The sequence below is a fragment of the Pseudopodoces humilis genome, chromosome 4 (genome assembly GCF_049639895.1).
Source record: "Pseudopodoces humilis isolate 2021_Gansu_Grassland_sample_001 chromosome 4, ASM4963989v1, whole genome shotgun sequence".
Taxonomy (NCBI): Eukaryota; Metazoa; Chordata; class Aves; order Passeriformes; family Paridae; genus Pseudopodoces; species Pseudopodoces humilis.
This window is the reverse complement of record NC_142203.1, coordinates 17731924-17804012: the sequence shown is the minus strand read 5'-3', so window position 1 is coordinate 17804012 and position 72089 is coordinate 17731924.

Genomic DNA, 72089 nt, shown 5'->3' with positions numbered 1-72089 from the left:
CCATTGAATGTTTTGGGTTGGAACAGATCTTAAAAATCATCTACTTCCAATCCCCCTGAAACAGATAGAAACACTTTCTACAAGGACAAACTGCCCAGAGCTCCATCCAACCTGGCCTTGAACACTTCCAGAGATGGGCAGCCACAACTTATCTGGGCAACTTGTCAGTTCCTCAGTACCCTCCCTGCAAATAATTCCTTCCTAATAACTAGTCTAGACCTACTGTCTTTCAATTTGAAACTACTCCCCCTTGTCACGTTCATCACCAAGCCTGTTTTTTAACTGGGGATTGCCCCAACCCCATATCAGCACTTTGCACTTGGTCTTGTTAAAATGCTTGAGATTTCCTTGGCCTTGTTAAAATTCTTGAGCTTGTCCAGGTCCCACTGGATGGCATCATTCTTCAGAAGTGTCAATCACACCACTCAGCTTGGTATCATCAGCAAACTTCCTGAGGGGGCCCTCAATGCCTTCCCCTACACCGTTGATGAAGACGCTAAATAGCGCGGTTCCCTTACAGACCCTGAGGTACACCACTGATGTCCAACAGGACTGAGAGCCATGGACAAGGCCAGTCTCTTGTCCTCCTAACAGCTCATCCATCAAATCCATCTCTCTCCAATTTAGAGAGGGGATTGCCAAAGGCTTTACAGAATTCCAGACAAATGACATCTGTAGCCCTTCCCTTGTCCACTGACGTTGTCACTCCATCATAGAAGCCCACTAGGTTGGTCAGGCAGGACTTGCCCTTGGTGAGGCTGTGCTGGCTATCCCAAATCACATCCCTGTCCTCCAGGGATGCTTCCAGGAGGATTTGCTTAATGAAACTCCCAGGCACAGAGGTGAGGCTGACTGGTGGTTCCCAGGGTGGTCCTTTCTCGACACTTTTTAAAGATGGGTACAGTGTTTCTGTTTTTCCAGCCACCTGGGATTTCACCTTAGCACCACGATTTTTTAGCACTCATGGAGAGTGTTTGACAACTACATCAGTCAATTCCCTCAGGACTCTGGGATGCATCTCTTTGGGTCCCATAGACTTCTTCTGCACGTTCAGGCTCCTCAGATGGTCATGGACTTGATCTTCACTTACACTGGCAAACACTTTGTTCGCTCAGCTCCCATCCTGCTCAGCTCAAGAGCTGAGCTCAACTCAACTGCATCTACTCAAGATGCGTGAGAAGAAAGCTTGACATTGAAGACTGAGACAAAAAAAGAAAAAAAAAAGCAGCTGAGTACCTTAGGCTTCCCCTTGTTCATTGTTATCCATTTTCCATCCTTGTTTAATAGGGGTGTTCACCTTCTTTGATCTTTCTTTTCTGGTAAACATACCTGTAAAAAGCCTCATTATTTTTTGTATCCTTTGCTAAGTTCAGCTTCATCTTTGCCTTGGTCTTCCTCATCTCATCCCTCTACAACCAAGCTTCATACCTGCAGAGTGAAAAAGGTCTCAAAATTCAAGAATTATGGGAAAGAATTGAAAAAGTGGAACTGATAAATGTTTTGAAAATTGCATTAATGCAAAAGTAACATGTTCTTCAAACGGATGGTGTTATGTGAGATGTGATGGAAATTTAAAATGTATTCTCAACAATCAAGTAAATTTATATAAAATTCCTCAGTTAAATATGAAATATTTTTGTTATTCAAAAGTATTTATAAAAATATATAAAAAAACTCTTAGCTTTTATTGAGCATGACAGCATGGCAAACAAAATTGGTGTTCTAAAAATGGGAGAAAATATGAGTGAATTCGAAATTTCAATGGATTTAATGCATTCAGGTGTGAGCAAGTTTTAAGTTACAACCCTGGATGGTAAATAAGTAACATATGACTGTAAAATAGCAAATCATTTTGACTAAGTTAAGCAGTCAGAATAATGTACATGGAAAAGGCCATGAAATTACCATAGTTAAGACAAGAAAAAGACAAGATACAGAAAGATACAAGACCACTAGCCTTATCCCAAAAGTATTCAGAATTTTTCTGCAAATCTTGAAGGAAAGTTGTTTAAAGACCTTGAGGGAGGAAAAGAACCTGTTACATGAACTTTGTAGCAGAATTGTGTTATAATAACTTGATATTTTGCTTTGATGTCTTGTGGACAATAGGATTTCACTCAATATAATCTACTTAGGTTTGGTTAAGCATTTGAAATAGCAGGACAAGCAAAATTGTCAATTAAATTGGAAAAATAGGCTTTAGTAGATGACCTGGAAAGAGCTTACCTTAACAATGATGCTGAAATAGCAGATATTTGCTCAAAGTTTCTTAGTGATGATTCTCCAGGTTAAATCTGGAGACCTGTTTTAGGAAATAAAAGAATGCTTGGATTACCTGGAAGTCTGGAACTAAAAGGAAAAACAGAATTAAAATCTATAAAACAAAAAGCAAACTAGTCTTTCTAGCTACTAGTATTTATGCAATAAATTTTAATGCAATCAGATGAAAAAAACCATATGTAATCAGTTGCAGAATTAGCATAACCATCAGTATGTTGACGTGAAGAGTGTAGACATGATCTTAGAATGATCTGGGTGACATACTCTCCATGAAATTATGAAAATTATTAATATCATAGCTCAAGGAGTTGGTGGGACCCATATAAAATATTGTTAATAATGATCATGGACACATTGTTTTGCCATTAAATAATAGCACCACTGAAAATTTGCAGACAGGAATGAAGATAAAGTGAATGGCAAGACACCATCTGAGAAGGAACAAAGAGAGCAACACTTAGGTGGCACAAGCACAAACAGGTGGTTGTCTTTGAGCTGTAGAAGGAACTTTGCACCACAAAATATCAGAACAGTGAGTTTCAGAATACTCTGCTTGCAATAGGAGACATAGATGAGTGGCCCAGAAGGGTCTTTTCTGCACTGAGTCTTATAAAATAATTTCAGAATGGCCACTGTTTTCAATATCCATTAATTAGGCCAAAATTCCAGAAACAGAGATATTATTATTAGACAGCCATTACAATTCTGAGCTTCCTGAAACTATTTGAGCATTAACTTAACTGAAAATATTCATAAAACTGTATTTGATGCAGAGTGCTATTATTTTTGGGAAAGCATCAATAAGATATCAGCTAAAATATCCCACTGGAAAATATAGTGATATTTTGTATTTATTTTCCTCTTTAAGTTCCTTTTTCCAATAGTGAGGACACTAGTACCGGCATGACTTAGAATTTCTATGGTGAGGAATGGACTGAAGGAATATCCATTCTTCTTTCCTACTTTGGCTATTAAAAGTATTCAGTAAGATGCCAGGTCAGCACAGTGCCATAGCGATTAAATATATTTCACAGAAAAGAAAAAAAAAAATATTTTAATTTCAGCATAAAATTCTTCTCCTAAAAGAAATAAAAATCTTCAAGTAGAATGTTCTCAAAGAGCTGGGAAAGTGATTTTTAATACTGACCTCATTTAAAGAAAAGAATGTGTTTCTCACTTTACCTCTGTTTAATCTTCATGGTACAGAGCTGCATCTCAGAAATATTTCCCATGTTTTCCTTTCCTTGCAAACTTTTTTCCCTGATTAATTTATAAATATGCATGTTTGACTCCAATACATATAGCATTAGAATAAAAAGAAAGAATATCAAGCAAAGAAATTTAAGAAGTAGAACTAAATAAACAAAGAGAAAACTTACAGATCTTTTTTTTGCAGAAAGAACAGAACTTAAACCACATGGTTTTCCTTAAAGATGTATTTGGTTTGTACAAATTTGCTCAATTTATAACTATAATCTTATTAAAATCCCTGGGAGCTTTAGAGACAATATAGTCCTAAGGACGAAATTATGCCTTCAACTGCTTCTATGTATTAAGGTTTGAATTTGCCCCTGAATGTCAACATTATCTCTAAAGTTCTCACTTAACACTGTGACAGATCTGGAATTAGTGTGGTAACTGCACCTTTTTCATTTTTTTATTTTTTCAAGAGGATTTGATTTATTATTAAATCCAAGACTGTTGCTTAGTGGCATTTGTGTATTGTGCACAAAAATTAAAGCATTTTCATTAAAACAGAATGTGTAGAAGGTAGATGGTTGACTTGAAGTGAATCTACAAGTCAGAGCAGAGTGTAACTAGGATAGAATTGCACTGGGTAAGGGTGCCTGAACATTGCAGATACTAATTACAAATCAAATTATATCCATGGGGTTCTCTGTCTACAAAGCTGAAGGAGCATTTCTCCAACTCTTTCCCTTCTAGATCAAGTTACTGTAACACACAAGATCTCCAGGGGTTCTGCTGCAAGTGAAATGGGAAATATGGGTTTTTTTTCAAGGGTTCCCTTCTGATTCAAACCTCTCTGGGCCAAAAAAAAAAAAAAAGAAAAAAAAAAGAAGAAATTCATAAGCAATCAGCTTAGCCATCATTACTCATGAAAGGGGAATACATGACAGCTAGGGAATTTTGTTACAATAACTCCAGTTTACTCGAACTGTGCCAAAAATAAATTATTTCCTGCTTTGTAATAAAATTCACTCTCTACAAAATATGCAAATCATGGTGGGAGTTTTTCAGTATGATTCAGCTTTCAAACCTCAAGATCCAAAACCAGGCTCCAGGCTGCTCTATTTAAACTGACAGTTTCATAAATCTTAACCATTAATTAAAATAAAATGTAACATTTCCTTCAAATAAAGTCAAAGTGTGCCATTCTAAGACTATATTTAGAGATTGTGCCATTTCAACTTTAAAAGCCAAAGCACAACGCAGAGACAGAGTGAATATGTAGTTACTCCACAGTTTAAATAATCAAGAGCGGGACTTTGACTTAGATATCACTGCCAGATCACTGAGAAAATGTGTATGAACAAACTCATGGTCTTTCTGGCAGGCTGTTTCTCAACAGCCAGGATAAAACCATACATTTAGATTGTTAGAAAGGGCAATGAAGATACCTGAATCCCAAAGACTGCCTAAAGATCTCTAAATTTTGTACAACAACCTTTTAACTAGAGTTAACACTTCTGCCTACAGACAACTACCAAATATACAAGTACTTTTCATTGTGCAGAGGAGATGAAATGTCAAGCCATTTACAAGATGAGATAAGCCACCTACCCATGAGACCCCTGGCTGAAGACTCTGAGTGAGAAGGCTCCTGAATAGACTTTTTGTGCAGGAGAACACTGTGCTAACCCTAGACTCACTGCCTGATGTCTTTTCCTGCATTGTGTGTTTGCACAATTATTTTCACTATTTGTTTTACTAAAAATAAAAGTGTTGTTGTAGAGAACAGAGTGTGTTTCAAAGCGGATAAAATTACAGTATTTTGAGAAATGCATAAGAACATTTGATCAAAGAAAAGAAAGCACCCCTCAAGAGACCTGTACTCTATCTGATGTATTTTTCAGAGCAGTCCCTCTTTGAGAGTGTTTCCAGACTATTTTGCACTGTGCATATGATTTGATTAAAGCTACCTGCAAACTAATGAGATTCAACTCTTCACTACTGCCATAGTGCCATACACCACCTGTCTCTTTTGTCATGTCTCATGTGTTGTCTTTGAGTTCAGTATAAACTTAGAAAAATAATTTCTCTAGATAAAAAGCAAATTCCTTCATATATCTGTAAATAATGAACATAACATACATGAGGTTGAGTGAAAGTAAACATAGCAGGGAATTTGAACTTATTTGAACTCATATTACACTTTAGATATTTAGATTGTGTAATATATCTTACTGGGTGATATATCTTACTGTTAAGTTACGTGATGGTCAAAAGTCACCCACATTTTTTTAAGAAAGAGAAAGGGTATTTCTTAACTTAGTTACATCCCTGAGACTTCTTCAAAATGCTTCTGTTATAGAGCTGTGCTTAAATGGTATTAAGATCTTCTGATTAGTCAAGTAATCAAAATATTGCTGCTGAGGTGAAGATGTGACAGCACTGTACAGTATTTATTTGTTCTTGCATAATTCATAATTCCTGCTACAATCTATGAAGCACAGATTCATAGAAGTTAAGTTGAAGGGTTTGGATCCATGCTTAGTTTAAATTGTATTTTTCCATTTGTCAGGAGCGTTGGTTTCCTTTCTCTATACATGCACCTTTCAACTTTGAAATTACCTCCTACCTGATATCTATAGAGGATAGAGAGTGGTCATTTTTTAAGCCAGCAGCACCATGTACATTTCTTGTTCCTAGATTTTCACTAGCCATGGTTTTTAAAATTTAATATTATTGTATTCTCTTTTACATTTTCTTACTTTCAGAATCTGTGAGCATGGGGGGCAGAGGTGGGGTAGGAGTGTGGGGATTGTAATGTTAAGTATTCAATGTTGTCAGTTGTTAAGTGTCAGCTTCTCACATCTTCCACCATTTAAAGACTTCCACTGATGTCTGTGTAAGTGACAGCAATAACAGAAAATAAGGATAATTTCCCTAATTTGGAGGCAATATTTTCTGAGTTAGCCTGTTCCCATAGGGTTTTGTTTGCATGCAAAGCAGGTATAGTAAATAGACCCATTACGACTTTGTAGGTGACCAGAAACTGAAGTAGATAGACTTTAAGAATCTGATTTTATCCCAGGTAGCCCTTTCATATTGATGAGAACTAAGACATGGACAAATACTAGATTCATGAACTTATCACTACTATATAAGTGCTGACTCTTTGCACATATTTAGTTATGGATGAAGAGAGGGTGAGGTGAAAGAAAATAATATGTCTCTATTTAATTAATTGCACACATGAAGATAAATATGAACATATTTGCATGTGTGTACAGACATTTATAATATTCCCTTCCCTCAAATATATATGAAAGCATGTTTTTTTTTCCTTTGGGTTCTAAAAATTATTAGTCTTCCGAAACTGCCTTTGGAATCTCTCTGTATGAGGACTAACTTTAGAATGATATACACTATACACAATTATTAAATAATTATATTTCAACTGACCTTTGGAATCAATGAGACTACTAGTCATAAAGCAATAAAATCAGATTTGGGCTTCACACAAATCTTGAGCTGAACAGCCTGTGTCACAGAATCACTGAATGTTTAATGTTGGAAGGGATTACTGGTGGGCTTATCTCACCATTGCTCGAGAAGGATCTTCCTAGTGCACACTGTGCACAATTGCATTGAGATGGTCCTTGAATATCTCCACTGTAGGAGTTTCCACAGCCTCTCTGGGTAACCTGTTCCAGCTCAGTCACACACACAGTAAAGAAGTTCTTCCTCAAGTTCATGCAGAACTCCCCATGGATCAATTTCTGCCTGTTGCCACTTGTCCTATTGCTTGGCACCATGGACCAGGACCTGGCCCTTCCTCTTAACACCCTCCCTTGAGGGCTGAACTCTCTCTCCCTCTCCTCATAAGAGAGATACTCCAGTCCCGTCATCTTCTTTATTACCCTTCACTGGACCTGCTCCAAGAACTCCATGTTTCTGTCTTGGGAGCCCAGAACTGGACACTGGACTCTGGACAGTAATCCAGATCCAGCCTCACTAGATCTCTGCTTTGTTGCTGTCAAAAATAAATGTAGGTTAGCTGGAATTTTGAGCGTTAATCTTGCTTCATGTCACTTATCTTCAAATTTTAATGAAGCTAATGTTTGTAGAGGATACCCAGTACTTTGTAGGAATTGTTAGGCAGCTCATGGGAATGTCTTCTTTGTTAATTATATTTTCTTTGATCTTCTGCATTTAAAATTCTGGCCCCCCATCTTGTAGATATTTATGTATGAGAATGGTTTCTCACATGCACACAGCATAACTAAACTCAGTGGAACAATTCAGGTATCAGAGAGTTTGAATACCAGATTCACTGAATAAAGATCTACACCAGTGCAAACCAAAGAAAATTGTATCATAGTAGTTTGACCAAAGTCATAGCAATTTCTTAAAATGTTGTGACATTAAAATTAAAAGGGTATATTGAATGCAGAGTAAAAATTCTGGCAATATAATGCATATTTTATTTGCACTACTAAATTAGACCTTTCCCTTCCCCATTTCAGATGCTCATTTTCTTTTAAGACTGTCTGATAAGAAGAGCTGGTCTTGAGGAAGAACAGGCTTTCTGAAGAAAGGCTCAAGGGAAGAACAGGGTGGGGAAGAACAAGGCCGCCAGAGCCCAAAGCACTTCGCTAAATTGTTCTGTATCTTTTAAGGAAGCTATTTTCTCTTTTAAAGCTTTCAAATTTTAATTGTTACCTTATGGGACATAGTAAGAAATTATAAAGAAAAAATAAAAAAAAAATACAATCATCACAAGTGAAGTGCATTGAATTTGAAAACAGATTCCTATAACCAATTTGCTCAAAGATTTAAGGGAACTGCAATATTCTGACAAAACTATAATTAATATTTACTGTTTAAGTTGAGAAATAAAAATGTTGCTGGTAAGAGATTATTTAAAAATTACTTTTGAGACACAATCTATGGCCATTGGTGGGCTAAATATATGATGGAAATTTTCAAGATATCCACTGAGACACTTCAATCTTTAAAGTCTACTCCAGGTCTCTGTGAGACCAAAGACATGTATGCCAAATTTAGTTGCCAGGTCCTCCCAGCAACCATCCTGCCTATTTTCAAGAAGTCCTGCTATTGAATAGGAAAGGTGTGATTCGTATCCATGAAATATTTAAAAACACGTTAGGGGTTTTTAGGAGTCAGCTCACAAATTTATTTGCAACTAAAAGCAGATTTCCAGAGAAGAAAAGACCTCATGGCAAAATCCAGAACAGCAATAAGGATGATAGGTGTTGAAATGCACCTGTTGAAGTGCACTCTGGGGCACTGGATTTCCTAGATTGCAGTCTAAAAATCCCTGCAAATCTTCTTTATTTTGTCTGAGGAAAGATAGGTGCCTTAAAGTCAGCTTCAAACCAGCCTAAAAAAGAGCAATCCATAGAAATTCATCCCTGTCAGAGAAGGCAGCCTCTTGAGGGGGAGAAAGTGGTGAGAATATGGTTGTCATACACCTTTACATGGACATCAGTCTTCTGACTCCTGACTCCAGGAGACAAGCCCAGGTTCTCACTGTCCACAGACCAGGAAGATAAGGCTGAAGACAGACTCAGGTCCCTCTCAAAAAAGTTAGAAACTACTTCTTCTCTTTTCAATATCACTACCTAGAGGTCTCCATTTCCTTCAAAATCTTAGGCAGACTGCATAGAATATGGAAAACTGATATTTTTTCTTTGGTTAAAGATGTTTCAAATAATTTAAAATTACCACATTGAAGAATCACACCTGTGATGTATTTGCAATGATAAGGATAAAAAGAGTGATACATATGTATTCTTGAATCTTCTCTTAAAATTTATGTGTTTCAGAGTAGAGAATGCAAATGAAGAGTTTCTAGCGAGAGACTAACACAAAAATGTGTCATCCAGAGAATATAGCACAATATAAACTAGTTCAGAGGTTAGTTTGTCATGGCTTTTTCTAGTATTTGCTTTATTTAACACTTCCACAGATACTCCTTGGTCATTTCAGCTGAATTTTATACAGATAGCATGTTATTAATATTAAGTAATTTAATAAAAGCTATTTCTTATTCATATTGATGAAAAATCTAAAAAAAAATCTGTTAAATATTATTTTTATATTTATAGAGCATAGATATTGTTTCAATGCTATATCACGCATTTTAGTGCTGATACACTTGTACATGTTGCAGTTAGAGAATGTAATGATAAACTATATATCTGAAGAAAAAGTAAAATTTTAAAATATGCAAAAGAAACATCAAGTGAAAATAACACCTTAAAGAAACCTAGTATTACCTGAAGGTATCACAGGTGCAAACAAATGACCTTATTATCTATTTCTTATTTCAGATATTTCAAAATACACTGTAATATTAAAGTTTTGAAGTTACTTTTGTAATTGTATCAGACAAATTCTTTCTTTAGCCATATTTTTGTCTTCTTCCAAAATTTTTGTTTTGATTAAATTGGACTTCACTCATAGTCTTCCCAATATAGCCCATACTTCATGGTCAGATTCTGAGGTGGTCCTCAGCTTTCTGTGTTCCTAACAGTCCAAACTGGGGACTAGCCCAGAATAGATAATTCAGAATATAGTTCTACTGGCTAATATGTCAAGTTTTTGGGATTTTTTATTTTTCCCTTCAAGAAAATCAAGCCTCTCAAGAGAGCCAGGCTGTACAAAACCTAGATTTCATCCAGACACAGTGATGAGATTGACCTGGAGCATAAACTTGGACCAAGTATCTGAGTAGCACTGTAAAGTTTAAACAGAGCCTGCGGGAGTCCATAAATGGCTGTGTACTTTTTATTGAGGTCAGTGAACACTGAAGGGAGGGCTAAGATGGGGTGATTGTGTCTGGGTAGCAAAAACAATTTAAATTTCCTGGGAGACACTTCACATATTCCAATTTAGCAACTACCTGCTCCTTCAGAATGAAGTGGGTACTTAGACAGAGAAAATAGACCCATGAAAGCTATTAACTGATTACCTTAATACATATAGATATAAAACTAGCTGTAATAATACAGTCTTGGTGACTAGATGTGGGTGGAAGTGACCCACAACAGACTTTTTATGTCCTTCTGTGCTATGCCTCAAGTCACACATTTTACATAAGTCCATTACTAAGCCAAGGGTTCCTGGTCAGAAATGTCAGTTGCTTCAACAAGTGCATGTCTTTACCTCTCACCACCATGACTGAAGGAGTGTGTTTCCATTAGCCAAGTTCAGAGCAGAAAGTTTGGAAAGCAATAGGAAAAACCTCCAGCTCTCTGTAAAGAACTTTACACCTAGGCAGCAGCTTTTAATGTAGTGTGGCATGTCTTGGAGCAAGGTAGTAACATATACAAATATACAAATCACCTTTCTAACTCTCATGGTTTCCATTAAAGATTATAGGTGTAGGTGTGGTTGTCTAGCAAGTCAGTAGCTGTTTGGGATTGGAGATAAAAAGTCAGAGTCTTACAGGGCAGTGTGAGAAATAAATTGTAACACCTCAGCTCCTCTAGAATACATCTGTCATCTGCTCCTGGTAATACTTAAAGATTAAATGAATCTAGAAAAAAAAATGTTTGTAAATAGGTGTTTACAACATTTAGCTAATTTTTTTTTTAGCAATTTTTAGCTAATTTTCTTGATATTTACAGGGCAACTTGCCCTCACAATTCAAAGTTTTCTAGCCTGGGGCAATACTTCTATCTTGATGTGACTACAGCTTTAAATAAAATAAGAGGGAATTGATTTCATATTTGATACTGCAAGCTATTTGGATATTTTAGAAGGGTATTTCAGAGAACAAATCTCTTTACTGCGAACCAAACACAGAATTTACATATAGGTTGGAATTGATTCAAGAAGTCAGCCATAAACTCTAACGTGCATGTGTCCTGGTTCCAACCAGGAGAGGGTTAACTTTTGCAGCAGGCAGGAGGAGCATAGCTAGGATCTGGGGGTTTTTCTGTACCACCACACACCCCCACACAGGGGACACTTCTTTTCCTGGTTAGCTCCAGTGTGTGGCCAGACAGTGCTGGGCTCTGCATGGAGAGCACTCAGATGTGAATCATTTGTCTGTCTCGTACACTCTGTTATTTACATTGCTGCCACTGTTATTTTTTTTTAATTCATTGCTGCTTCCAGGAAATTTTTCTTATCTTCATCTGTGGTCTTTACCTTTTGTGCCTCAAATGCTCTCTAACCCAACATAGGGGTAGTCAGGTGGAGAGTGAGTGAGAGGCATGATGAGGTCTGGAGAGTTTTCAGTGGCAAAATTAAAGGAGAGAATACCATTCCTAAACTACAGGAACATGTTTCTTTATCTTGCCACTGACTCACAATGCTACAATCTGGCCCCCTTGCTGGAGGTGCGGAGAATGTCAAAGTAACATCACTATAATTTAAGTCAATGACAGCGTATTTCTACATTACTCAAAAGGGACGCTCAGAAGAGGATATTTTTCCTATTCATCATTGCCACAATGCTTTTTATATCTCATGTACAATTAGTCTACAGGACAAAAACCTCTATGCCTCTTGCACATAGTGCTGGCTTACAGATTATCCCGCTGATTTTCTCTCTGCAGCTACATGCAAGACTGTTGCTGCCTGTTGCCAATCGCTAACACAGTGCCCCTGTGGCCTAGATCCCTGTAATCGTTCTCTTTCTGATATTCTGTCTATTTTGCATTGTGTACATTAACCTGGTGACATTCTCTTCTCAGAGTATCACATAATGGAGTCCCAACCATTTTGCAACAGAATGCTGACAGTTTTGATTTAGCCATAGCAACATAGTGAGTAGAATACAGAACTTGAAGGGGGAGGCTCTTGAGAAATTAAATTTTGTGTAATTGAAACAGTTAATGATAACAATTGAATGGAGAAGTGAGAGCCCACTGGGAGTACTGTGTTCAGTTCTGGCCTTCTCAGTGCAAGGAGGATATGCAGCTACCAGAGAGCGCCCAGTGAAGGACCTCTATGGTGTTAAAGGGGTGGGAATGCTTCCCATGAGAGGGAAAACAGAAGGAAACAGTTTTGCTCCGTGGGGCTACTGGACACTGGCACAAGTTACTCACAGAAGTTGTGGAATCTCCATCCTTGGGTGTATTCAAGTGTTTGGACACAGTCCTTCAATTTACTACTTTACAGGTGATCCTCTTTAAGATGCAGGTAGTAGGACAAGATGATTTCCAGAGGTACCCTCACAGCCTCAACCATTTTGTGCTTCCATGATTCTGAGAAAAGCAAAGAACCATACTTTAACTACACAAAATTCATAAAAAGATATTTAGAAAATAATCCAATTAAAAAGGAAATACAAAGGAGTGTGTTTGAATTAACTATTGAAAGCCTGAAAAGTGAATCAAAACTTGAATAGCATATTGACTACCAAGTGGGTTAGAAAGGCAGCAGAATGAATATATCTTGAGGGTGCCCCTCTTTATGTGCTCACATCTGAGCCTGTGTACTAACTCTCTGTGACTGCTTTGTAGCAGAGAGAAAGAGTAATTGACATTCTAGTTAACATAGGCTGAAAAATGACCTTGATTCGTCACTTTGTCCCTGGCTTAGCAGGGTACCAGGGTTAAAGAAGGTCACTTGATTCAAAATCTACAAATATTTTATCCTAACAAATACCATCAAAATGACTGCAATACTTTAACTGTTATAGTGTTTACTAGTTAATTAATTGAGGGAGTTCATAGTTTAATGTTAAAAGAACTAAGTCTTCTTTTTAACACATTCTTGGCATTTGTTTTTAAGACAATTTAACATTACATATTTTCAAATATCTATTCTGGACAATGTTCTGGCAAAAGTAGACATAGTAGTGATGGCAAGATGCCTAGTTTTTGTGTTGCTCTGGTGTGACAGACTGGCATTTCTCTGTCAGTGATATTTATATCTAGAAAAGGAGTGGGTTTTGAGTAAAACATGGAAATGAAAGAGAGCATCTGTAGAATAGACCTGATTTTATTTTTGCTGTGCTTGAAATCAAGTTGCTACATGTTTCCTAGTCTTTAGTATCCAGAGAACATTTATGACATGCGAACACAGAAAGAGTAGAAATACACTGTTCATTGTCTCAGTTTCTAGTGAGATTTCACACAATTGGGAAATCCAGCCAGAAATTAGTAGTTCAATGCTTTTGCTAGTACAGCCACAATACCATAAAGAGTTTACAAAATTGACCTTTAAACTGTGGCAATTAGAAAATCTGTGCACATTTCAGTGTATCATCTTACATTTGTTGAATATACTATGTATTTCCTTCCTGCAATGAAAAGGAAAAACCTCAGAATTTCTAACAGATGCAATTCTGACACAAAACACAACAAGAAAGAGGATTTCTGGAAAGCATCTTCTGCTGTGGAACTGTGTTGAAAATGCTGAACAAATTAACGACCATACAAGAAAAAAAAATTAGAACATATTCTGAAACACATAATACTTTTTTCTACTCCTTTTAAAATTTGAAGAAAAACTGTATTTTGTGAAGTGAGTTGCATATGGCAACCTGACTGGCTTCAAAAAACCCAGAAACGTGTAGTCACACAGAAATTGCTACATAAGAACCTTGCAGAGGAAAAAAAAAATTATAGGTTACTAGGAGGGAAATGTAAGCTACTTGAGAAACAAAAATGAGACTGTAGAAAATATCTAAACCTTGAGCTTCCGTACAATAGATGATATAGAAAAGTAAAATGGTAAGAAAATGGTTTGAAAAGAAGTTTCTAGAGAAAAAGCTGAAAAACTATAGAAAAAGTCTATATATAGCCACAGTAGTTAAAAGAAGTGACATTTCTTAACATGGTTTGACAGCATTGAACGACCAGAGAAAATATTGAGATCTGTCTCCAAATCCTGGCTCTGTGTTAAATCAGGCACACTGGGAAGACCCAGAGGTAAGAAGTGTAGGCAGAATGGAATTGACTGGAGAAATGGAAGAGGTGGAAGTTTTCTGCATTTGCTGCCTCGAGTGCATGATTAGCATAATTAATCTATATTTTCTGCACTGACCCAGGGAGGGAGTGATTCTTTGATGCACCTGGTGAATAGAAGGATTGGGTAAACTAAAGGAGGTAATTATTAACGCTGCTACATTACAGCCTTTGTGAGTACCAAGCATGTGCTTTCAACTCATCATAGCTGCCTATAAACTGGGGAAAAGATAGAAATGTTGGTTTGAGTACTTATGGCCTGACCCACGTCCTGCAGAGCTCATAGATGGAAATGCAAGGACTGCAGAAGTGGAGTGCCTGCCCGATGGCAAAACTGGTGGAAAACCGTGGCTGCTCAGTACCTTTCTGCAGGTTTTACTGCTCCTGGGAGCAAGGGAATCTGTCAGTTTAGCCCTTTCCTGCTTATTCTTTCTTTCATCTTCTTTCATTTTAAAAGCAAACTCTCTAAAGAACTTCAGGTGGCAGTGTACATTAAAAGCCAAGGATTTTAATTTTAAATTCCAATTCCTTAGCAAACACAAATACGAGTAAGCAGTACTGAAAGCTCCTGAAGAGACTGCATTGACAGGTTATTTCTTTACAATTTTGTGTCCTTAATACAGGTGAAGAACTAAAAAATTCTATCTGGTGTGTAACTTCAGGAAAACCTCTATTTTATGGTTTTCAAAACCAAGAAGGAAATTATAAAACTCACGTGATTCAAAATATAATTTTTCAGAACGTAAGTTTTGATGTGTTTAGGTTGGGGTTTTTTGTTTCATTTCAGTTTTTTGAGATACTTAGTTGTAGTGAACATGGAAGAATATTTTTTGATTTCCATTGTAGAAGTTTCAAATTTACAAATAACGATAAGGGGAGTGGCAGGAGAGGGAGGGGAACGAAGAGTAAATTCTTCAGTGCAATTAGCTATTATACTCCCTCAAGCTTGGAAGCTTAGGTACACATGGAAGGAAGGACTGAAGATCAATATTGCCAAAGAAATAGTGAATTAAAACAAAGACACTCCTTTAAAAGATTTGATAAATGATAGTAGATGGGGGTTGTAACATTTTGAGATTTTGATAAACTGCAGAATTAGTTTATTGTTCTTTGTATGCTACTTCACTATCTATGTGTTTAGAGATCAAGGGTGTAAAAAATAAGGGAAGTTTAAGGCAAAATGGAAAGTGAGATACAGACAATTTGGGTATGAGATATTCACTTTTATGAAAATTACTTCATGCATTTTTGCATTTGTTTTCCTCAATTGCATCTTTCGTTTTAAGTGGTATGATAGAATATTTATTTAATGTGGGTTAATGTAAAGAGATATTTTAAAAAAATTATAATTTTAATCTGGCACTAGTATAGGCTAGAATGAGAAAAAAAGAATGTTAATGGACATTGTGCTGAAGCATGAAAAAGGAAGAGCACTTCATTGACTTAAAGAAGGTCCAGCAATTGCTCTTGGACTTGGGAGGTGACACAGATATGTACTAGCAGAGGATTTATTGTTTCATTCATATAACTCACTATATCTCCCCAGATCTTTTTTTTCATTCCTAGTATCTTGTATCCCATAGAAAATTTTGCACCTTCTCATGGAAAAACGGTATACTATTCACATATTCATGCCATTTCTTCCTTTTTTTGAAAGAATTACATTTCTCACACAAGTGATAAGATTTTAGGATTTGCACTCTGGTATGAATAGCTGTCAACCACATAGTAGTTTCTGCAACTGTTTTACATTGCAAAAAAATTATGTGCATGTTAATTATATAGTTAAAAGTCAGGGTAGAGCTTCCAGCCTACGAATACTGTAGTTATATGCCCACAGCATTGTGACATAATTGATCAAAATAATGCTTAGGGTCCTCTCATTGCACATTCATTTTGTATTCATTAGAGTATCACTGATCATAATGATTTCATTTTGTATTCAGAAATGCCATATGTTTTGCCATAGGTATTCATGGACACTTAAAATAGATTGCTTCTTCCCTCTGTTGAACTCTCTGATGACATGCTGATGCAAAATGCGTTTGCACTGACCCAGTCCCTCCCTGCCTACCTGGCAACAGAAAGGCAGCTCTTCTGTAACATCTGAATTAGTAATATAAAGATTCATGTCCTCCTGAATAAATGGAAGGTTGTACTATTTAAAAAACAAAAATAAAATAAAAAAAATATAAGAATAATTTTATTTTTATATTTAAATGCTGAAGGTGTGAAAGAATTTGGAATTTTGAGAGACATAGAAAATTCTCAATTTCCAATACTTCCTTTTCATTAAAAATTAATTATATGTCATAGAAGATAGGTTAGAAGAAGAGGATTTGGGATTAAGCAAAAACCCAAACAGAATCAGGATTTGGGACTTTAGACTTGTTTTTGACTCAGCAGAAATCTGTTGTTTTTTTTCTTAATCTGTCTCCATTTACACAAGCTAAAGGACTTCTGATTGACATGAAGTGAATTTCAGTATGTACACATACAGTCCTGCCTGTCTGTCTCCTGAGTTTATACAGGTCTAAGGTAGAATGAACAGACTGTGATTATTGGTCAGAGGTTAATCCATTAGAAACACTGATTTCTCTGTCAGAATGCTGTATATTTCTGTTTGTACTGACTTGCCATTGCTGATGCTAAATTTGCTGAGCTAGACAGAAATAAAAAATGTTGCCTTTCTTTTCCTGTTGATTCCGGTTTGAGAAAGCAAACTGAAATTCTTTTTTGCTTCTGATATTTCCTGGGTGAGGATGAAAAATAATTGATTAGACTCAGTATTTTCATCCACTTATGTTAAGCAAAGTACCTGGAAGTCCAGAAGCCTTTTCTGTGCTTCCAAACTGCTTGAGGATTATGTGTCCCAAATAAATTTCATGTAATCTTGCTTCCTTGCTCTAAAGGTAGCTGGACCAAGATAGTCTTCCTTGAGGTAGATTGAGCATAGAACATGATTAAACTTCTCTGGGCTATAAACGCTTCACTATGGAAAAGCTAAATTCCCTTTCATGCTCATAGTTTAACTTCTTAAAAATAAAACTGTACCTTGACTGTCAATGACAGAAAGTGAAATGCAAATCTCAGGAGGCAAATGCTTAAGTCAAAAGGGAATGGCTTTGTAAAACTACAGTATTTTCCTTAATCTTTCAATTAGCTCTTTTTTTCAGACTCATGTGGCTTCAACACAGATTCAGCCTACATTTTCTGTTTCTTAAGCCAGTGACCATATATATTATCAAATACATATTATTTTAACAGGGTTTTTTAGTTCGACATTTCCTTTCCTCTACCACTACAAATAAAAAGGAAATAGTAGCATATAAGAAATGTGTTTTCCCTTCAATTTCTTGCATGTCCTGAAGAAGTCATTCTTAAATTGCAAGGTATAATTAAAATGCACTTTCAGATCTAGTTGTTAGGCACTGATGAATTATTAGGAAAAGGAAAGTCCTTAGTGAATCCCAAGTGTCTCAGTAGATCTTCTTTTTTTTCCCCGTGGCTTCCTGAATAAACCTTCTGCCTGCCTTTTTTTTTTCTCCCAAAAAGGAAATGCCACAAGTTATGCTTTTATATCCATGTTCAAATGAAGAAAGCTGCTTCATTAATAAAAGTACTGAATGACATACTATAATTAATTTAAAGCTTTTTATCATATTTTAGTCTTAATCTTTAGAAACTTCACCTTCTTTCTCAAAAAGCAGTCGACCCATGAAGAGTGCATCCCTAGTCCTAAATTCTGGCTTCAACCTGAGTGTTAAGTCTTCTAAGGCAGTTCAGTTATTAAACAAATTTCTGGTCCCTGTTTTTCGAAATGTGGGTGATCTTGAACACTTTAGAGTGAAACTAAATACCAGATAATGGTTTTAATTTTTTAAAAATTTGTATCCTCCTAACAATTAGCCTGTTCCCCAAAAGCAGATAAAGAAAGAAAGGTAGGAAGGGACATCAGAAAGTCATTTAGTATAATGTCCCACTTGGATCAAGGTCAGCTGAGATCTGATTTTTCAGGACCCTACTTAAATGAGAATAAAGTAACCAGAAAGAGGTTAATGAATACCTAGGACTTCATGGACGGCATTTCTCTACCTCAGCTGTCCTAAAAAATATCTGGGTTATTTTTGAAATATAAAATATGTGTAAAAATATGTCTCACATTAATGTTTTTATAGATTAATATCATACTTGAAATAGAAAAGAGATTGAAAAAAATAAGCAGCACAAATTCAAAGCTACCAAATAATGCTGGCAAGCATTCAAATAAAGCCCATTTTTGACAAATAATTAAAACAAGAAGGCCAGTGGTATTCTGGGGTGCATTAGGAAGAGCGTTGCCAGCAGGTCAAGGAATCCTGTCTCAGGTGAGGTACTTCTGGAGTGTTGTACACTCAGTACAAGGGAGACATGGTGCTCAGCATTGCTTTTTTATATCAGCTTCGTGCAGTAATATAACTGAAAAGGCTTTAATTTTTTTCTCAGGGTTTTTTTGAGTGTTTTTAATTTCATCCTTTTTAAAATTTATTTTGCCTGGTCCAAAAGCACACATTTTAAGTGATAGTTTGCCTGGAAGTGTCTACTGTTGTTAAACCTGAAGGTTCTTAAATTTAAGTCTGATGCGGGGACACCATATTTGTTCACTGAGGTTTGCTGTTTTCTAGCACCTGGGGAACAGAACACAACAACATCATGTCACATATGTGAAATTTAGAGGAGAGTTCTCCTCTGTATGATGCTTTTTGCACAGATCTGAATTTGACAATATCAGATTAGTGACTCAAGTAAAAAATCAAGAGTAGTAGATGAAAATTAACAGAAGAAGCTGCTTAATTAACTCAAAAAAAAGCAAGCTGCAGCAATTTTGCTTCCTGTATCCTGGTGAATATTGTTGCTCCTGGTGAATATATGGTTGCTTAAAACTGTACTTGTGGGAGAGAAAAATTCCCTGTGGGATAATTGTTCCCTCCTCAGAAGCAGAGATCCCTTGAGCTCAGAAATCCCACAAATATAATTCTTTGAATAAGAAGAGAGGAGGAAACAGGGAGAGTCCTAAGGCAGTATTGCATTGCCTCTTCACACTGCGGGCAGAAAGAGAACATCAAGCCTTGTTTGAAGAATGTAAGAAGTCTGACGATGAACTAGGATCTGAATTACTACTGTGATGCTTTGTCTTCTGTCATGGGGTGACTTTACCTTTAAGGTGGTTTTGAGAGCTAAGGAAGTTGAAGTTGCTGGGGACTGATGGGAGTCTTTTCTCCTGACCAATTATCGGTCATTTCTAAGAACTGACAGCAGTTTTGACCATTGAAAAGTGGGATCAATGTGTGAACCCTACCTTAAGAGGTAAAGTCAGAGCTCTCTTGTTCTCTTTGTTTCCTGGCTGTGAAAGGTAACAGAGCTCCAGCTGGCCTCCCGTTCTCTGCCCCGGCCATGCGGCCCGGGCGGGGGCTGGGCTGGGCCTGCCGCAGCTCCCGGCCGGGAGATGGGGCCTGCGGGGCTTGCTCCGGGCTCTGGCCGGGCCAGGCCGGTCCCTGGCTCGGCTGCAGTTTTTTTGCTGTGACTGAATTCACCAGAGACTGCCGAGTAAAGAAAGAAAAAAAGCTCTTGACCTGCGGCGGGCTGAGACAGTGACCACACTCTCCAGAGCAGCCATGAAGAATCTTCCATCGCAGACAACTCCAGCTGCTGCTCCAGCAGAGGTCACAGAACCATCTACAAAGCCTGGGCAAGATTTTAACCTTTTCATTACCCAGATGAGACTTGCAGATTAATCCTTTTATCCAGAGAGAGAAAAAGAGAGTAATCAACATGTAAAGAGACTTTATAAAACTATCAGGACAGTAAAGAAAAGAATTAAGTTTCAGAAAAGGTAGAGAATAAGGAGATGCTTTTATGAGCTGAAATACCTTTCTGTTGAGGCTATGGAAATAGACAATAAGGTCTTGAAAAAACTCCTTTAATTCATGACAGTATATAGGGAGGAATAGAGTGTTCAAAGTGTAAATTTTGAGTAAAAAGTAGAGTGATTGTGATACAGTGAAGTGCTGGAATAGAGTGAAGCAAAGATTTGAAGCCTTGGGAGGCAATGAGAAAACTGTTTTCTCGTGAAGCTCACAGAGACAGATGAAGAAGACTTTTGCCTTTGAATAACTCATCCTTAAAATGACATCCCTAAACTTATGGCCCATAACACACCTCAGAGTGATGTGAAATGGGAGGAGTGAGCTCTAATGACAGCACTTCTGGGCAGCTGACATCAGGGCAATAGAAAACTATAGCAGAAATAGTTTTCTTGTGACAAACTCCATAAATTAACAGAAAGAGACTTCTGTTTCTCTACAGAGACTGATGAAAAGACTCTAGCAGGAATTGGGACTGTTTTAACCACCAAAGTTCTAAAGTTTTTGTCTCTGTTGTCATGTGAACAAGGGAATGGTGGGTAGTAGGGGATAAAAAAGGTTTTCTGGAAGTTTATTCTGGTGTTCTTATTATTATAGTTTGTTAATAAACTTTCTTTATTCCTTTTAAGTTTTAAGCCTGTTTTGCTCTTGTTCTAGTCCATATCTCACAGCAAAAAAAAAATAAGTAATTTTTTAGTTTCTGGTTTAAAACCACGACATCTTCTCTGATATTTCTGCCAGATCATCTCAATTATACAGAGTCATTTTCTCTACTCACTGTGCTGCCATCTGCACCATACTTCATTGGGATAATGTCCCGGTTGCAGCAGCCGGGAGGGGCTATGGATAGGACATGAAGGTTATTCCATACCACCTCACATCGTTGTCAAAGGTGGAGGGAAGGGAATCTCACAGTCAGGGTAGCATAGCGGTGGTTACATTGTGCAGGGCTCTGCAGTGAGCATTTTATACGGGACTCACTCTATCTCATTTGTAGACTTTTGTTTTTAATATTGTTGCTGTTACTGTTAATTCTCTTATTCCATTTCTGTACCCAGTGAATAGTTCTTGTCTCAACCCATGACCTCTATATTTTGTGCCTCCAATTCTCTCCATCCCGCTGCAGGGTGGGGGTTGGGAGCGAGCAAATGTCAGCATGGTTTGGAAAGTTTTAGTGGGAGCCAGGGTTGCCATAAAGAAAAGTAAGGCCAAGGGACACATCTAGGTAATTCAGTTTTTAGGAGTCAAATGGCAAGATGGATATTGTCAGATTCCAATGGATGTGGAATCAACATAAAAACAAACAAAATTATCCAATAAAATAGCAGCTATGACCCCACCAACTAGCAAGAAGGACATTCTTTCCTAGGCGCTGTACCTTTGTGGAGGGTGCACACTCCAGATTACAGACAGACTGCAACCCTCCCTGTCAAGTGACAGGGAGGAAGAATGGGCTACAGAAGAACATCATAACTGGTGGATCAGGCTGCCAAGATTAAAATGTCTCAGGTGGACCTGGACTGGCAACACAAGGGTGAATTATTTCTGGCTTGGTCAGCCTATGACACCTCAGGTCATCAGGGAGGAGATGCAACATAACAGATAGGCTTGTGATTCAGGTGTGTTCTTACTTCAACCCACAATCTTTGCCTTTTGTGCCTCTGATTCTGCTCTCCAGCCCACCACATGGAGAGAGAGGGAAGCAAGCAAGCAACATATGGCTTGAAGAGTCTCAGTGGAAGCGCTTTCCTAAGATACCAGAACACTAAAACTGTGGCATGTACACTGAAGGATTCCTTAGTTGTCCTACTTGAAACTTACGTAATCCACATCAGCAATAACTACTGGTTGACCACAGTGTCACCACAAGACTTACTGGAGAACAAATGTTTCATTAACTCTGCTCATTTTTTCTCCCTGTTGTGACTCCAAGAACAACTGCAGATATATATGACTCCATTCCAGCATAAACACAACCACTCTGTTACTTACAATCAGTAATTTTACTCCCTTTTTCTCTGTCATACCATGAACCTACGTGCTGCAAAACCTAATGGATGTCCTGGAATTGATGGTGGTTCTTCACCTCCTAAAATTTTTTTTCACTTTTCCTTAAAGAGAAGTGAACACATAGGCAAAAACAAAGTAAGCACATAGGTGTTTAGTTTTTAGTTAAGTCCTGAGGGTCGTTGATGCTCAATCTATAATTACCCAGTGAGAAGAAACTAATAATCTAATTGAGAGTGATTATTTCTAAATATTGACAATGGAGTTGGCACTTCAGTCTGAATAAGGGGAGTAAGCTTAAATTTGTATATCACTTAGAATACAACCATTTTTAGCTCTCATCTTTCTGAATGGCAATGTGCATATTTATCCTCTGAGATTTACTACAGAGGCTGTATGTTGTGCTTACACTTTATCTTCTTCCCTCTTCGTGGAGAACCCACTTAGTATTATATACACAAAAGCTGCCTATGTAAATACAAACATTCACAGCACTGCCTCCTGTCCACACTACTTCTGAAACATCCACTGAAAATTCTTTCAGTATAGTAAGGGTAATTTATCAGTATGGGCAAAACACACTAGCCTCCAGAGCTAATGTGATGCTAGGCTGTCAGACCATTTATTAATAAAAATTAGTAGTTTGAGTATTTAATAAGAAATATTGATGCATATGACCAATGTCTGGCATCACTTATGCTGGAGTTCAATGATTTCAATAATTATTATCATATAAGCACAACAATGCATTCACTGTGGTCTAAGCAGGAGCCACATATAAATTGAAGGTTTTCTACTCCAAGGACATGGTCATTTGCTCTGTTTCTAGCTTATGTGGCTATATCATTATCATTATGTCTTTATAAATAATTTTTTGTTGATTTTTTTCATTGATTTGATGGGGTTTTTGTTTGTTTTTTTTTTTTTGCTTCAATCTTTAGGTCAATGAAAATAATGTGCATTAGGAAAATACTGGTTAAGGGTTTGGAACCTGATCAATCATCTAGAGATGAAGATTTATTTCCACAAATATCCATCAGGATGTAGGATATGAGTGATGGAAGTACAAATGCTTCCCTAATAATGAAATACAGCTTTGTGGGACTGGGATACTACCTTCACTTAATACTAATTTGATGGAACTGCCTGTAACAGGTGATCAAATCTATATCCTTCCTCACCTGTCTTACTGACCTTGTAACTAACTGAACCATTACAGACAGAACAGAAAAGGCTAGAAGCCTAAAGCTGCTAGGGTCAAGTAAGAGGGAGCAGCTTGTCCACAGCATTCTCAAAGGGAAGGAAGTCACTGAGAAATTAATTGTGCACCCATGAATTAGAGACACATGGTTTGTACACTTCTATTTGTCAAAGACACTAAAAACTGCACCAGTAATATTGATCTTGTAGGTGACTGTAAAAGAACAGAGTGTAACAAAGCTTAAGAACAGCTTTGGAATATTCAGTCCTTTGATGCAATTTTCTCTCTCAAAGTGACTCGTCTCTGTGGCCCCAACATACCAGAAAGTGGTTGAGGGAATAAATATAGTGTCTTACTTTCAATCATGAATCAGAACCAGATTTTTTTCCTTCAGTCTTGCTATCATTTTTGGATCCACATGTACCACAGGAGCACTCACACTCCAGTCTGTTCTGGGAAAAGATCTAGGAGCAAACCAAGTTGCAATGCAAAAAGCCTGTCTAGTACTTTCTAAGTTGTAGGGGATATTTTCAGACAGACAGAAAGTCTTTTTTTAATAGTTCCACACACTTTGTGAGGACATGCATCCCACAAACCTTGATAAATGTTGAATTTGGTGCAGAAATAGAGGGTATATATATAATATCTTCTTTGAAAATAGCAATTTTTAGCACTGACTAGGACTAAGAGTACACAGAATTTAATATTTTTTTCTCCATCTTCCGTGGACCTATATCTTAATATGTTTTGTCTTGTGCTTTTTACATGTATTTACTGTCTGAACTGAGTGGCTGAGGAATTAGCTACATTGTTAACAATCTACTGCAGCTGTGATATTTTAAATCACTGCAGGGCTGGTAAAACAGATGAAGATATGTGCCTGTGCAAACACATATGCAGTTGGAAATGTTCTTTTATGGTGGGTGAGACAACAGTGAGAAAGGCAAAGTCCCATCTTATGCTAATTGGCTCATTACTGCACCAACACAAGATGATTATAATAATAATTTTTAAAAAACATGTTCCCAGTTAAGTTCCTTTGGACTTTTTGGTTTGTCTCCTTTTCTTGTGTCATAAGTTACTATTCTCTTCTAATTCCTATGGGATCTGTGAAACACCCACATGAGACACCAATCTGTGTTTCTTTTAGAATATTGATAGCTTAAGTTTTAGCTTTCAGATATTTTTCAGATTCTGTACTGCCTCAGTGTGTGACTCTGAGCTTCATATAAAGTGTTAGCAAGTTCTCACAGTTTAATCAGATAAAACAATCCTTTTCCAGCCTGAGAACCAAGGACACTGTTGCAGCTTCAGGCCCAGAAAATATAAACAACAGCAAATTGAGGAGAGCAATCTGGGATGGTGTGACTTCATAACCTGAAGCTGTAATTGGGGAATTAACCCAAATATGTAAGTGGACCAAAACTTATAAAAGTGTTAAAACTTGTGACTGGTCATCTGCCTTGCCTCCATTTGGGTCCATCTTGGGCAGAGCCCAGGCTGGGCTCTTGTACTGCCCAAGGTGTATCCTTCGAAGGCCTTTTAGTTAATATCTATTTTATTCCTTTAACTCTGTCCAGCCTCTCTTCCAGATAGCCTCTTTTAGCATCAATATGACTAATTAAAATATTTATATTTCCTTTCCTTATTAAAAAAACTACACAATTTGTGTTTAGCGACTTATATTTAGTAATACTAAATAATATTATTTCCAGCAAAGTTTCTTTACTGCTCAGTAATAAATTTTACGACAATCTATGACTTCAAAAGGGGGAAATGATTTGTGAAAAAAACATAAAAAATCCCTTTTGTGTTCATTCTAAAATACAGAGCTGACTATGCACAACTTTTCCCAAAGTAATTATACACTCAGAGGCTTTTTTCCCCAAAATAGGGATTTTATTGGCAAACCCAAATCTTCTCTAGCATCAGTGAGCACTTTACGATTTTCTTTCAAACCTGCATGCTATCTTAGTTTCTAAGGATTTCTTTAAAGAGTGTGTTAACAGGTATTCAACTCTGTTTAGTGGATAGAAGGCAAATTCCCTTCTGGCATGTCTGTATGTGTGTGAATGTAAGTGCCATCTGTGTCAGATTCCATGTTTTGAAACAGATTAAAGTTTCTAAATCTCTTGCTGTGCTGGACACACTGGCCCGTGGGAACAGGAAACTTTCCCCATGGGATAAGCACATGCACAGCTTTGTTCAGCAGGTTTGTTTCACACTTCAAAAACACAATCTGTGTCTTCTTCAGCTAGACTGGGACAACATTTACCTGGGAGAGGTGGTGAGAAGGGAGAAGCCAAAGTTGTGAGTGTATTCCAAACTCAGATGATTGCCTTCAGAATAGCTGATGAATTGAGACTGAGGAATATTCAAAGGTTTTGTTTAGGAGAGAACATTTCCAAACTACAGTTCTCAAGTGGAATTCCTTATATCAGTGATATTAGTGGGGGATCATATGATGTGGTCTGCTCCACAGGCAGGAATAAAATAAGACTGTCAGACGTTTACACGAAGGGCACTTCTGAGACATGATGGGTCCATAAAGTCCATCAGTCTACACTTCAAGCAACTGTCCAAGGTGCTTGGAAGTACACCACAGAAAAATCTCGTGGTTCAAAGATAGCAAAAATGGTACTGATTGTCCCAAAGAATTATGGCAAAAAATGGGTATAGCATTTCTGCCTTCAGAAGGAAGCTGTATTTTTTTGTGCATAGACTCAGAGTGCACCTCAGACAGAGAACCAAGAAACAAAGCAGGCTGACAAGAAAGTTTCAAATCATAGACAGAAAAAGAAATGTGTCTCTCATCCTGTAAAATACACAGGCTTTGGACAGAAAAAGACAAGACAGAAAGAAAAAGAAAAGACAGAAAAAGAAAAGACAGACCAACAAACACATGCTTGCATTTAAACCTAGAGGTTAGGGAAGACTATGATAAGAACTTTCCAGTGTTATGTTATTTGGTTTGGTTTTTTGGTTTTTTTTTTTTGCTAGTTTGATTGGGTCCTTTAACAGAGAAAAAGATATAGCAATACAGAATGTATAGGCTTTACTAGCATTTATTGCGTCCTAATGCTCAGGGAGTTTCTTATTTCAAGCTGGTATGCCCTCAAGGAACTCCACTGCTCCATCTAGATGTTCTCTTAGGATTTCTCCATCTTTAATGTATGCTGTTGCATAGAAGAGGAATGGTCTCTTAACAGATGATTTGGGCATGGTGTGGAAGAGAGCCTTACTCTAACTGGGTGGTGTAGATAGCTGACCTGATGTCCCCACAGCTCCCAAAGGAGCTCTTGAACAGTTCTATGGACAAGGAGAGGTGGTTGCTATGTTTGATTAGAATTTCCACTGCTTACTTAATCTTATCATTACAAATACCACATCGCTACAAACGATGATGCTAGTGCAACATATTTTTCTGATAAAATTACATTGCAAAAAGAATTTTAGCTTCATGCAAGTTGTATTGCTGAAAACTCAAAACAGTTCTTCAGTGACACTGAAAGCTTGTTCAAAGTAATGCATTTTGTGTAAATATAATATTGGTAAATGAAACCAAACAAGAGAGGAATTTTTGAGAATTGAAAAGCAGATTCTTCACATGTTCCTATTCCTCCTGCATTTATTTCTTCTTTTGACTGTTTTTTTGGTTTTAGAATATTCTGTATTTTTGACAGCCCATTTTTCATTAATATATTTTTTAAACTATAAAAATTTTTAATAAACAGAATTTTTTATTTGCAGGCTTGCAGACTTCTTCTACATCATACATAGGTATGAGCTAATGAGAGTCAGAAGAGATTGAATGAAAGCTGAAAAATATCACCAAGTCTTATTGCAGTCAAGTTAGTTTGAATTACAAAAATCAAACTAAAGGTCAGAAATCAAACTTTGCCCTTAACCTTTTTAGTTTCACAATGTTGGCTCTTGTAAGCCAGCAGTACTGTGGTATCCCAGCACACTGGCACAGGCTGCCCTAGGAAAAGTGTTTGCAAGAAGCACACTTCATGGATAGAATGTGACTTTTTTAAGATAAGGGAGGTTTTGTCTTCCTCTGTCACTTTCATCTTTAATTCTGTGAATTCAAGATAAAAGACAACAGCATTGTGTAGGGCTTCATCCTCAAAAATGGCATTTGCCCTGACTGTTAATCCATATAGTGTTACAATAGAGTGTAACCACTAAGTGAATCCACTTTTGTCTTACAGTCCTTCTAGGACATAGACTGAACACAGTTATTTAAAAGTAGTGGGAAGCCTTTGACATATTTCTGGATACTTTATACCTGAGACTATAATCAGAAATTTCACCAAGACAGTACTAACATTTATTTCTCTAAAGGCAAGAGGCACAAGTGTCTGGAGAAAGGAATATTTCCTCTCCTCACTTTCATAAACATTTTTAGGCATCAAATGTTTAAACAACTTTCCACTCTACAGTGTGGAAGGAGAGGTATATAGTGGTATATAGTCCTCTAGTTAATAATAAAAAAAACAACCCAGAAACAAAAAAACAAAACCAAAACGAAATACAAATACAGATACAAATACACACATATATATATAAAGGGGGTTCTTCAGGAAAAAATATTTTTAAAAGCTGGATCATTTTAGGGACTGACTTGAGACCGTTGAGCAAACAATTATACCTTTTCAAAAACTGGCTGAGTTCAGAGTTTCACAGAGGGCACTATATTCATATTAAATTTCAGAACTACTGAAAAATTATCTACCTAAATCTCAGCTTGTTAAATTCTCTTTACAAATGTCCTCAGATGAATATACAAGTAATGCAAATGCCCATCTTAATGAAGGATAAACTGTCAAGTGGAGTTGCAATACACTATAAAGGAAGACATTGCAAAAAAGGCAACTCTTACATATGTAAATAAGAATCAGAGGAATCCTAATTATCATAAAACATTTTTTTATTATTTATTTTCATTTTAAGAAATTGCATTGATTAGGTAAAACTTGAAAGTGAGCGCTATTTAGCCAGCATTTAAAATTAAATTAAGATCCCAGAGCAAATTTCTGAGATCAGTGAATTCCAGAATAAAAGTAGGTGAAGAACAGCCAAATGAAGACAAGCCCCCTTCTACTAAGATCAGGAATGTTTTTATTCGTGTTTTCTCTATTGTGGTAGAATGAAAACTAGCAGCTGGTTGTCCTTACCTGTAGAACTAGAGAAGAAAGATAAGTATCAACCTAACTACAACAAGGTTTAATAAATGATACATAGAAGCAAATAAGATTGCAAAAGAAGAACGCAAAGTTTGCTTTGACTCAGTCATGCTAGAGATGATATCCTTACCCCAGAGAACAAGACTCTCTCTACGCTTACCTACAACATTATCCTGTTTATCACAGTATACTGAGATTGGAATATACATCCTGATACGATCTAGTACAACCTCTCTTCTTTTTCCAAAGTACCAAGAAAATTATTGACAGAGAAAATATTACAGATAAAGTCATGGCATATTAAATAACAACAGCAGCAACAACAACAACTACAACAACAACGACAACAACAATAATAATAGTAATAATAATAATAATAATTAACAAATCATCCTTCCGTATTATATTCACTAAAAAGTCCACTCGAAGTGATAAGATGTATTTGATTTTCTTTATTTTTTAAAATAAGTTGTCCATTTTACTCAGAAGAAATTTTGTTTTGATTATGATTTTACCCAGATAATTTCAAGATGGTTTTGTTTAAATAATAAAATATATATTTTTTTTATATTATGGCTTTATAATATAATGTATCATTTTTGATCAGAGATTATAAACTTAGTTTTTACTTTCTTTTACTGGTAGAAATGTGGATGAAATTTAATCTGAAGTGCAGACAAAAATTCATTAGCTTTGACTCTTTATACTCTTCCTCTTCCCTTTAAATATGATGTTGGAAAGATTTTAGCTTCCTCCAAAACTACATTTTGGAAGTTAACAGCAGGTTGTCTAACATGGACCTTACATGTAAGGCATTAAATGCAATAGATGTTCAAGTAAATATTTTTTATTTGGGATTTTCCTTCTGTATTACCTCCATTGAGACCAAACTGCTCCATCTCTATGGGCTTGTTTTAATACTATTTACCAAATTATTTTTATTATTATTATTTTATAATTTGAAGCAGATGAGACATATTCACCAACAAAAATACTTAAGATAACCTCCTTGAAGATATTTTTGAAATTAGAATAATGAGCTGCTTCTTAAGAAAAGTGAGTTTGCATCTCATGGAACAAAATGTTTGAAAAGGTAGGTGCAAGCCCTCTGAAGCCTGCAAGACACTGGTAGGATACTCATATGATGCAGCACAAATAATAACCAAAAGAAGATTAGTGGTCAAATTCTGGTAAGCTGCGAAAGAGCAAAGTTTTACTAAATAGACATCCCAAAACAGAGAAGAAGAAATAGTTGCACAACGTTTCATTTTTAAAAGAGTTACACTTAGATGAAAAAATCATCCACAAAGACTCACTTCTAGCAAGGGTAGAGGTACTGGGAGCTGGCATTTTACTCCTTGTAACCCTCATGAACTATAGGACACTTTGGAACTTCAGTCACACTAAAGTTGTATGTGCCTTAATATATATTAATATTTGTTATCAATATTTTCAGCTGAATTTTGACTTAGAATTAGTGAGCAAAAAAGGTACATAAATGTCAGTTTGTTCTTTTGGGTGGGAGAGAAAGAAAGTATATGGAAAATGTAAGAGTTAGAACACATGAGGATGCTAAAAAAATTGCATGTAATAATATACATGAAAGTTACATATAGCATGAAAGTTATGCTTTATTCTGTTTATTGTCCTTCTTAATTTCTTTGATTGAAATGTAAAATGGCTTCTTATTAAGAATGTGTTACACCTTTTCGATAAATTTTAACATAAGCTGGTTTTTAAATTTAAACAAAAGAATATATTTAAATTTAAACTAAATCTCAACAAAACCTAGTGTTTTTTAAAGACTCCCAACCATGATAGCCCAATAAGGACAGTGAGGTTTAATAAACACTTGGATACATCTGGTGACAGCCACCAGCCCCTCAGTACCCCCCCAGGTAACCTCTAGGAAGTCTTGTGTGATCCCAAGAGGCTCTTCCCCTGCACACAACAACATGTCCCCTGCTCTTCTCAGTCCCAAAGCTCACCCAAAGAGCTTCTTTTTCGTGACTTGCTGTGATCTCCAGAAGCTGTCATGTCCTGCGATTGGTCTGGGGAGAGCAAGGGTAGCCTATTTTTTCAGAGCAGGCTACTTTTCTTTGCAGGTTGTTAAATAACAGGGTTTCATCATGGGGTAATTCTCCCATTCTGTTGTGTAATACTGTTATAAGAATTTAAAAAAAATATCCCACTGTGTGAATCATTCAACCTTCTAGTGCAATGACTTCTTAAAAGATCAGGACCATCTCCCAAATAAATAATAGGATGACTCTCATGCAAATAAAACATTACAAACTTCTGAGCTGTAGTTGAGTCTACATTAGCAATCACAAAGTAAACAGGTACTTAAATACGTACTCTGAAGGTGTTGCTGAAGGTTATTAGATATTGACAGTTGTGCTAAAAATACTTTGACTATCACTTGTAAGTTTCAGAGAAGAAAATGGTAAGAAATATTACCTTTTACAGAAAAGCTATTTCAGCTTCACTCTTCAGAATATATGCAATAAAGCCTTTTGATATTTTGATTTGTTGGTTTACAATGTTAGACAGCAAGTGCATAAACTGATGGAAAATATTTTGAACAGAAGCTTCTGAGTCTTGATTTGTTCCATAAATATTTTGAAGTAGTTCTTTGTGAATGAGGCCACTCTTAACTCTGAATTAATATAAGAATAATGATGTTGTCAACATGAAGATGATGAAGACCTGTTCTTAATGTAATAAAACCCAAGTAAACTCACTTAACTCTATGCAGTTAGATAATTTGGGTACTAAATAACCTTGTTTTAGGAACAAGATTTTCTTTCAAGTACTAATTTAGGAAAATTTTTGTCATATATTCTTACTCAGGAAACTTGAGCTTGAAGACCACCCATGACAACCTTATTGTGGCTGGTTGGCAATTATTTTAGCAATGCTACACAGGAGATATAAGTTGATTGTTGATTCAGCTGATCTGCTTGGTTTGATTTGCAGCAGTTGAATTTAGAATATTTTTTGAAATATTTCTAAATCTTGGTTTATGCTATGGCTTTTACCAAGCTCTCTATAAATGGGACTTGGATTCTGTGTTGTTAAACTAATAAAAGTGCAGGAAGATTTGTATCTTGTTTACAAAAATTCTTCAAAATCCTGAATGGAAGTTAAAGAGGATGGAGAAATATGGTCATGTTAGTTTGTGGTGGTTTAAAAAAACAGCTGAGAATTAAATTCCAAGCAAGTGGCTCCGCTTTTCTCTGTCCTGCTCCAGTGGGAGAAGGATAGAACCAGAGACTACGGGTTGAGATAAGAGTCTACTGACAATAAACAGCAATAGAAAAAGAAATCCACAGTAACAGCAGCAATATTAGAGCAAAAATATACAAAAGAGAATGTGCTTTGCACACAAAAGGTGTTCACACCTCAGCTCAGTTCAGCATGGCTGACCAAGACAAGGAGAAGGTGGCGGATGCCATCCTCAGACGGTGTTTCCTGTCCCTGAGCCAACAGAGACAAGACAGAATCATCCATCCACATTGTGTTACCCGCTTTTCAGACTGCTGGGCTCAGCTGTGGTCAGCAGGACTCAGCTCAGCTCCTCTCCACTCAGCCTGGGCTCAGCTGGGCCTGGTCTTTCTCCACCATCCAGTGTCCATAGCTGCTGCCTGCACAGGTCCCTGAATTTGCTGTTTGGAGTTGTGTTCTTCCCAAGGGACAGGAAGGGACGGGCAGCAGCGGATGAGAGACAAAATCTACAGTGTCAGTCCTGCCAGCTTCCCCAAGAGGGAAATGGAACAAAATGGGTCTGTTTGCAGGGTGCATTCACTTTTCAACTGCCCTCGAAGCCATGTCCTGCAGTGATGAAACGCTTGGTACAGGATAGCAACCTAACAGCTCACCCACACAGCCCTAGGCTCCTCCCTCCACAGCACCTGACAGTGAAACAAGGTGTTTTGCTGGTGTGATCTCACTTTAATAGGTGTTGCAGAATTAAATAATTAGTTCAATTAAGTCACACTTTACAGGTGTCCAATCTTATCTAAAGGAAAGGTAGATAAAGTTAATTTATCTTGTAATGCTGGCTACTTCTATTCTGAACATTTGAAAAGGAATAGTTTTCAAAAATTCCCTGCAGACATGTGTTTGTTTCAACTCCTTTAAATAATAAACTTGTATTACTTATGAGGAATAATATTCAAAATGTATTCCACAGACCTGATTTTCAATTCAGCTGTAATTGCAGTAAGCTAAAGAATGTAAGAAAATTATTTTAGCATAGTTGTGGTCATGTCTAGAACTGGTTTATAAGCACTGAAAAGTTCTACATAACATAAAGGATAAAATTAAATATGAATATGGAGATTTTATACTATGAAGCCCTTAATTTCACAGGTTTATCAGTGTAAGAGTTATATTTTATCTACATAAAGGTTTCTTAGTGAGAACTCAACTCCAAACAAAATACCAGCAAAGGTATGAAACACTGTCTAATGCCCACAGTCAAAATTCCTATGTAATTAGAATGCCAAAAAAAACCCGTATGCTTTCTTTTATTTTGTTTTTTCACTACCATGTCAGAGGTTACGAGAAGGTCGTTAACCTTTTTTCATAGAGTTAGACCACTTCATTGCTCTTCTGATCTGAGAACCTTGAAGCAAATGACCTTTTGTACTTGCATCCTAGCATTTGTTATGCTCATTTATTAAGAACTATTCATTGTAAAGGAAAAAGGAAACAAAAACCAAGACAGGCGTTTCAATCTGGGGCGAAAAAACGTTAATCAACTGGGCAGTTTACAAAGAACTGTATCGATTTCTACCATGTTGTGTAGCATCAGGCCTCCAAATTGGAGAAATTAAAACAATCTAAGGACACATAGGATAGTTTTGCAATGCATGAGTCCAGATTTTAACATAAAGATTTAACTTATTTCACACTGTATGGAAAATGTTTTTGATATATTTATGTCTTGCAGATAAGCTTCTACATTTTAAATATTCATGTTTAAAATTTGATTTCAGCAAAACTATTTTTAGATAATATTTTATGGTAATTTGAATTTTAAATTTATGTTATTTTTACCACATTTTATGAAAGTGTAGTAGGCTGGTCCATGTCATACATAACACAACTGTGTTCTCTTGGTCAAAGAACTATGCTAGAATGAGGACTGACATATCCATAGCTACTGATAAGACGTTTATGGGTGGGACTGATCTCATAAGAGTGACCGTGAAGGAGCTTTCTGGTTAAATGTGAAGGGATTTTAGTTTTTTAATAGCTACAGTTTTATTTTATTTCTCACAGAAACTGCTATGACTGTGTTCTCTCCTCCCCCCACGAATCAGCATCTGCATTAGTCAGCTCTGCAGTCTCCTCTATTGACTCACTCCCTTAAAGATTCCCAAGGCAGCCACTTGTCTGTGTATCACAACTAATACTCCCAACAAGTTTGACATTTCATCTGCATTGAAATGACTGCAGTAAGCCTGTCTCTGAGGAAGACAGAGGTTTTCATCTTGCTAAGGCAACACTATCATGCCATTTTGGTAAATCAGATATGTGCTCTTGTTAAAAGAGCTCTTTTCAATTGCATATCTTATGATTCTGTGGAGGAAGCCATGCATAAAGGGATGTGAATGAATTACAGTAAGAGGAGCTACATAGTCTACAGCCATAACCTCTTCTAGAAATCTACTTTCTGACCTTTTCAGTCATAATTTTTGTGTACAAAAAGCAGTCTGAGTTGCAAATATGAGTCAAAATCTGGGAATCATGGAATCACAGAATGATTTGGGATGGGAGGGATATTAGAGATTATCTAGTTCCAACCCCTCTGCCACAGGCTGTGGCACTTTCCACAAGACCAGGCTGCTTAAAGCTCCATCCAGCATGGCCTTGAACACTTACAGAGATAGGGCATTGAGAGTATTTCTAAGCAACCTGTGCCACTGCCTCACCAACCTCACAGTAAATACTTTCTGCTTAATATCTAATCTAAACCTACTCTTTCTCAGTTTGAAACCATTATATCTTATAATGTAAGGACTGTAAGGACTCCCCAGAGCCTTCTTGTCTCCAGGCTGAGAAGCCTGAGCTCATTCAGCCTTTGTATGAGATGCTTCAGTTCTCTGATTATATCCATGGCCTCCTCTGGACTCTCTCCAACAGGCCTTCTCATGCTGAGAAACCCAGAGCTGGATGCATCACTCCAGGTGGGATCTCAGGAGACCTGAGCAGCAGTGGAGAATCACCTCCCTCAACTTACTGCCCATATTTCTTTTGAAGTTTTCTATGCAGCAAGTTCACATTTCCAGGAGATGGTGGACACTTCTTGTCTACCACCATCCCCGGCCTTTCTCCCCAGAGCTGCTCTCAATCCATTCTGTGCTCACCAAATATTTTTGGTTGGATTTCCCACGTGCAGAACCTTGCAATTGGACTTGTTGAACTCCATGAGACTTGCATCAACTCACATCTGAATCCTGTTAAAGTCACTCTGGATGGCATCCCTTCCCTCCAACATGTCAGACACTGCACCACATAGCTGGGTGTCACCATCAAACTTGTGGAGGATACACTCAGTCACATGGTTCATATTTCTGAAAATGATATCAAACAGCATCAGACCCAATACTGACCCCTGTGGGATATAGCTTTTCATTGGCCTCCACCCAAACATCCAGCCATTGATCATGCTTCCTTTGGGTGTGACCTTACAGTCCATTCCTTGCCCATTGAGTAGTCCATCTGTTAAACCAATGTCTATCCAGTTCACAGGCAGGGATTTGGTGTACCAAATACTTTGACTTGGAACTCTTTTTGAATCTGCCAAAAGCCAGCCATGTATTATCCTGGTGTGACACAAACAGATTTTTCTAATTTCAATGTCATTACTGTAATTGGTTAACATGAAACCTCTGGTTGTAAATAGAAATATTTTGGACTTGAGACAGATGGAGTTTTGGTTGACTTGGTTTTATTTGTGGTGGAGTGGTGGTGGTGTTTTTGAGGTATGTTGTTGGTTTTTTTATGCCAGAAGAACATCTGTTCACAAAATTCTAGCTGTGCAACATCCCATCCATTCCCCAGCAGCGACATGAATTCATGATGGGGAAATAAATTTATCTCGGGGATATGAAGTGTACTTTTGGAATAACATAGGCAGCTATGGTCAAGATTCAAATGTACATAGAGACTACTGGATTGTTCAGTTACAAACACACCCTCTTGTCAACTGTGAACAAAACCAGTACTTGCAACACTCTGATACCTAATATATTCTTTTTTATGAAAACCATCACTGTTTTATGGAATAAATAGATTTTTCAGAAGGAAAGTACAAAAGGAAGAACTTATGATATCATCAACCAGGGGTTTGTCTAGACTGGTAGGAAGTGGCAATGGAAAGGAAGAAACTGGCATGGAAAAATGTTCAGAATGTAGAAAGACGTTAAGACAGAAGCAATGACTTTAGAATAAGTAGACCCTTGTTCTATGGAAGAGACAGGTCAGAAGAATTAGAAATATAAAAAAATCATAATATAAAAGAGAGGAGGATTTTGACAACACAGTGTAGGACTGATTACATACTGAAGGAAAAATGGGCTAAGGAACCAGAATAGGGAGCATTACATGCTAATAAGGAGAGAAAAATGAAACCTATTAGAAGGCAGATAAAGAAAAGTTTAAAAGTAGCAATTTTTACTCATTTTTTGTCTTCAGAGTGAAGGAAAAAAGCTGTAGATATAACTCTGTTGCATTTTTGATGTTCATAGTATGAACACAATACTTTCAGATAACATCAAGCTACCTGCTACCAATCAACACATTTTTTATCCATTCATCATTAGATAAATAAAACCTGGGAGAAGAAACAGGCAGACTTGTAGGCAGAAAATGTATCCTGGAGAAGAATGTTGAACTAAGTTTAACTCAACATATTTCTGGCTTTTTAGTGGCTTCCAAGTAGAAAATTGAGGCAAATAATTTAAATTAAATTTACCTTGCCTGAGCAAAATGGACTTGAATCAGCAGTGCAGTTAATACACAGAGTAGAATTTTATTTGAGTAAAGGACGCACATCTAAGAAATATCTGCGTGAGAGCAATGGCCGAATAGCAGACACAAGGGTCATGAAATAAAAGGTCAGACAGATGTTTCTGGAAGTCACCTGTGTCAGTGATGTCTCTACTACATACAGCACATTTAAACAGCAGTCCTTAACTTTGTACAGTGTCTGTGTTTTGGAATCTACTAAGGCTGCTGAGAGACCCACTGTGATAACAGCTACTTCAAATCTGGACACTGTGCTGGAGCAGGCGCTGTACTGCACTGTGCTGTTTGTGACTTTATAGGGTCATGAAGGCAGGGAAGGAAAGGACAGGGGTTTTTTTTAGGTAGCCAGGTAACCAGATTCTGCTTAAATCCATTCTTAACATTACCTAAAGGCGATCTTCTCTGCAAACTAACTATCCTGTTTTTGGAGGGAATGCAGATAGGAATGATGTTATCAGGTGTCAAAATGAGAATGGAGCTGTGGCTGTGTTCCAGTTCATGGACTATAAATGAGCATGCACTACAGTGGGACAAGGTCGGACAGCAGGGAATTGGAAGAGAGGGAATACAAGTAGGACTACTGTTGGTACAAGTATCATATTCAGATAATCTCCATGAGCTGGGAGATAACTTGCAGCTGAATCTTTCTGCTACAGTCTAAGTTAAGATTATGTTTATTCTAGGTATGTGACACAGATTTGTTTCCTTAGTTTCTGTGGCCTTTTAAAATACAACAATAGGAGATTTGATGTGACTTTTGTCACCAGCTATCTTTTACCCCTTTCTCTTTGTTGTTAAATACAGAAAGTCAGGCAATGAAATCTGAAAATTATCCTTTATGGCATTTGGCTGTGACACTTTTTTTCTATCAGCTTCATGTTTGCCTCTAGCTGTGACAAACTGAGATGCTGCTTCTGGTTTACTGTTGGCTTTCATTCCCTTTGATTCTGTGAAGTGTTTCAGCATATTGGTGGATTTTAGATTTTAAATTGTTCAAGGATTCTTATAATCAGAACCAACCCCTTAACTACATGAGAAATAGCTCTTGTTTGTGATTCTATTCCCTTGAATTTTTTTGGTAAAAATATTTTTGTTTTGTACATAAACGTTTCTTGGAAAGTAGATAGTGGATTTTAATCCTTATCCCATAAAAGATTTGCATTTGTAAAATATAACAAGCAAACAAAAAGCCAAACAAAATCGCAGGTCACAAATTTTGTACCCAGATTAGAATTCAAGATTTCTGTTACAATAAGGCTGTCAAAACTCAGGCTTTAATTTTAAGTTATGCTTGGATCTGAAGTTACAGGTCTGTTTCACTGAACTTTTTAATATCTGTCTTCCTCTTGAATGTAGTGTAAGGCTAAACAAAATCTTATTTTACACTTATTAAGGGATCATTCATCTAAGGCAGTAAAAGGGCACATATAAGGAAATTCAAATAATCCTTCTCATATATTTATGTTTTCACTTTACATTTCAGAGTCTTGAAATGCTTTTACAAAGGCTTGTATTTATGAAAGTAATATGTTTACAGGATGTGGACACATGTAAAGGCTGTTTCTGACAATGTGCTCAAGTAACCCGTCAGTGGCAGTCACACACTGGTATCAAAAGTCAAATAAGCATCTGTAAGTGAGAAAATAGGGTGCTAACAGCTTGAAGACCACTAATATGTACATTGTCTGACATACTCTTAATACATTTAAGGAGTATATTGCAGTCTATCAAGTTGCTCAGCCCTACAGTTTATAATTTTGAGCTTATCACTTTAATCTTTCAATTTTAATGTTGCTTGTAATACTTCTTTTTATTAATTGTAGAGAGATTTTTGCACACATATATGCACCAGCTTTCCAGAATTACTAATAATGACATTACATTGCATTGCAAACAATGTCTATTAGTTTGATTAATTTGTCAGTTTCATATTAGCTCATTATTACTGTTTTATTTAGAAGATAACATGTATAAAAAATTAACAATATTCCATTCTATGACAGAAATTTGTCTTCTATTTATTTTTAATAAGGTAATTGGTTGAAAAAATTAATGAAAATTTTACATTTGTGTATATGTGAGCTTACTGAATGACAAATGAAAAAGAGCTTGCTTTGGGATTTTACAATTCTGTTGTACCACTGAAACACAACTGCATTGGTAGCCAGAAGTGGAATCACAACACTTAAGAAATGAAATATGATTAATCATCCAGTTAATTCAAGCAGAGATAAATGGCAATTACTGTAGTTTAGGGTATATTTTCAAAGCTGTGAAGAGGTTTAGCCTCCAGCTTCCCTGTGATTTTAATGGGAGTTGCACAGCACAGTCCCTCTACATCGCTTTGAAAGATTGCCTCATGGTCTAACACATTGCCATTAAAACTATCAAGAAAAACTCATGGGACGTGAAAGCTGCTCCATCTTTTTGACACATTTCTCTACGGAAAAAGCAAGGACTGGCAGGGGAGAAAACCCATCAGCTCCAACAAGAAAAACCCTTTTAATTCAAACATTCTTGCTTTCCAAAAATGAAAAATTTGTGCTTAATTTTACTGCATACTATGCAATTTTTTAACACCTATCCCATTATTTGAGGTTATGCTAACTGCAACAAGTTTATGGATTTTCTGATGAGATTTTCTTAATATGGATGTGTCCCAGTTCTATTCAAAATGTGTGGTGAATCATAGGAAACTTCTTTACTGAAACAGTCATATTAAAATCTTTTTGCAGATCTTTCCATCAGAAACCAGAGTTACAGATAGAAGACTGCTAAGACACCTTGCAGCTTTGAGATTTGTGTTCCTGGGACTTCAGCTTTGGTCCTAGAAAGCCTTAAATCACTTACTGCCTCCTCAGGAACTTTTATCTCCTGATGTCTTGAGACAGTTTCTCCATTACCTGTCTGGTTTCAAAACCAATGTTAAAAACCATGGAAAATCTAAATTCTGAGGTTCTTCCCGGTTTCTTCTGCCTGCAAATAATGTTGTTGTTTTGAAAGAGAAAAGTCATATGCATAGAATTAGTCACGAGTAATTTTCTAATTAAATGAGTTATTTTTAGTTCCCAAATTTAGAAATACAGTGCAATGTCAGATCCCAGTATGTTCTAGTAGGGGTTTTGTGGTGCTCACGCATTTAAACCAGCTATATGACAATAAAGATGTCAGACAGTTTTGTGGAGCTGCCAGCTGGAATGAGATAACAATGTTCAGAATAAATGACGACTGTATTAGAGAACATAATTTAGTTATATATGGGGTTAGAGGAGAGTGTCTGCATCCTGTAGTTCTGATAAATGTTGACAGAAGCTCAGATGGAATAAAACTTGAAGGACAAGCATTAATTTGACTCTCCTGCCTTCTTGTGATAACACTGTTCATCAGATATGGGCTAAGAAGAACAGATTACACAGTAGGGAGATTTAAGGGTGGCTCTCTGAAGGGACTCTTGTAATGCTTTATTTTCAAAGAATTCCCCATCCTATTATTTTCTTGTGAGATGTCAGTTTACCCTACAATTAAAATGTGTAAAGCTTGCATGTCTCTGGGAAGTGGGAGGGTGTGAAATGATACAAGAAGCAAACAGAATTCAAGCACCTAAAATGCTAGAAATAATGCAGAAAAAAATGGATCAGAATGACTAAACCAAAATTCATTCCTTCCTCCCCAAGCTTGTTATTCCACTAAATAATGATAATAATAACAAAGACAACAATAATAAAATCAAACTTGTGAAAAAAGAACCAGCCACTGGACAACCCTGGAAGATGATGGCAGGGGCCTCATGAGCTGTAACAAGAAATTTTCCAGAAGCCGTTTAACCTGAGAGGAGATTAGAGAGAGCTGGGTCCTCAGCTGGCTAACTGAGGAGTCCTTCTGCTAGTAGCACTGAAAAAGGTATTAAAGATAAGCATCTATTACATTGTCTCACTCTCTCCCAGCAAGCAAGGAAATGCCTGTGGAGATACTAGAAAAATTCTGAGATATCATTCCATATAGAAATGTAGTAAAAATTGAAAATAGTCATGAATTTGCCCCTAAGGCAGACAATTTACAAAATCGTCAGTCTAATTTTGGTAAGGGCTTAAATATCAGCTTGTCTTGGGGTGAAGAAATGGTTATCTGGAATAGTAAATAATTTTGTGGGAAGGGTATACTTGAATATGGATGAAAAATGTACATTATTCAACCATTATCTCAGCCACTAAGCAGCATAATGAGTATTCGTGTTACATTAGCAGTTTCCACTCTCAGCACTGAAGGATAATTTGAATCAGTAAGTGACTGTTAGGAATATAACAGCCTTGAAGACTTAGCAGAGTACGTAAGAAAAAATCACTGTTTAGGAAGGTGAATTGTAGAGTAAACATGTACCTATAAGAAAAGTACTTCTGGAATCTGTTCGTGAAGAGCACAAGTTACACAGTCAAACTCTGCCAAAGTCATTTGAGCTCTTATTTGAACACCTTTTGGATGTTCCCCTGATTTATTTTGTATGCTGAGATTAAGATCAGTAGTTCTACATAAAATAATTTGTATTTAAATAAATTTTACCAAACCAAATCATGCATGTATTTTCTGTCATGTATTTAAAGAAAAATATTCACATATTTTTCTTTAGGTTAAGCTGTAGTTTCCTAGTAACATACATCCTACTATCCTAAAAACAGGGATATAGACAGGGGTATTTAATGCATTCTTTGCCTCTGTCTTCAACACAGATGATGAACCAAGGAGGTGTCAGTACCCTGAGCTGGAGGACCACGACTGTGAGAATGATCACCTGCCAGCAGATCCTGAGATAATGTGGGATCTGCTGCTCCAACTGGATGCTTACCAGTCTGTGGGGTCTCATGGGACACATCCAAAAATCCTCAAAGAGTTTGCTGATGTCATCTCAAAAACCTCTCCCAGTCATTTTGGAGCAGTCTTGGGAACCCAGAAAGGTCCCAGCTGACTGGAAGCTGGTGACCATTGTCCCAGTTTCCAAGAAGGGCAAGAAGGACCCCAGAAACTCCAGGCCTGTTGGTCTCACTTCAGGGACCAATGAGGTTATACAGAAGATTATTCTCAGAGGTATTGAAAAACACCTGGGAGACAACACAGTCACTGGTCACAGCTAGCACAGCTTCATGAGGAGAAAGTACTGCTTTCTTTTCGTGAAAAAGTGACCCACTTATGGATTCCCTTGATCAAGGGAAACCAGTGGATGCGCTCTTTTTGGATTTCAGAAAAAGCTTTCAATAGTGTCTTTCCCAGTATCCTTCTGGATAAAATGTTCAGCACAGAGCTGGGTAAACACATCATGATAATCATGGATAAAAACATACATGAGCAACCAGCTCACGAGTCAGGAACAAGGGGTGACAGTGAATGCGGTGACATCAGACTGGTGACCCGACCATTCTTGGCCCTGTGTTCTTCAACATCTTCATAAATGACTTGAATTTAGGAGTGGAAAAGATCCTAATCCAGTCTGCAAACAATACAAAACTGTGAGGAGCTGTTGAATCCCTCAAAGACCCTGCAGAGAGACCTTGGCAAATTAGAGGACTGGGCAATCACCAACCACATGGAGTTTAACAAGGGAAAGTGCCAGATTCTGCAGCTGGGGAGGGACAACCCTGGGCTACAAGAGCCTAGAGAGCAGTGCCTTGGAAAGTGACCACAGAACTAAATGCAGTGGCATTCATTTGGCAGAGGAAAAGAACAGTGAAAAAGAGTAATGAAAAGGAAAAATAAAGTTCTGTTTGACTCTTTTGGAAACGTGCTAAAATTTTAGGTTTTGATCTTTGACCTACAAACTCATATCCCATGAGAATGGATTTGGACTTCAGATACTGTGTTGATCCTTCTAGGACCAATGAGAAGGTCAGAGACAGAGATGGAGTACACATTTCTGACCAAAAGTTCATAAGTGAATTTTCCTGAACATTGGAAAATTTTAAAAATTCAAAACTTAAAATTTCAGTCTCATTTTCAATTGAATTTGGTTATACACTTCTGATGGTGACTTTATTAAGTCAAAATATGAAAAACAACATAAGCTTTTCAAGAAGAGTGTAAACCTGTTTCTTCTTTTACTCAGACTCTTGGAAATGTTGAAAGCAAAACACATCTGTCATGAAAGAGAAATGAGGCTGAACAACTTTATGTGATTAACTCCATCGAGGTCATCTAAGCTGAATGATCCAAAAGCCCGTTGTCCAATCACTGATATGTTAAGGTGGGGTGTATTAGGGCAAAGACATGATGTCTTTCCTAAGTGTTTGCTGCTGGTCATTATCAGAGCCAGGATACTGTGCCAGAGTAATATTTCACCTGATTCCACAGATTTGCCTTTCTGTAAAAAGTGGACAGAAGTGAAATGCATGAAGATTTGTTTTTAAGAATAAAGAGTATAATTACTAAATCCTCTCTGAGAAAATGACCAGACCTAAACTTTACTTGCTAATAAGATCTGCTGTACTCTCGTCTGAAATTTTCAGAGCTGTATTTTAAAGAAACTGTAACTGGAAGGCCAGATATAAAAGATTTCCCTGAAGCTACATGTCTCTGTATACTAAATACATTTGTACATTTGTAGCTGTCAACTAGGTCAGAGTCTCTGACCTAGAGAGAGTATGCCCTCAGAAAATGAAACAATTTTCTCTTTTGCACAGCATATTTGTTACTTTCTTTTTGATTTGAAATTCAACCAAATGAATCACTAAGTAGAACAGACAGAGAAATGTAGCTGATGAACTGAAACATGTTAAGTCATGTTTACATGACTAAGGCACAAACATGTTTTTAGATGCTTAACTTTTATTTCTCCAATGTCAATCTCTAAAGGTGATTGTGTGAGAAGTTTTCCCTACACTCTTTTACTTTGAATAGGTATTTGGTTTTACCCTACCAATGCATTGAGCCGTGATATCACAAGCAACAGGTCTGATCATCTCACCCTACACTCCCATCCTGCCCCAAATTTCAATCAATTTTTCATCATGGGAATGGAAATAACTAGACCAAGAATTCCACCAAGAATTCTCAATGCTGGTATTTTCAAATTTATTTTTCAAAAAATTGCAAGCAACTGAACAGACATGAGAGAAATAAACATTTAGAAGGCTAATGACTCTCAGTGTCTTCATCTTGGCATAAGGGGGAGTTGAAAAGTTTAACTCATCTGCTAAAGGAAATGCAGGTAACTTCCAGTGACTTCCAGCTTATCCCTGATGTCATCTGATAAAGAGCAAGGGAAGACATTTTTGGTTAATGTGGTAAAAGCATGCAGCTTTACTGTGAATTCTTGCATAACCTAGGAAGTATTTGAAAATAGTAGGTATCAAAATCCTTGAATAACTGAAGACTGGGAAGGTTGTATAGTCTCAATGTGTCACAGGCAGTAAAATCCCTTGAGCTTTTTTTTGCATTTTACATTTTGCTGCAAGGAGCTGTAACAAACACTGGCCCTGCTCATACATGCTCTTTTGTACAATCTGCAAGATAAACATTTCTGGAGGGACTCCTTCCACTTTACTAGCTTATCAACCCTTTGCATCATGAAAGATAGCAATTGTGGATCAGAACCTAATAAAACTTGGGATACATCAAACACATGAAATTTGTATGCCACTATCTTATGGTGAGATTTTAGGTCTGCTGCCTACTTCATTTCAGATACCTTACCTTTTTGCATCCCTCCATAATCATTACCAAAGCTCCTACGTTCAAAATTCAGTTGTTCTGTCTCAGGAACTTTTCTTGATTAAATAAATTAGCTTAGTGATCCAGCTCCTACATCGTGTTAAAACTCAGTTTGCCAGCAATTATTTCTTCAGAAAAAGAAAAATTTATTTATTGATGTCTGCATGTAGCACCATTCAAATAAATCTGTTTCTAAGTGAAGTGTCTGATTTAGCGTCTGAGACTATCTGAAAAACATGACCATTCAATCCAATCTCAGATTTACACCTCAGGTCAAAATGCACTCAACTGGGTCATGCTGTCTCTAGCCCTGACTGATAATAAACTGATCTGTGATTTGACGTTAAACTCAATTATTGGAAAAGGAAAAAAGAATTGCATCTTTCTAATACATTATCAGAATTGTCACTAGATTTTATCTTCTGTTACATCAAAGAGACTTCATGATACTTTTTCTCAGGTTTTATTGTTAAAACATTTTAATTAAAAAAGGTCTGCAATTTTCTGAATTGTTGATGCGAACTGGGCGCAAAAGCTTGCATTTGCATATGAAAGCAAAACCCCTATGATATCTAGCTGTCAGCATTTTTTTCAAATGGGATATAAATCTGTCAAAGACTCTTTAATGTTATAGCACATACTAGAGTCTTACTTCAGACTACACTGCATAAAAAGTAAACATAGTTTACTCTGCCCTAGTTGCCTTGCAAGAACTCAAGATAAAACTTTTTCAGGCTAGCTTTTTTTGACTTGAACATAGTGATTCTTAAGTGTTCAAGGTAGGCAATATAAATGTAATTGATGTCTTTTACTATTTTTTTTAATGTGGGTTTTTTTTACTTTCATTTTTCACAAAAGCACATGTTATTATAATGATTTTTTATGGCTCTTTCCTCTAGACCCATGCCTCATCCATGTAGGCACATTTAACCCTAATAATTCAGGCATGCATAATGTGGTTTGGTGTATATATTGCTGTATGTATATTGCAGGACAGACTCTCGCTGATATGAGCAAATTACTTCCCTGCTAATCCCACTGATTTACATGCTGGTTTCATAACCATTCATCAGGGCTCATCTGCACAATAAGCATACAAGGCTTGTTGCTTGTTGGACTACACAGTTTTCACCCTCCCCTTCTTCGCATAAAATTTTAAATACTCCTTTTGCTCATTGTATCCTAGGCAGATGAATGCTGCTGAGAGAAGCATTGGGGTTGGGTGTTTCTTCCCCTAATTAGCAAGCTTTTGCTAATACCAGCTTGTATTCATAAGGACAGCAGTCTTTCACTCAAGTTTTTTGCCCAGTATTGTAATTGAATAAAGGTGTGCACGCTTCTTCTAAAGCTGATGGCTCCATATGTGTATTAGCAGTTGCCCTCCTTCCTCCAGTGTGTTTTTTGCTCTCTGCCTCTAATTGCTGAGTGTTGCACACCACTAACCACTCACTGATCCTGCTCTACCTGAGCACCAAGTCAGAGCTGGGCCAGAGGTCTCTTCCATTCTTCTGCCTGGAGGAAGACACATGAATGGACAGCTCTTCCTTACTGAAGTGCTAAATATATAGGTAATGAAACTTAAATGAGTAAATAAAAACATAATTCAAGCGTTAACTGTTGTCAGTGTCAAGTGGATCTAATAGTGCTTGTTTAACAGTAGTTTTTGTTAGATTGTGGGTTCTCTCTGAGGACTCTCAGCTTTACCTTTTCTGAAACCATTTAAGGATCAAGAAGCTCTAGGAAAAAACCATATCAATCAACAGAATAACTTTTATTTAATTATCCTGAGGTCAGACATTTCACTTACCTTCCCACTGTATTAATTTCTTTTTTATTTTTTTTTTCTTGGATATTTTCAAGGTCAGTAATGTGTTGACTATTTTCAGTTAACTGCTAACAGATGTACTCTATTGAGTATCTTACTTCCTGTCCTGAAATTTAAAAACTCAAACCAGCTTTAACACTTCTAAATATAATACCCATTTTATAGCTGCTAATTCTGCTGAGTTTCACAACAGGGTAGTTTTTTCATTAATTCTTTGCCTTAAGCCATTCTTCATCTATAATTCTGTTTTACTTTACAGCGTTTAAAAGAGTACCTCAGCATTGCATGGACTTTGCACGAACTGAGTCTCATGTATTTCAAGTACAGGTTACTTTTTAATGTTCATTAGGGGTTTTCTACGACTAATTGTTTATGTTTTGGCCTCTAAAATTCACTAACTCAAATTCTCCACCTATTTACCCTTCAGCATGGATAATTCACTCTTCTACAGAAAAACAACAAAACAAACAAACAAAAACAATAATAAAAAAAATTTAATGGGAAGTATGGAGATAAGAATAAGTCTATTGTAAAAACTCAAACTCCAGAACAAGAAAGTAGAACTAGTTTCTTTCATTTGAAGAACATTTTTTTTTCTCATATTGATAAGGACAATGGAACTAGAACAGAACAAGACAGCCATGGAGAAATAGATAAAGGATGAAATTCAGGCAAACAGGAGTTGTGCAAAATGCAAGCAGGATGTCAGCTCAGGTCTGCAAGGCTGACAAAGTAGAACAAAGGAAAAGAAAAATAATGATATTGCGCTTACTCAAAAATGGGGTTGAAGAACATCCACCTAAACAGGGCTCTGAACATTGAAGACCACTGAAAAGGACCCCAAAGAACCGTGTAAGGATTTCTGATAGGTACAACTATGTAAAAAAAATAACATATATACGTCAAGTAATCAGGGACAGCTGATGAATATGTAATCAGTACACATGACAAAAACTCTTTGCCTGATTCTGAGGGCACTTGAGTAGAGGAAGGAGGCTCCAAGTGATCAGCAAGCTGCAATAAAGAATGTCAGATTTCTAATACTCAAAAGTGTGTTAGAAAGTTTCTATTTGGCCAATTTCTGTATGAATATATTCTATACATGAGAATTACGATCTCAGGGAATCTGAGGAAAAAGACACCAGAATATTAAAAATACATTTACCACAGTGCCTGTAACAGAGCCACCTGATATAGTTGTTGAGGTTCTACACTAATATGCTTCCCAAGTGTCTTGCTTTAAGACTATTTAAGGGGGTCATCCTAGATTGGGTTACCTCCTCTATAGTTTAACCCACTCCTTTCCACAAATAAGGAGACACAAATACAAGTAGATATAAGTGAGAAAATAAGTTTATTAAAAACAAAATAGTGACAGGTGAAAAATGACAGCAGTAGTCACTAGCTACCAAGTTGCTGAAATCTCACCAATCCTTGGGAACAAGGAGAAAATTGATATGGCAGAGTAACACCTCCCCTGGATGGTTGCCCCCATTGCCAAATGGAGACAAAGGTAAAAATGGCTCTTCCCCCTGCCCCTTTCCACCCCCCAATCTCTCCTGCAGTGGCAGCTGCTCCATCAGCAAATGCAGCTACACACTCCGGCACTCTGGCAAGGCAGGCATCTGGGGCAACTTGTACTTGGTGCCTTCTTGGCTCAGCCAGGTGATACCAGTGGGCTGGGGCGAATCGGACAGGAGCAGGGACACTCCGCTCCTCTCGGTGTGTTGCTATGGCTGCAGACAGGCACTCCCACAGTTCCAGTCCAGGGCAGTGAAACCACTCTCTCAATAAAAATATAAAACATGTGGAGCAACACCCTTGGAAAAAAGACAATCTTGTCAGTTTTCTCTCCACAGATTTTCAATACAGGTTAGGCCCTTTATGAGTATAATCAAAATTTTACTTGAGGTGTCTCCTGTGAGAGCAGAGGGAGGTTTTCTCCCATTTTTTACAAATACAGTAATTAACTAGCAATGTTAAGCTCATCTTTCTAAACCATTAAGCCATACCACTTCACTATTGACTCTCCTTGAAATGAATCAGCTGTAAGAACACTTATATCCCTCTAGATTGTTTTTATCTGCACAGCTGAAATACTTCTGCATGATCTCCTACTAGAGCTTCCAGCTGAATTTCACAATGCTGTGCAGTTTTGTTCTTCTTCCCCGCTTATACAGTTAAGGTAAAACCAAAGCCATTAATCAAATTAATCAAGTTTTCCAATTGGTTATTTCATGCAAATAGAGAGCTGTTGATGTTCAGATGCATGTCATTTCTATATATGTTTGCATTTATCTTACCTGCATAATATATCAGTCTTCTGATAAGCTTGTTTGTTTATCTTTGCAACCAAAAAATCTGTAATGATACCAAACTGTTATGAATTTTCATTTCAATTGAGGAACATCTACCTTTCATGAGCTGCTTGCCCAAGCTTTTTTTCTGACATTAACTGATATCAAGCAGAGAAAAAACCCCAACAAATCACCCCTCCCCAAACTATGACTACCTGAGTTCTAAACAACCTGGAAGAAAATTCAGCAGAGCTTACTTAATTCCTGGTGTGACATATTTCTTCAGACAAGAATGATAGTTGTACCTGAGCCTTCAGGACAAACAAATTACAGTGAAATGACCAGTAGCAACATAGTGACTGCAGGAGTTGGTATTTATCAGTATTTAAGGAAATGACATTTAGCCTGTAAAATTTTACGTTTTCCCAAAATTACTCAGTCCATCAGATACTTCACTGATTGATTGTGGCTAACAACAGCTCATATGCTATTGGCATCTGTTGATATAAACTAGTTAACAAAAATGCTAAGCTTCCCTGTTTCTCATTCAACATTTACATTAATGACACAGAAAAAGATCTCAAGTGCTCCTCAGCAAGTTTGCAGAGGACACCAAGCTGAGTGGTGCAGCTGTCACACCTGAAGGATGAGATGCCATCTAGAGGGACCCAGACAAGCTGAAAAAGTGGGGTCATGAAATCTCATGAGGTTTAAAGGGACCAGTTGCTGCACCTTGGTTGGGCAGCCCCCATTATCAATATAAGATGGGGGATGAACAGATTGAGAGGAACCCTTTGGAGAAGGACTTGGGGGTACTGGTGGATGAGATGCTGGACAAGAGCCCAGAAGAACAATCATGTCCTTGCTGCATCCTCAGCAGCATGGCCAGCAGGGTGAGGGAAGAGGTTCTGCCCCTGTGCTGAACCCTCAGACCCCACCCAAATGTTATGTTTAGCTATTGGGTCCTCAGTAGGATATTAACCTACTGGAGTAAGTCCAGAAGAACTCAATCAAGATGATTAGAGGAATGGAGCTAGTCCCCTCTGAGGAAAAGCCAAGAGAATTGGGACTGTGAAACCTGGGAAAGAGAAAGCTTCAGGGTGACCTGATTGCAACCTTCCAGTATTTGAAGGAGACTTACAGGAAAGATGGAGAGAAACTCTTTACAAGGGCATGTAGTGATAGAACAAGGGAAAATAATTTTAAACTGAGATGAGGTATGACAAAGAAATTCTTTACTGGGAGGGTGATAAGGCACTGGAACAGCTTACCAGAAGAAATTGTGGATACCCGACCATGGAAGCATTTAAGACAGGCTGGATAGGACTATGAGTAGTCTCTGAAGGTGTCCCTGCCCACGGCAGGAGGCTTTCAACTAGATGATCTGTAAGGTCCCTTCTAACCCAGGCCATTCTATGATTCTGTGGTTCTCTGTATGTTGACTCTTCCAAATAAGCCCACAAAATCCTCTAGCCCTTAGGTCATTCAGATCAGAGTTCAGTGGAATTTAAATTTATGTTCCTCTGCTTTCCCTGTCATTAGCAGATGAAGAATATGTAAAGACACATCTTGAGATCTATACACTGTGACCTCACAGTCCAGGGACTTGGGACCCTAAAGCATTTGTCTACAGAACACTAATTATTAATTGTCATCAGTCCTCTTTCACCAAATAGGCACTGATTGGATGTGTTTTCCCAAGACAAATTTTTATACTGAACATCTGGTACTGCACAACATATGCTTGTCCTTAAGAAGCTCCAATTAATTATAATCAACAGCTAAAATGAGTAAGGTGGAAAAGCCATTTCCATATCTGTGTCTGGCAGGTAGTCATCCAAACTGAATAACAAGGGATGTCTTTCAAAAAACAGTGTCAGCAGTACCAAAATTATTCTTCTTGTAGTGCAAATATTCATCATAAAATTATTTCCCTAATAACTGATGAACAAGTAAGTAACTGTAATCCTCTTCAAAGCCTGATAGGGACGTAGCTGATGTGAATGGAAAGAGCTGCAGGCTTTTAAGGAAGCTGGGCCTGGCTCTTAGAGGACCCAGATCTTGATTCTCCGGTGTAATGGACTGTAGTAGCTGAAAATAAAATGATTCCTGAAAATAAAATGAGATATTCAGAAATGTGAAGGTAAAATAAAAAGGAGGAAGAGTATGGTGATGAAAACAACGTTAGGACTTATTTTTGTAGTCTAACAAGGGTATAAAGGATGTCTTAGCAGAGAAGCATGAAAGTATTTGGAATGCAGAATAAAAATCTTCAGCACTTCCCCAAGAGTATTCTGAGCTGGAAGGGATCCACAGGGATTGTTGAATCCAAGTCTTAAGTGAGAGGCCTGTGCAGGGATCAAACCCACTCTCTAGGTGTTATTAGCACCATGCTCTAACCAGCTTAGGTGCTTTCTAGCGGTTAATTTGGAATCTCTTCTGTAGCCTGCCCTTTGAATCACACACCGGAATGAAGCAAAAGTACACAGTATTGCCATTTTGAAACAAGGTAAAAACACCTGATTTTGGTGAAAGAAGTACTAACTGCACAAAAGTGTGGAAAAAATATTGAGAACATTTGCCAGTAAATTTATTTTACTACATGCATATTTGATCTCTGGGGAACAATAACATTTATCTCTTTGGAGGAACTGAGGAGGGAAAATTAGATGGTCACTGTTCAAGGCATTTTCTTGGTTCCTTTATTATAATTGCAACAGTATTCAAAAGCCAGGAATAGCTTATACAATGTCATATTGTTTTTAATTTTAAGCTCATGACACTTGCTGAAAGGAGGAGAATGCTACATCGGTATCTCATAATATGTTCAAATATGAATTGCAGCCATGTTTGACAGGTATGAAGGAAGCTTAGAATATTTTATACATTTTTATTCAGGATTCCATACAACTCCTGGTATTCAGAGTCCAAACTTGATTATTTAAATATGTGCTCTAATCAAAGTCTTTGGCTGATTCAAAGGAGAATTTAAGATCAAGTAACTAAAACACATTCTTTGCAGGTATTATAGAAATTACAGAAAGGGAATGACACATTAGTCCAGACTACTGTCAGTAGAAATTATTCCTTACATAATATTTTTCCAATACTTTGTGTGATGAAACTGTTACTATTCTTAGAGATGGAGTTTTTCTGTCATTTCTCAAGGGAGATTGTTTCATGACCAAATAGTACTTAATGTCTATTTTGATTTTTTTATTCTGTCAAGTTTTCAAAACACAAATTTGTGCATGTTTACTGATTTATTTAGCAGAACATAGAAACAGTGTTTCAACATGCATTTTTAAGAAAAAATCAGAAATCTGTTTTCTATACTTAAAAACAGCATGTGAATTACACAGCTTACTGCACTGAAGACTCTCTGCTCTGCCTCTGTTTACACTCAAAAAATGCTAAATAAAAGCAAGGAAAAGGAAGCAAATCTTTGAAGTTGTTCTGCCTTACCTTTATCATCTTCAAAATTTCATACTTGTTTTCAATTTTTTAAGTTGTTGCAGAATTTTTTTCTTAGGTTGTGGTGACTTTATCTGACTTTTAAGAAATAAAGGGAGTAAATTTTATATCAGTTTCATTAAATCAAAAATATTCAATTGCTATTCCTAATATTCTTTTTCAGATATTGTTTTTGTTGTTAGTTTCAAATGTCTAATATTGAGATTACAACTGATGTTGGTGACAATAAAAGTACAAGGTAAGGAGGGAGTATTAAAATGATTTCTCAGTTTTGGGCTTGGGCTTTTTTTTAATAAATACCTCTTACGACTCATATTTTCAACCAGATGGTCTGTATTTTTTTTAGAGGAACCTTAGTAAGGGTCACAGCAGAGGCAGTAGGAAACTTTTTTTTTTATTCCACAAGACCTCTCATTTTCTCTTTGAGGGAATATAAAATAGATAACAAAACACAATATCTTCAAATTATAACCACACTTCTCTTCAGCAGGGGGAACATATAATTGGTAGGATCTACTGCAAAATAAAAAGAATTTCCATGTATTTTAAATTACTCTTTGCCTGTCTTTTTTCTGCTGTCATGTTTGTCTGTAAATTGAGGCTCTTGTAACAGTTGAAAGATCGCAGTTAAGCCTATGAACTTCTGACAATATGTGAGACATTTGAGGGATTTGCCACTTAAATCTTACCCTTAAACTATGCCATAACTTCTTCATTCACTTGCACTATTCCTGGACTTCTACTCAGAACTACAAAGACCATTCAGTGCAAATACTGAAACTCTTGTGTTTTCCTTGACTCTTTTCTTTTTACTTTGGCATGAAAATAGCCACTGATTACTAAGAGAAAAATAAAGTAATCATAAATATGGGAAACCTTGCCTATATGTGGTGTTCTCTCCTCAGAGGTAGGCATATACATAATCTAATTTCTGTGGGTTTCTAATTTTATCGTGGAAAATAGTAACTACATTCTCACCAATAAACATGGTTTAACACAGGAAAGTGTGTTCAAACAATCCTCTTCTGCTCTTAGGAATAATGGCCAAGATGGACAGTAACAAGGACCTCCCATATCTGTCAGTTCTAAGCTGAAAATTTCTCCACAGCAAAAGAGTGAGTTGATGCATAGAACACTGATGGACTCCTATTGCAATAAAATAATGCAGATGAAAAGAAAATTTTTAAAAATCTCAAAAAGCAATCCAGTAGTCAAAATGGTTTGAAGCCATAATCCTGGCTCTGCCAGCCAGCGTGCTGTATTGAGTTTCTTACTTAATTTCTCAATTTATAAGATCCTTATTATCAAATACACAAATTCAGTACACAAAAATCTTATCAATACACAAATACACTTTACCAAGAACAGCTATATGAAACCAGGATACCTACTGTCTCTTCTGTATGTTAATTTTCCTTTTCCATGCCATATATTTGTCTTGTTCCATATAGATGGTCTCCCCTTTCACTGCAGAATCCATAACAGTGGTAGTTCCTGGAGCTGAAAAAGTATGCCTGTATTAACATATTCTAATTATGGAGCAGCAGAGTACTGCTAAACATTGCAGGTAAAACTGCAATAATTCCACATTATTTGTGCTCCTGGCTGGCATATCAAGATGAACACATTACTAGCTAAGTGAAAGCATTGAAGTCTGAAGAATAAATGCAGACCAGGATACCAAAATATTTAGAAATTCACAGCTTTCAGTGAGATGGAATCAAAGGTGGTCTAAGTATAGCAAGATAGGGAGGCATTTGGGTGGAAGATGAAGAAAGATCAGACTGTCCAAGTGAAGTGACAGCAAGGCACACAAAAAAAAAAAAAAAAAAAAAAAAGACTAAAAGACAAGCAGTAGCATCTTCAGGTAAAATGCAAGCAGGAAAAATCAAAAACTGTTTGTGGAATTCATCAAATAAAGCAAGTCATCTGATATAACTGAACTGGGATACTGATGATATCAGCAGTAGTTATATGATGATAACTATTACTTTGAGTATTAGCTCAGTAGGTTTATCAAGCTCTTGCTTCCCCAAGAAACTTTTGTGGTTAAATTACTTAATTACAAACGGGTCCAAAACTTTGGTGGTGATCCTGTGCACAATGTAGCCCTTGTTTCCCCCCTGCTAAAAACTGGTAAATGTAGGTTTACCGCTTCTCCTGAGGTCACACAGGAGCTGTTTGTACAGAAGTTGTTTCTGAGAATCCTCCCCAGCATGTCAACATTCACTTTTAGGAACTAACAAGGATTAGGGCTCTAGAGAAGCAAATGTGAGCAATTTCCACTATAATTTATGGTGTAACTTCTTTCCAAGGTCAGTTGGTATAGAAGTTAAATGAAACTCTGGAATATCCCCATGAAGCAGTCCATAGATACCTTTACAAGACCCTTTTCTTTTTTTTTTGTTTTCCTTTTTTTTTCATTTTTCATTCTTCCTAACCCTAGAGCTTCCACATCTGCCAGTTGCCTCCTTTTGACAGCTCATCACTCCTGAAAAATGTTTTGGATAATTTCCAGTTCATTCTTGCAAGAAATGAGGATTTGCTTCCTCACTTGGGATACCTGCTGCTAGGTTTATTCACTAATAAGCATGATAAATGTTTTAGCCTTTGATCAGTGTTAAATTAACAAGTAAGCGCCATAGAAAAAAAAGGTCTTTGAGGCTCAGAAGCTCAAGACAGTGAATGTGCTGGAAATATGATTGATTATCTTTCTGTGAGAAATTTCCATAAAAAACTTTTATCATGCTGTTATGTTCTAAACAATTAAATCAAAAGTGAAAGATATCTAGCCTCCAAAGAAGACAAGAGGAAGGAAGAAACAGAATATAGTTTGCATGACTTTGTTTCAGTCCTGAATTAATTTTCCTGGAATGTTTTTTAAGTTTTTCTTTTATTATTGTTTTTCATCTGTCTTACTTGAAGGATTATTTTCCTACACTGGTAAATTATTTTTATTTATTGTCTTTCTTTTTACCATTTTACTGGGTCTAGCAGGGATTAAGTTGATTTTCCCTAGAATATTCCATGTGATGCTCTGCTTTAGATTTGTGACCAGACCAGTGCTAATAATTCAGGAATGTATTAGCTATTGTTGAACACAGTTTGCACAATATCAAGACACTATATGTTTTTTATTCTGTTCCTCCCAGATTATAAGCTGGAGGCAGGCAAGAGAAATGCTGTAGTTAACGTAAGGTATTTTAGGAATTTTATACTATTGTGACTGCGGTGTAATATTCACTCATATAAGAAATGTTTAGCATATCTAGCTTTGATACAGAAAACCATATATTAATCACAGTGGAAACTTTGAACTGAACTGGAAAATATTTCCTGAGCAAAAAAAAAGCAAAAAAAAATTAAAGGTGACCTTGGGCTAACATTTTCAGGAAGTATCACCCACTCCTTTTCAGGTTGTTGCAGTGTGCCCAGAAGGTGCTCAATTAGTCTTCATGGAAGATTAATCAAAGGTCAATCTATCAAACATACAAACAGAAATAAGTTTGTGAAATAGTGTAAGGCATCGAAAACAGGCTCAATAAGCCTCTTAAAAGGGCTTACATTTTTTTATATACTCTTAAGTTAAACACACAGGAGAAACAACAAAAAGATATTCTCAAGACGTCGAAACAACAAAAACTTCTACTGGCAACTTCAGAAAATCAGAAGACTTTGGCGAAAGTTTAGAGCAGCATTCAATCAACATAAAACCATCCACAAAGCATTGACTTAACCCATTCAACTTTGCAAACTCCAAGCCCATCTGATTTTAAGTTGATCAAAACTCTGAGAAGAGGGAATTAGTTGGAGAAAGACAAAGAAAGAAAGGTAGAAAAGATACAGAAAATAACAAAAGTAGCTTAAAAATAGCTAAAGATCCTGGTTTCAGCAGTGTCCCATTGAGAGAAATTCCGAGAGAAAGTAGGGTCGAGACATGTGCTTGCCTCATTTCCAGGGTTAAGCACCCTCTGACATTGCTGGGCTCTTCCCCAGGTGTGAGTTCCAGTCAGGCTGGCCACCCTGGGCTGGACTGGGGCAGGCTGTGGAGCATTGCCTGCAATGCCAGGGACTGCTGGCTGCTGCGGGGCCAGGATACAGGCTCTGGGGGTGGGATATGTGGAGCAGGACATTGCCTCACCAGAGCATGGCCCGGCCTGCTCCTTTCCCCCACACATCCCAAAGTGTTATGAGCCAGGAATCTCTTGCAGTCTCTCATTAATGGCAGACCCAGCTTTCTGTATTTCAGAGGTGTCTCTGAATGGTTTTTTCTCCTGTATATTTATAATGCCCAGTAGTCTCGACATCCATCAAAATAATCCTAATTTCTCTTTTGCTTTAAACAAAATGCCATCAGCTAATATCCCTGTTTTCATTGGCACCATTCAGAAAGTTTACAGTGCATGACAGATCACAGTCAGTTTCCACATATTTATGAATGGGTCATTGGACTGACAGTATGAAGTACCTGGCCTAAAACCATGCTATATTACAAAATTACCTTCCCTTGAGGCCAGCTGTCAGATTGTTACTGTGGGAGGTATCAGGTTGCAGGCAAGAGTGCATACCTGTTGGCTCACATTTTCTTATTAAAATTTATGACTTTCCTCTTAAGAACACAAATATTTATTACATTCTTCTAGGCTTTGTAAACATTTGTAGTTTGTTTCAAGTCTTTGATGTTCCTTTGTTAACAAAAAAGGAGGAAAAAAATCTTTCCTTGACCTTGGCAGAAAGCTTAAGAGATTTTTAATGTCAGTCTTTAGATTCACAATGGTATGAATCTGTCGATCCATTTTTCTTTTTTATATGCAAACAAAATAATTTTTGCCTTTTTTTTTTTTTATTTTCATTCTAAAAAATCTTTCCTAGGAGAAAGAAAACCTGATTTTGCATATAATCTCATTTTGTACCTTGTTCTTTATACCACAGACTTTGGAATTCACAACACAGAAAGTTTCATAGTCTGCCTTAATTCATGGCTGTATATTATATATTGTACTGTTGGAATATTATCCATGGATATGTGTGAAAATGCTGGGATGGGTCTCAGAAATTATTCTCATTTTCTTCACTGTCTCATTGGAAAATAATTATTTTCCACAACTACATTTCTTAAATTTGCAAAGGTAGGAGGAGAAATATCCTGCAACACTATTCTTCTCCATCCATGACAATCTCTCTTGCCAATGCCCTTCCTGAAGTGAACTGTAGTCTTGCAACAGAAGAGAATTCAGATTTTTGCAAGAATAAGCCACAGAAATACTCCGCTTTAAACTGAAAATTGCCAGTTCAGCAATAGTATTGACTCAGTATTGAAATGTGCTGACAGAAAACAAGAGTGAACATGTAGGAAAAAAAGCAGGGAGCAAAAAGCAGAGAGTGGAAGCACCAGGTGTGTCTAAACCAAGATCACTTGTGGAGACATACGCCATAGGTCAGATATTCAGTAGGTTAGGTCAATATAATCTCATGAATAATAATGAATATTTTTTAAATGGATTCCTTTTCTTTCACAGCCCCAAAAAACTTTTATTTTTTAATACTGAAGCTGTTCTTGCATAAAGATTTAAGTGCCCTCCTTATACAGTACTACAACTGTGCATTCAGTCCCTTTAGGCAGAATTACACGGACTTTGAAGCAACAGAAGAAATAATCTTTTCATTGAAGTACTTACTCAGTTGCACACTTACATGAAGTAGAAGGACATATGACCACTGCATTTGGTTTATGAGGAAGAGCTATCTGTGATTCACAACTCAAAGCAAGGGTGTCAGATTGTTCCTCCCAGCTTGGAGTGGGAATGTCACAGCGTTGATACTGAAATCCAAGAGATGGGCTCATTTTAATGCAAATGTTTCTTAATAAATTTTTAATGGCTAGTTTAGGCATATGCTAGCTCAGCTTGGGTTTATTGAGTTGTCTTTTTCATGTGAATCCTGCTTTCGACAAGCATTCTACTTAGAGACTGTATGTAGGAAAAAATTTTCTTTGTGGAAATAAACATTTTGTTGTGCTCAACCTGTTAATATTTCAGCAGTCTGTGGATCTAGATTCATTCACCACAATCTCAAATCCAGAACCTTCAAAGTTTTTTCAGTCATTTTATTGCCATTATCATTTTTACCATAGACTACCCAAAGCAGTAATTCCAATCTCAGTGTGCATGCAGAGATGTTTTACCCTGAGTGATTTATGATGATTAGGGCTATGAACAGACAAAGGTAGATTTTTGTCTGTGGAAAATGTCAAAATAGTTCCTCCATGGAAAGCAAAACCAGCTGTACTAGAAAAGCAACAGTGTTTAGATGAATTTTCATCTCAGGTATACCTTTTATTTTCTGTGGATATATTAGTGTTGCCAGATGAAAAATTGTCTGCACCTGGTAAGCTAACACAATGCTGCTCTTCAAAGCCCACTGGCCCATGGAGCTGCAGAATGCCAGTTGTGTAAGAAGGAGAACTGGAAGGTACCCAGCCCCAGTTTCTGCAGTTCACCAGTCAGTCTGCTCTCTCTGGGTCCCTGACCACTAGGGACCACCAAAGGGACACCCAGGGCACAAAGAGCACAAGGAGAGGGAAAATCTGTTCATGTTTTCAGGAAAATTATTATCATATGTATGTTTATTCTGGGACAATCAATGAATGTGTATGTAAAATACAATATATAAACAGAATTTCTCCTGCAGTAATGCACAATATTTCGGAGGAAATATCTCTTCGTGCATCTGTCTGAAGAAAGAATGCCTGCTTCTTAGTGCCACATTGGTGACACATTGGAGTTTTTTACTGAATTTTTGGTAACATTAGCACCATTCAGATTTTCAGAGACCAGTGTTGTCCAAAAAGACTCAATGACATCAGCAAATGTAGTAAGCTAGCAAGAGCAAGTGATGTGTGCCATTTCCATTACCTTTGGTTTCTTTCTTGGTATCAGAAGACAAGGCAAATGAGATGCACCTAGCCACATTCAGATGGAAATTAGGGTGTTCAGAATGCAGAATGCTCTAGTATGCCTTGTTGGCGTACTAGAAGATGAAAGGGAGAAAGTAGTACCCATCAATGTTGAATTAATTTGATAAAACAACATTAGCAGACTTAATAAGGCCAGAAACTGCCTTGAAAAATAATAACAAGCACTTGGAAGCGTCAAAGTAACATTTGCATGGCTTTCACCTTGAGACCCATATATTCCTGACAATAGCAGTAGAATCTGTCACATGGACAGAAAGGTTTACAATGCACAGTTTGGAAAGACGCTGTTAACAACCTACAAATGTTAATGCCAATTGATTCTCTTTCATAAGGTAATGTGCAGTGTTGAATGTATCTATCTTACACCAAAAAGTTTTAAGCTTTATTTGGAACCATGGGAAGTGAATTGTCTCTGCTGAATACTGAATATTGAAAAACATTGAAAAGAAAATGGAGCTTGTATGGCATCACTCATCTTCAGACACTGGTGTTAAATTCTGGAACCAGAGACTGGAGATTTTTTCAGGGAATGGATCTTTTAGTTTATCTATCACCGTTTCCCACCTTATTCTAAGAAATTTGTCCTATATCCCTTTCTATATGATTGAGATATACCAATTTATCAGAGATTTATAAATACACATCTGTGAAAGGAGCAAACCACTGCAAATGTGTTAATGGGCAACAAGATTATGATGACTAATTCTTCCTGATCCAGATGCATGAAATGATGGTGAATATATTCTAAGTATAATCTTTTTTTGAACAGTTTTATGAAGAGATAATTGGCCGGTAACTTAACACAGACAGCCCAAGGAGACTAACTTTCAATGTAATAAAGAACACTAAAAACCACAGGAAAAAACTGCATTTTTTAATTTAGAAGTATATAGACTACTGATAGCATTTATATAAATTTGTGTTTATTGTTTCTATGAGAACGAAATACAGTAATACATTTTCTTTCTTTTTTATTCCCATCCAAAATGCCCAGTAAGGGAAAAAATGAGATTTAGTAAACATCAAGTTGCAGATTATTAGATAAATTTTATGTTCTTCTGACTGCTATTTGGATGATTTCTTCATTTGAGAATTGTAGTCAGATTGGCTTCTTTGTAAAGAAACTATAGGATGACAGCACACAATAAATCATGTCTAGCAACATGCTGGAAAACTGGCAAGAGACAGCTTGTACAGTGACAAATACAGCTGACAAAAAACATATTCACCTGATTGGTAGAATATATGAGAAAAGAATACAAACAAGGAAAAGGGACTTAGCTTTACAACAGACAATTGAAAGTCTTGTATTTATTTCTTACTAATAGCAAAAATGCAACAAATACAAAAATTGAGGCTAGTAAGTAACTTTTTGTCATTTTAAACACAACTGATTCATGAAGAGAAAGTATAGATTGTTTTGATCATCAGCCTTTTCTTACTCAAATGCCTGAGGAACTAATAAGTGACTCTAATGCATACTGATTAAAGGATAACATGGTGCAGCTATTTATAACATATACATTTTGAATCCTGCCTCCAAAGCTAGGAGTAAAAGCATAAAAAGATTTCATCTGTTATTATTTTATGCAAAATTAAATATCAAGCCATTATTTTACTAAAAAACAACAACAAAAAATTATTATAAGAAATTACCCTGCAAGAAAAGTCATCAAACTCTTTCATAATTAACTACTGAGTTATCTAAGTGAAATAATCAAGGTGCTGGCATAAAAATTATGGCTGAGTCCTACTGAAATTATTAAGACTTGGTATTTTGTATTGAAATCTACCAATGGTTTTGGTAAAGATCAGCTCTTCTGTAAGCTCTTCTTTACTCTTTTCAGTGAAAATAAATGTGTTAGATAAAATTCAATTTCATGTTTATGGTATAAAAATTCTCACTGAAACTTATAAATATGTTATGTGTTACTTCTCCAAACAGCTGAAGTATTTTGTAAAGGATAGAAATTAAAAGGAACCAAAAAATATCCAAAAATCTCAAGAAGTTTCTACAGGTAAATGAACACAGGTGTTTACTCTGTTTTGAGAGAAAGGAATGAAAATATAAATATACTTAGGTTAATGTTTTATTAAACTTTAGCTCATAGCTAAACAAGACTTCCGTGAGGAAAATGGTTCTGATAGATATATAAAAATGTTTGAAGATTGCAATGATAAATTAGAATTTTCATAGCACATTTAGAGTAGGACAATCATGCAGAAGAGATTAAAAGCACTAGTTCTGCCAGTTTAAGATGAAGTCCTTATGGACTGCTATCTTTGAAGAGTTTTGGAGTCATCATTGTGAAGAACATCCTACTAATACAATAACCAATACATATATCTCTCTCCAGATATGAAATCTCCTCTGATTTTTTAACTCCTAGGCAAAAGTTCAGCTAGCTATGAACAGTGATGTAGGCCATGCAAAAAACCCCAAACCCATCTTTTCAAGTGTGTATCTCTTCTGTATATGGTTTAGGACTAGCATGGATTGGATTACCGTAAAAGCTTCTGCCAAGCAAGACCGTGCCTGGGAAGACAGCAGTCCTCTGCTTCTGTTTGTCGTGCTGCAAGAATACAATTTTCTTAAAAACTGGTTATATATTTGCTTTTTTTTAAGAACTTCTGAAAGGCAGTTTTACCAAGACACTGGGGGTGTACAATACCTGAGTAATAAATTAATGCCTCACCTGAGGTTTAGAAACTCCGGCTTTGCAATCCGCAAAACCAACACTGCATTAACGTTGAAAACATTAGGCCCAGGTTCATTATAGCACAAAGGGTGCAGAAGGTTTAATAACAGGATTAAATGGGGCACCTCTTGTAGTCTGGAAGAGCCTCCACTTTGTGGAGATGGGGAAGGAAGGCTGTTGTCTCCAGCTATAGGTCTGTACTAAATCTTATCACTTTTCTCATGACACATTCATTACCTGTACTTCTTCCAGGTTTTTTACAATGTAGGCAAAATACTCAAATATTAAATACAGCTAATTATGTGTGTTTAATTATTTTGACTGCATCACTAAAATATGTAATAATATTAGAAAATACTTTTACAACTTTTAAAGAAAAAACGATATAAAATGCCCAGGCAAATATTTGTGTACACAGCCATTGTTCTTTTTTATTTTTAATGATATAATACAATAATCTTATATTCATTTGATGTTTGCTTCTAATCTAAGGCTGAAAACCTGATGCATTTATTGCAAATTTCAAAACAAAATTAAAAACTATATAAACAGTATTTATTTCTTTAAAATTTCATGAAACTTACAGAAATTTCCTTTTTTTGCAAATGCAAATAACTTATGAAGTTTTTTTTCACAATTCTCCTACCTAAGTAGAAATAATTTTATTTCCATCCATATAAAATCAAATAAATATGTCTCCATACTTGCAGATGTTCAAAATACAACTGGACAAGACCTTGATCTAAGTTACTACTGCTTTCAGCAAAGCACAGGAACAAATTACAGCCTTCGGACCTTCTGAAACTGAACTATTCTATGATTCTAGATTGCTTATGGCCTGCCACTTAGCCATCTATGACTCATTCATATTACACCATTTTACAACACCATTGTTTGTTGGGTTTTTTTTTCTTTTTTTTTATATGGTTAAGCTGAATTACTGCATTTAACTTTTTTTTCTTTTCCCTTGTGTAGGATCACTTTGTGTGGAATATTTTCAAACTCTTCACAATGCTTCTCAGATTTCTGTTGGGTTGTTTTTTAGAAAATGGATAGATATAAAATGATAGCATTTCTTTCTTTTGGGATATTTTTGGCTATCATAAAAATAAAAAACAGGTAATTCTTAAGTACATACTAGCACAAATTATGGGAAATATTAATAAAATTTGTTTGTGGTTCAGAGCAGTAGATAAGGAATAATCAAATAATATTTAAGTTACTGAGATATTTTCATGGATGAAGACTAATCTTTAATTTGTGAGACTAAAATATTATTTGTTTAATGCACCATTTTATTTTTAATATAGGATAAAGCAACCAGTGTCTAGACATACTCTTATTCACTATTGCAACTACTTATTAATGTGATTTTGTTTCCCAGAAAAACAATCAAGGCCAATACTGTGTCTTGCAATCCTGCCTGCAGAAGTCCTCAGTGAGAAACTGTAACTAAATTAATTTCACTGTCAGTTTAAGGAAACAAGAGCCACTCTGTGGGAATGATTCTGTTTGTGCTGTTACAATCTGATCCTACGCCTTCAGCTGACTAGGGGCAGAAGGACAGCTTCCAGCAATATTAAGCAATAATCAAAAGGATGCATTGAGAAATTTCCCCTGCAGTGAGGATTAAGAATTTTGTGTAAATTTGACTGGTGTCAGCACATATGACAATGGGAAACAAGTTTTCAGACCTCTGTTCAGACACCATTGCTTAGCAATAGCAAAAGCAACAATGTTAATTACGTTAATAATCCTACTAAGTAGGATGATATATACACTCTAATGAAGCTCTAACATGCACCAAAACTCAGAGCGAAAACTAGTATGACTTACTAGAGAATGTAGCTGAAAGGATACAACATAAATCCATCTGAATTAGGAAACTGTGTATTTAGAGGATTAGCTAAAAAAGTCTTAATATCAAAATTTGGTAAGTGTGCTCTGCGCTTATGTTTGGATAATTCAACTACTGATTTTTTTCAAAAAAGTAAGAGATAACTTTGATTCCAAACAGCCAAAGAATATATGGTTTTCTGGTGGCAAAATTAAAGAAGATTTTAAAAACCACTGCCTAGCAGAGCAATTTTTACAGAAATAGCATAGGAATTTAGATGTGATAATATTTATGGTGATAAAATCTTGTCTTACAAACATCATTTCTAGTTTGATTGCTCTCAGATGCTTTCCATTTATGAAAATCTACATTATTTTCAAATTTACACTTCAAATATATTCTTGTTTGTTATACAGAGGACTTCTGAGACTAGAAAATATGTAACCAGTACAAGTGTTAAGATCTGCTGTCACAGAAAATTTAGAGGCAGTGTCCCTGGAAGAGAAGCCACAGTCCAGCAGACAGCTCCATTGTTTGGAATGCTTTCCCTTGGTCATCTGTATTTCACCATGGTTTATTTCACATGGTAACCTGTGTTACATGGCCCCCCTGGAACTGATTGCCACTTAAAGGTTGATGAGGTAAGAGGTCTAGAAGCAGTTCTGCATTTCCAAACCATCTTAGACTTGGCTATCAACAAAGCAGTAATTTCCACATGAAAAACAACAGCAACCTCTGGGATTTTAAGGAAATAGACACACAAAAAAGTAATCCTGTTTTGTGACACCTCCAACTGTCATTTCTCTTCAGCTTTAATATTATACAGAAAAGTCAAGATTAATCTTCTCTTCTCCAACAATACTTGGAGAGTACCTGGTCTGGCTTTCTCAATCTCCTGCAGAGGAAAAAGTAGCAGTCAGGACAATTTTTCACAGACCACTTTTACACTGAAATATGTCAAAATAACTTGGAAACTAAAAAGCTGAAATTATTGAGAAGGATTATAGACAATATAACAACGGTTCTTATCTGACTCTGCAGTTTTTACCTAACTCTCATTTATTTCATTTGTCCTAAACTGATCTCTTCTATCATTTAAGTTTTGACTTTTCAGATAATAAGATTTTAGGGTGAATATGTAATTACTGCAGGAGTCCTTTCTGCAGATCATTTAGATTTTTTGGATCATCTGTATTTGTGGGTATGCAGATGGATCAACAGGATATTCAGGGATGTCAAAACACTGTGATTCTTGAAATTTAGAGTAAACCACTGAAGACTCCAATGTGTATTTCTCAGTTTGTTGATGTGAGGAGGTCATGATGAAAATCTTCTCCAGAAGAATTCCTGCAGTTTCTGGCTCTGTACACCCAACACCTGTACAGCAGGGCACCTGCTAAAAGTCTTGAAGACCTTTTAATAGTCCTAGAAGACACCACCATTGTTTCAAATCCCTCAGTAGCAGTACTTCAAATGAAAGAGCACTGCTCTTGCCTTGCCTTTATCTCCTACCAGCTGACTTATTTCTGCTCTTCCTAGTGCATACCAATGCAACCCTAGCAGTCTGAGTTCTCAACTGCTGTGATTCAAAACAGTCCTTCATTATAGGCTGAGGTAAATTTCTAAATTAAAATTAGGCTGGTTCCTTGTGGCTCACTTTAAAAAGGCCATGTACAGTGGTACATTTTTATTGTTTGTCTTGGAACGAATACTCTTAATGTCTTTAATGAACAATTAAAATCATTATATTCACCAGGAAAGCTGTACCGGGAAAAGAGTTCAAAACTCCTCTTAGGCTGTATTATCAAATTCATTTCTTAACCTTCCACTGTTCTTTCTGTACAAATTCCATTTTGGTAGTATTCGGCTGGGCAACGTGCAATAGAAACTGCAGTTAGTATAGATTGCTGAAGCAATCAGTTTTGAAAGATACACCTAGATTAAAAAGCTGCTCATTATACTATTTTATCTGAGTTGTCATTGCAAAGGAAGTGGTTTTTCTTGAATGCTTGCTTGTACACTTCCTTTTCCTTTTTTTTTCCTTATTTTTTAATACAGAAAACTCAAACCCTATAAATCTGTTTCCATTCTGATTAAGTTTAGACCATATGACTAAAGGAATTCCATTCAAATAAACTATTGTAGGTTTCATACATGGTTCAGTGTTCTGGGAAAACCTTGAAAAGTTTATAATTGTAGGTGGCTTGGGAATAAAAATTCTCCCTGTCAGAGCAAGAATTTTAATTCACTAAAACAGAATTAAACAAAAAAACTTCTAATGCCTCCCTTAAGACCTGTTTCTGTCCTTGGCCTTCTGAAATACACAAAACCATAAACTGGCCTTTAGCATCAAATGTGGGTCCAGGAATGTTCAAAGAAATATAATGATACCAGTGCTCTTTGTTGTTGTAATGCTGATGAAATGAGGGGACATTCAAGGACTGCTCAACATCTTCTTTTCCAGTAGTTATTAAAGAGAACCTTTGTGAAGTCTTTCCTCCTGGTCATGTCTTAGATATAAGAAATCATTGTGGCCTTTAGACAGATAAATGGATAGGTTTATTTAATATATCTGTCCTCCTAAAATATTCTTCCTTTCATATTTGATAATATTTTTTGTATTCAAGACATATCATAGTTAGAAACATATATTTGTATCTAATCACTATGAGAATGCTAAATGGTAAATCAGTTCTCTGTCACTTCTAAAAGTCAAACAACACTGTAAAACAAAATCTTTTCTTGCAATATTGTTATTCATGTCATTTGTGACTGAAAGGTATTTGCAATAAATTTATTTTTTGCTGTACATCATATTATAGAATCAACAGAATGGTTGGGTTTAGAAGGGGCTTCTGAAGATCATCTAGTCTGACACCCTTCCTCGTACAGGGTCACTAGAGAAGGTTGTACAGAATCGCATCCATTTGAGTACCTCCAGACAACGAGTTCGTACAGACTCTTTGGGCAGGCTATTAAAGTGCTTTGTCACCCTCAAAGTAAAGAAGTTTCTCCTCATATTTGGATGGAACTGTGTTTCAGTTTGTGCCTGTTGCTACTGGGCAGGTCTGGAGAAAGCCTGGCCCCATTCTCTTCATATTCATCTTTATTAATTATTAAATATTAATTAATTAAGATATTTGTCTGCATTGGTAAGATTCTGCATTGGTAAGATTCCCTTTCTGTCTTTCTTCTCAAGGCTAAACAGGCCAAACTTCCTCAGCTTTTCCTTATCAGTGAGATAGATGCTCCAGTCCCTAAATCATCTTTGTAACATTCCAGTGAACCCTGTCAAATAGTTCTTTGCCTTTCATGAACTGGGGTGCCCAGAGCTGGACACAACACTCCAAATGTGGCCTCACCAGGGCAGAGGAGAGAATGATCACCTCCATCAACCTACTGACCCCTTTCTTCCTGATACACCCCAGGACACCACTGGCCCTCTTGGCCACAAGGGCACACTGCTGGCTCATGGACAGCTCGTTGTCCACCAGGATCCCCAGGTCCTTCTCCACAGAGCTGCTCTCCAGCAAGTCTACCCTATCCTGTACTGGTGCATGGAGTCTCTCCTTGTAAAGTGCAGGACACTGCATTTGCCCTTGCTGATCTTTATCAGGTTCCTCTGAACCCAGCTCTCCAGTCTGTACAGACTGACATCACAGCACGCTGGTGCATCAGTCATTCCTGCCAGTTCTGAATCATCAGAGAACTTGCAGGGGCCACACTGTCCATGCATCCAGCTCCCTGATGAATATGCTGAATAAGACCTGGCCCAGTACTGATCCCTGGGAAACACCACTTGTTACAGACCCTTTGCTGCTGACCACAATTCTCTGAGCCCTGCCATTCAACCAGTTATCAATCCACCCCAGTTTGCACTCATCCAGTCCATGCTTTCTGACATATAAGAGACAGTGAGAAACACCTTGCTGAAGTCAAGTGGACAACACCCCCTGCTCTCCCCTCAACCAGGCAGTAATTTCATGACAGGAGATCATGAGATTCACTGAACGTGGTTTCCCTTTGGGGAATTCATGTCGACTACTGATATTCTTTTCTTCCACATGCTTAGGGCTGTCAGCTGCATTACTGATTCCAAATTAAAGGCTCCTAGCATACAGCAGAGGTACATATTCTTTTTGAATACTGAAATCTGACACAATTAGGGGTACTTAATTATCTCTGGTCATTTAACTGTTGTGAGAGAGCAGATTTAAGAAAGAAAAAGGTAAGGTGTTGACTTCTTTTCTTTCACTAGAAAAAAGTTTGGCATGGAGTACATGATTTGGTTTTACCTGTCGGTTTTGCCTCTCTTTAAGAAGGCTAATAACAAAAGTGTTTGCAATGAGTAGAGCCCAGGAAATAGCAGGTATCAGTTAATTAGTAAGAACACTTTTCATCTGATCTAACTCCAAAAGGGGTCAAATGTGTTCTTTCAAGGAAATTGTAGTTTTTCTGCTAATATGTTTTTCTGGGGTGCAAAGAGTGTTAATGGTTTTGGTTTTTTAACTAAAAAGAAAAAAAGCTACTCTGACTTCATCTAAACTTCATGCTTGGGTGTGTTCTGATATCCCATTGCACAGAAAAGAAAGTTACTGTGTCTTTTACAGGTGGTGTAGCTCCAGTATTTTATTTGTGGAGGTGGAATAATGGGGAAAATAGCTGCTTATCTCCAGAAACAGAGCTCAGATGTTGATAGAGTCATAATTCATAATTGCTATTACAGCTTGGAATATTTTTCTGTATGGTAATACAGAATTATTTATTGAAGAAATCATAGTAGAAATGTGAGCTCTGCATTAAAAAAAATCAAAAAAGGCTGACTTTTGAGTTTCCACTCTAACAGACTTGTGAAGATCACTTTGTACCAGGGAGGAGAGGAAAAAAAAATAAACTCAAACAAAAAATCCAAACCAAAACAAACAACAAACAAACAAACAAAACAACAACAACAAAAAAACACACCTGTGCAAGACAGTAAGTTCATTGGAGCTTTGCACCACGTTGCTGTTGTCATGATCGTGGAATTGCAAACATTTACTGAATGCAATAACTGAACAAATCAAGGACAAAACCTTGATTTCAAGAAGAAAGACTAAATAGAGCAAATCTTCCCAGTCTGAAACAGAACAGGAATTTGATCTTCTACTGACTTTCCTCCTACTCCCTTTTGCTTTTCTTTTTTTATTTCAGGTAAAAATGGGTAAAAGATCTTAACTGAAGAGATGGGGACAGAAGTCAGTGAACAGTGGTAGAGGAGTTCTTTACGTGTTCAGTTTTGGGCCCCTCATTGCAAAAGAAGACATTGAGGTGCTGGAACAGGAAAGGGCCATGGAGCTGGTGAAGGTCTGGAGCACAAGACTGATAGAAACAGCTGAGTGAACTGGAGAAAAGGAGGCCTGGCAATTTAGGTTCTCTTCAATTATCTACAAGGAGGCTGTAATTCACACCACCCTACTTTTAGAAGATAAAGAAACAATGAAAGGTTATTCTTCACATCAGACACTTCAGATTGTAAAAAGAAACCCATGACAGTAAGCAGCAAACTTGCTACTTGAGATGGTATATTTTGAAAATGACACCACTGAAAGTGTACTTCATGGTACTGGAGTAGTTTGGTCTCAGGCAGTATAGGATATGGTGAGGCACTAATTCTTAACCTGGAATTTATTTTTCTTTTTAAATATGGCTGTTGTAAATAGGAACAGATTTTTGTGCTGCACAGCTAGGAAAGGTCAGGTGTTGCTGCAGATGTCTTTGCTGCAGCAGAACAAACCAAATAGGGTTGCCTGTCTGTCAAGCTCCTACCCTGGTCTCTGTGGGAGCTATCATAGCAAGAAAGAGGAACAAGTAAAGTGAAGGGAAGAGAAATGATAGAGAATCCTGCAAAGAAAAGGAAAAAGTGGTCTGTCAGGGAATGCAAAACAAAATGTCACCTGAGTACTTCAGCCTGCATGCATATCTCACAGTTCATGTGGGAACAGTTCCCACACAAGATCAGAGGGAGGGTGCAAGGTCAAGGGAGCCATGTGCTTTGCAGGCAGTAGCAGTGCTGCTGAGTGCCAAATAAGTGCATCACAGCTGCTGGGGAAATGTCATCTCTGGATCTCTATGTCATCTCTTTATATGCCTAAATCTGTTTTCAGTTGCACGTCACTAAATAGTTTGAAAACAAAGCAACAAAAAAACCAAAAAAACCAAAAAAACCTGCCAGCTTAGTACTGCATATGTCATTTAAAATGTCTTTGTTGTCTTTGTTTAGGCTGCTATCTGTTCCCACAATGGCTCTTACCCTTCCACTCTGCTTCATTATATGTTGTATTGAGGGATGAAGGTTAGAAAGGCAGAACCTATCTTTACATATACATTTGCATTTAGAAATTCAAGAGTCCAGGAACCAAGGTAGTGGTATCCCTTTCAGTAAATATTCCAGGCTGTAATATATGCCCTACTGCTGCATATGGGTAGAGGACAAAAAATCCCTCACCCTTCAGTGCAATCCAGCTATCCATGAATAGTGCATTACAAGCAGAATTAAGGAGACAATTCTAACAGATTTCAAGTAAATTTTTGTCAAGCCAGTGCTCACTGACTTGCTCTTATTTATGGCATTCCTTGGTGATTTTGCATGAACTACCTGGTCTCTAGGTCCTTCAAATGTTAAAGTGGCCTGAAGTGCTTCAACCTACAGTTAGTAACTTCAGCTCTGCGAAATTCTTCAGTTACTACATTGTGTATTCTGTACTCATAGGCACACATCTGAATGTTGTTGTCTACATTAAACTGATATTTTAGCTTGACTTTGACACCTCAGGAAACACCTTTACCTATTAACTGCCTACTTCTCTAATAAAATATTTATGACACAAGAAAACACAGAGGGAAATACCTCGATTTCTCCTCACAAAATAACAGTAGTGAAAAAATTGAAATAAAGTTGATAAAATCATGAGCATGTTGTGATATCTATTTTGTCTGACCTGTTGATTTCAAAACGTTTTTATTACTAGGAATGGTATTATTGTAACCAGAAGAACTTCACAGCAGTGCAGTAAAGTTAAAACATGCTTAACAGTGTGCAATTTTAGCCATTGCTGAATTTGGGCCCTGTTTGGCAGCATGAAGAAAGGTAGGATATAATAAGATGCATGACTCTATAATAAACATTATTTATCTTTGGTTTGTTGTTTGTTGGGTTTTGTGTGCTTGATCTATTGAAAGATAAGGTAATTTTTTAGATAGGTTTATTTTTCAAAAGGAGTAAGAAATAAGAATTTTGTAGAAAGGCCTTGAGATATACTAAGTGGAAGAACAGGCTACTCACTAATCTCTCTGCAGAACAAAATTCCAACCACAGGATCTGCTGACTTTGATCTTCTCTAGCTATTGCAGCTTTGAGTGCTGCCAGCCCTGCCCTGACACCTAACCTCATTGACAACCCACAGCAATAAGCTCTGTATGCTAAACTGCATGGTTTGAAGCAAGTCCTAAAGGAATATTTGCTATTGCCTAGTGCTTTTTCCCATCTACCTCGAAATGGAAGAAAAATGAGAAGGGGAGAGACAGGGAAAGAAAACACGCATTTGTTTCATTTATTTCTTGCGACAGTAGCCTTCAGATTCCCCTGGCTCAGTAAGGTCATTTGTTTTGCTCTCCTAATCAAAGTGTGTAAAAGCCTTGCAAGTGTGGGTTAGTTACCTCTCCCAACACAGAGGCCAGAGAACCTGTGAAATCTGTTGTGAGTCTTCTTGACACTGGCTTACTTGCTGAAAAGGGCAAATCTTTTGACTAACCTTGGGCAAAAGGTTTGTTTTTCCAATAGCTAGTTTTCTGCATTTCTGAGAGCGTGATCCGTTCCAGCATGATTTTAACAATGTCATCTGGATGAGCCTCTGCAGCAATACCTTTCATTGCATTGGAGCTATAAGAGGTAAATCAGCCCATGGTCCAGGAATTAAGTCATTCTGTATGGTTTAGCTCTACTACATCAAAGCTGCTTGCCTCGGTGACTGCAACAAAATTACAGAAATTTATTTCAAAACTCCTGTATTTTTTTCTCCACTTCAACACTTCATCAGTTCTCCTCCTTTTAATCTTCAAATTATATATTTACAAGGTATTCTGTGCCCAGACTCCACTTATTTGTGCATTGTAATACATACATATTTATGTCCCATAGACTTCAGGGTGCAGGGTAAGATGATGTTTTATCATATTTATTCTTCCTAAAATAAGATAGAAATTCTGTGAGATTTTTTAAAACAAAGCTGAACTAATTTATATGTGCAAACATTACATATATTCATAAAAACTATATTATTTACATTTATTCAGTATATCTTGGGGTCTAATATAAAACAATCCTAGGCAGAAAGAGATAGTTATTTTTAAAGAAAAGGGGGTAAGGCATGGCACCTGGAACATGGCACGTAGAACAATGCCTTTCTTTTGCTTACAGGTAACAGGTTATTTGCTTACTTAACAAAGGTAGAGTAACTAAGATGGAATATGTTGTACCCTGAAGGCTCTAAT